This window comes from Malus sylvestris, chromosome 2 (genome assembly GCF_916048215.2).
Source record: "Malus sylvestris chromosome 2, drMalSylv7.2, whole genome shotgun sequence".
In the NCBI taxonomy this organism is placed as follows: Eukaryota; Viridiplantae; Streptophyta; class Magnoliopsida; order Rosales; family Rosaceae; genus Malus; species Malus sylvestris.
In genome coordinates, this window is record NC_062261.1 from 20,750,527 (window position 1) to 20,822,615 (window position 72,089).

Below are 72,089 nucleotides of genomic sequence, written 5' to 3' on the forward strand. Positions count from 1 at the left end.
GTTAAAGACATTCCCAAACTTCTTTGGCAGTATCACAACCAATAATAATAGAGATGATATTCTTGGTGAGGGTGGTAGTGATATAACTCACCACAAGTTGATCTTGTTGAATCCAAGTGGCTAACTCCGGACTAGGAGAAGAAATGGCAGTAGGGTGCAACTGTTTTGGGGGCCGTTGGGTTAGCCATTGGGACAACGAGGATGGTGGAAGGTGGAGCCAGATAGGAGCCATAAATAAATTTGAAAAGACCATGCCCAATGAGGAACGACTTCATTTAACGAAGCCATGGAAGATAGTTGGTTTCGTCTAACTTAAGAAAGCTAGAGGTGTTGGGACCAAAATAGATGACAAGAGTAAAGGAAGAAGAGGAAGAAGGAAAGGTACTCATGAGATTTGTTGTGAAGAGGGGGATCGGCTAAGGTTTATGGGAGAAATAACTTAGACCTAGGATGACACCATGTGAATGAATATTTCCTTGTATTAATTCATTTCAGAGTTACATGATATATATAATACATTTGATGAATTTGTTAATTACAATTGATTCATTTCCTAATACAATTTACTAAACTTAACATAATCTAGAGAATTATGGAGTAATTACAATTGATTCATTGAATCTTGCTAACACAAACAATATGATAAACTATTAAAAAAATGCCAACCAAGAATTATACCTGGGATGCAAAGACTTTTCGGTGCTCATGGCCATTGTGGAGTTAAGCATTGCAAAACAAAGTATCTTATATCTAACCAGTGTTTTGATTACTTTTGTGGGGGGAAGGGGTTTTTAAGAGAATGCCTCCAAAGGACAATAGTTTGCCAAAAGATCATAAAAGTGCACAAAAGTAATTGTATATTGTTCTACAAGGAGAATAAAGCGTTGCATAGATGCCATGTATGTAATGAGTCGAGGTTCAAATGACATCTTAGAATAGAATGACATAGGTTTCACATAAAGTTATGCGTTATCAGCCATTAAAGTCGATGTTGTAGTGATTGTATATGTCGATGCATACTGCAAGCGACATAAGATGGCATAAGGAAGGAAGGGTAGATGACGATGCGATGAGGCATCCTCCAAAAGGAGAGGCATGGAAAGAGTCGGATGTACCCTAATTTTGCAGTTGAGCCTTAAAATGTTAGATTAGGACTTTCCACTGACGGATTCAATCCGTTCTGGTTTCTTAACCAATACCACAACACTTAGCCAACTTCATGTTCCCTTATAATTTGCCACCTTGAAAATGCATGAAGAAAGAATATATAATGATGACTCTATTGATAATTGAGGGACCAGATAGGTCCATTGGTGTTTATTTGTGACCATTGGTTAATGAGCTAAAGCATTTATGGATAAATGGTGTCGACACGTATGATAAGTCTACTGGGAAAATGTTCACCTTGTGAGCAGTAGTAATGTGGACTAAAAAAAATTTCCCATATATGCAATGGTTTCCATGTGGAGAACTAAGGGTTATATGGCATGCCCAGTTTACAGGGAGAACATAACATCTTTTTGGCACATTGGAAAAGTTTGTTATCTTGGTCATCAGAGATGGTTTCCACGGGACCACGAATGGCTTCAGAAGGATAAAGAGTTCGATGGCAAAATAGAGACTCGCCTAAGACCCAGAGTATGGTCTGGTGATCAAGTTTAGAATAGGTTAACCGTTTGGATTTTGCTCCGTTTGAGAAAACTGTAACTAAGACCTGACCATAAACACATCCGAACTGGACCCACCAGTCTATTTTTTGAGCTTTTGTACTGGTCGAAATTAAAACTTAGACACAACCTTGATGTTAAGCATGTTGAGAAAAATGCGTTCCACACATTGATGGGAACAATTCTAGATATCCAGGGAAAGACGAAGGACATGACCAAAGCTCATCTCGATTTGGAGCATAAGGCCTAATTTATGGATGAATAAGGACAGTGAAAAAGTCAGAAAGTTCCTTATGTTTTTTTTTTTTCACTTAACCCGGAAGAGAAAAAGAGTTTTTAAATTTTGTTTCTGTCAAGTTTCCAGATGGGTATGTTTCAAATATTGTGCGTTGCGTGAATATTGACAATGGTAAATTTTCTGGACTAAAGAGTCATGATTACCATGTGATCCTACAACGCCTACTTCTGGTTGGTATTCGATACTTGTTGCCCGATGATGTGGCCAAGCCAATCATGTTGTTGTCCATATTTTTTTTCACAATTGACTGCAAGGTCGTTGCGAAAGTCGGACGTTAATCAGTTGCGACGCAACATTGTCCAAGTCTTATGCATGTTCGAACAAATATTTCCTCCAGCTTTCTTCACAAGTATGAGATTGTTCACTTGCCAGAGAAGGCATTGCTTGTTGGACCACTTAACTATCAATGGATGTATCCAATAGAAAGGTATATACTTGTCCATAAATTTTTTATTCGTCATCAATGGACGATTTTAACGATTTTAACTCATTTATATGATAAAGTTTTTTTTTTTTCCAGGATTTTCAGTGAGCTAAAAAAGTATTTACGTAACATGGCGTAGCTCGAATGATCAATTATAAAGGCTTGGGTTGCATATGAGTCCCTTACATTTTGGGGAATGTATCTAAAATATGTTGAGACGGTTTTCAATCGTCCCTAGTGCAATAAAGACTGGATGTGAAAAAGGAGAAACTTTATGTTTTTTCCCAAATCGCATGACTCTTTGGCGATCATGTACGAGGCGAGTTGTTTTCCAACAAGGACATGCAGGTTGTGCATTGGTTTGTACTAAACAATTATGATGAGACAATGACATACCTAGATAAGCATGAAGAGGTGATGAAGCGGGAATGTCCATCAAATTTATTTACCAAGAAGCACTATGAAATGTTACCTTGGTGGTTTCTCGTATATGGAAGTTTTAATGTGTTTGTATTTAAGTTATTCTACTAATTTCATCAATATCTTCCAATTTTCTCAAACTAACGAGTTATGTTTTTGTATAGTGTTAGGTGAATTAATTGAAAGCATCCAATTCGCCCATTTACACTGAATAGTTATTTAACTTGGCGTTCAGACCTATTCGCGCTGAATTGTTCTCGGTTTGCCATGTTAACGACGTCAAGTTCTTAGGGGCTGAACATGATGACAAGTTGTGTATGAAAAACAGCGATGTCTATGTCCTGGGTGGGGAGAAAGTACAGACATTAAGTTCTATGGGAAACTAAAAAGTGTCATTCAATAACTTTACAAAGACCATTGCCAGGTGATCCTGTTTATATGTCAATGGTTTGATACAAACCCACATAGGTAGGGAAGTGTTAAGAGATACCATGGCTTACTATCTGTGTGCATTAACATAACTTGGTACGATGACGACCCTTACATTTTGGCAAGTATGGCAAAACAGATTTTGTATGTAGATGACCCTAAGGCCGGGAGAGGTCGAAAAATTGTTTAGAAGATTTAGCATAGGAATGTGTATGTTATATCGGACGGAGATCCTAGTGACGACGACGAAGACAATGTCACTCACCAATGTCTAGAATCTTCGATGAAAATTGGTGCAGATACACTCTAGGATACTAATCTTGTCCAAGAACTGTTTCAAATACCAAGAGTTGCTAAAATCAAAATACCGATGGAGTCAATTACAATTGACCTTGGTTATCTTCCGTGATACGATGCACCATGGGCGCGAACGACGACGGTGACAACCTATCAACAAGGAGGAATGAGACACTGAAACTGATGACATCGATGATAATGAAAGTTATTATAGATCGGATGAAATTTATTTGTTAATTGCTTTGTAAATTACATTAATTTATATTTATTGTAATTTCATTATCTTGTACTTAAAATAAATTTTATTTATTAAGTTTGTAATAAAATAAGGCTTTTTATATTAGCATCCCACAAAATGTTGAATGCACCCCACATTAAAATTTAATATTAAATAATTTATTTACCTTACTATACAACGGCAATTTTGACCTTATAAAGTTAAAAAAAAATCTAAATGCACCCCAAATCACTTTTAACGTATTATTTTTCTTCTTCAACTATCAAAATCCCTCTGACCCTCCATTGTTGAACAAAACCGTAACCAATGAAACTACAAACATGTTGATTGAGAAAAATAATTTTTGAGGAATGAAACACGAAATCGATGTTTCGGAAGCTTCACATGAGGTAAGACTTCATATTCTTTATTGTTTTAGTGATTTTGACGACATCGATAATTATTTAATCTTACTTTTGCTGCATTATTCAAGCTTCTATGTTCGTATTCATCTTTTAGGGATCACAGGGATTACATGATGAATTAACACCTAAAATTACCACCAAATATTAAAAACAAACGACATGGGTTTAATGGTGGAATTGAAACAACCCACATGTGCTTTAAATCCCAGGCGGCATCTTTTGTCAAAATTCCAATCGGCATTTTTTGTCCAAATTAAAAGCTTTATAAGATTTGAGAAATGTGGGTGTATAGAAAATGTGGGGTGCATGTAGAAAATGTAAGGTGTATATCGAGAAGGTGAGGTATGAGGTTATTATGGGGAAGTAGGGTGTATTAAGATAATTTTTCATTGAAAAAGCAAATATGAGGTGTATTAAGTATGTGGGGTTTATTCAGCAATTTGTGGGGTTTTAATATAATAAGCCTTTTTTTGTTTTATTTATTATTAAGTTTGTTATAAAATAATTTGAACATAAAAAATTCCTTATTTTTTTTAAATATTTGCACGACAACTAACCTAAATTTGTCGCTCAAGTATTTTAATTTCTCGCAGTGTTTTTATTTAGAAATTAGATTCCAATCCTTATTTTTTTCTACTCCATTAATTAAAACCTTATTCCTTTTCAAATTTTAATCAAGGTCCTTCGAATTTAATAAATGCCATTATTTATTCAAAAACAAAATATTTACATGTCAAGATAATTAAGTTTTATTTTTAAATATATTCATTTAGTGTTAGAAACGGTACAGTTGGTATATTATATTTATGGATAAACATTTTATCATATATTTCTATTTCTATTTTGTACCCATTTTAATTTGCAACCCTTTTTTTAAATTGTACCATTTTTCTTTTAAAATTTAATTTGTACCCATATATTAATTTATTTTTGTCCCTTATTTTTTAAACTTTTATTTGTACTCATAATTTTTTTAAACTTTTGTTTGTACTCATAATTTATTTTTTTACAAATGTACCACTTTGTTTTATGTAAAATGTATCCCTATTTTTTTGTAAGTACCATTTTTTATGTTAAATGTACCCATTTTTTAATGTAAAATCAATTTATTTTTTTCATCTAAGATGTACCATTGTTTTTTATTTTTTTTAAATATAAAATGTACCCATTGTTTTCTATATAAAATGGACCCACGTTTTTATGTAAATGTACCAATTATATATATATATATAATGTAGCCAAATTGTATTATATAAATGTACTCATTTTATAAAAATAAAATAAAATCCCCTTTTCTTATAATCTAGAATGCACCCACAAGCAATTATTGTTATTTTTTTTATCAAAACCCATAAGCAATTTTGAATAATTAAATTGGTAGTCTAAATGAAAGCAAAAACAAAAGAAAAAAAACACAGTTGAGTGTTTATTGGTACTATTGCATCTCTTTTATTATTATGTCATTTATGTAGCAGAAGAGAGACTTCAATCAAAAATCTAAAATGCATAAGGTTTGAATCTATAACAGTTAGGGATTAGGGACCGCAACTAAACTATCCCTTTTTTTTTAATTTTACACACTTACGCGACATTATTTTGCTTATCATCGCACAAATGTGTGAATTTTTGGTGACCTAAAAAAAACTGGTAGGGTAATTTGATTTTTCACGAAAATTAAAAAAATTGAGCAACACGGCTTATTTTTGCACAACAAAGGCTTCATCATTGTTCGAAGAATTCCCGCCTAGGCGCCATGTGGCTAGTCACTACCCCGATTAATCCCTAGGCATTTGAAAACTAAGAAAGGAGCCTAGACCTACTTAAAAGCTTGCCTACATCTGCTCAGGCACCCACCAAGATCCGCTAGGCACCCGCCTAGATCACTACTTTCATTTGGACAAAAAATAAATAACTTTCGTTTTGCATTTTATTTTTTTCACTAAATATCAAGAGACTTGTTGAGTACTTGGATGAACACTCATTATATGCTTGTTCCCCATGTTTTCAATATGTTCTATTACTTTATAATTTATATGTCATTATATACTTTATACATCTTTTAGAACCTTAGGCTTCGTTGCGCAAAAGTCTTCTACTAATTCAAACAAACAACCTATTCCCCTCAGTTTTCTTTCTTTTTCCTCATAGCTCTGTCTCCTCCAACAACCGGTCTCACCTTTCTCACTCAATCTTAGTCACTCTCACTCATTATCTCACCCTCTCTCACACTCACCCTCAAATATCTCACCCTCTCTCACGCCCAATTTCTCCCAATCATTCAATCTCTCACCCTTTCCCAAATTCGAGAATCTTTCACCCTCTCCCAGCCTATTCCCGTCACAGCCAAGGTCCCCCAACAACCTTCATCTCCAAAGGTACTTTTCCCTTTTTAGCAATTATAGCATTCAGGGTTAGGATTAGGTTCTAGTTAGGGGTTAGGATTCGGGGTTAGAGTTATTAAACTAAACATGGTAAATACCAAAAATATATATGACAATATTTGGGAATTTCTTATATTTCATTAATCTCCAAAGTGGAGTATATATAGGAGTTACAATTGGTATTACATATGTACTTCACCAATGTGGGACAATAAACTACTATTTACACTTTAACTAATATATAACTTGCAACATTCCCCCTCAAGTTGGTGTAAAGATGTCACGCATGCCCAACTTGTCAAGCGAGTTGGAAAACACACTATTAGACACAGCCTTAGTAATAGCATCAGCAAGTTGATATTCAGATCTCACAAACGAAAACATAATAACTCCAGCATCCAATTTTTCCTTAATGAAATGTCGATCAATCTCCACATGTTTTGTTCGATCATGTTGCACTGGATTATGAGCAATCTCAATAGTAGCCTTGTTATCACAATGAAGTTTCATAGCACCTTTTAGGTTAAACCCAAGATCTCTCAACAATTTTTTCAACCACAACAACTCACATACACCATGCGACATACCACGAAACTCAACTTCTGCACTTGACCTAGCCACCACTTTTTGTTTCTTGCTTCTCCAAGTAACTAAATTACCACCCACAAACGTAAAGTATCCAGATGTAGATCGTCGATCAGTGATAGAACATGCCCAATCTGCATCTGTATACCCTTCGACATTCAAGTGACCATTCTTGGAGAAAACCAGGCCTCTTCTAGAAGCCATCTTCAAGTACCTCAAAATACGGGTTACTGCTTCCATATGAGCTTCACTAGGTGAGTGCATAAACTGACTTACGACACTAACTGCATAAGCAATGTCAGGGCGAGTGTGAGACAAATAAATTAATCTCCCCACAAGCCTCTGACAATGATTCTGCTCAATCAGAGTATCAACAAATTTGCAATTTAACATACCTGTTTCAGCTAACAAATCAAGAACATATTTCCATTGAGATAGAAAAATACCATGCTTGGATCGTGCAACCTCAATTCCAAGAAAATACTTCAATTCACCCAATTCTTTCATTTCAAACTTAGTAGCTAGGTACTTTTGAAGGCGTTGTATCTCTTTCTGATCATCACCAGTCACTATCATGTCATCAACATAAATAATCAATGTAGTTAGCTTACCATTTTGTCACTTTAGAAACAAAGTATGATCTGAATAACTCTGGATATACCCAAACTTCTTCATTGAACTTGTAAACCTCCCAAACCACGCTTTAGGAGATTGTTTCAAACTATACAAGACCTTTCGTAACCTGCATACAACACCTTTTCCAAGAGATGTTCTAATACCAGGTGGGAGAACCATATACACTTCCTCCTTAAGGTCACCATGACGGAAAGCATTCTTAACATAAAACTGCAACAAAGGCCAATCCTGGTTTGCTGCTAAGGACAGAAGAACACACACAGTATTAAGTTTGGCAATAGGAGCAAAGGTTTCCTGATAGTCCACCCCATAGGTTTGAGTATAATCCTTAGCAACTAATCTGGCTTTATACTGGTCAATAAAACCATATGCTTTGTGCTTAATAGTAAACACCCATCTACATCTAACAGCTTTCTTCTCGTTTGGTAAAGGAACCAAATCCCAAGTAGAATTCTTTTCCAAAGCTTCCATCTCAACTTGCATGGCATTAACCCACTTAGGTCAGACAAAGCATCTTGCAATTTTGTTGGAATTGATACACTAGATAGCTGACATATGTAAGATGCATATGGTTTGGATAAACGATGAGTAGACACATAATTGTTGATAGGATATTTGGCTTTGGCATGCATATCAGGCTCATATTGTACTTTAGGTTTTCCACGATTAGCTCGTGAAGGCAACTGATACGTAGAATAATCGTCAAAATTTACCTTATGTATGCCACCATCTTGTACCAAACTATGAGAAGAATCATCACTAGATGAACCATTATCAGGCAACTTATTAGACATATCAGCAGCAGGCAACCGATCATCAGAAGGTAATTCATTAGACATACTAACAGGCAACTCGTTGGGCACATCTGATCTGTCGTCAGTAGAAATAGTTCCGGGAATAATAGGTAACCGATCAATATCTATAGTCGACTGATCAGTATCACGCAACATAATAGGTTCCGTTCCCAACTCTGCCTGTAACACATCATCCATACCATATCTTCGAATCTACACTTCACTCCTCTTCTCCACCTGAAGTGGAGAGTCGGAAGAGGGCTTCACAAAATACGAAACTTCCTCATGCAAGGTGACATCCATGGTAATATAAGTTTTTTGAGTCGGAGGCTGATAACACTTATAGCCTTTTTTATTGTTAGCATACCCAATAAAGACACACCGGATAGCACATACATCAAGTGTACTCCGCTGATGAGAGTAGACATGCACATATGCAATACACCCAAACACTTTCGGAGGCAGCTTTGATACAGAAACAAGAGAAACATGTTTTTGTAGCACATCGAGCGGTGTTTGAAAATCAAGAACCCTACTTGGAACACGATTGATCAAATACACAGCAGCCAACCAGCATGACCCCATAAATGATTAGGAACACATTTATCCAACATCAAAGAGTGAGCAACCTCCATTATTTGACGATTCTTCCGTTCGGACACACCATTTTGTTGGGATGTAAACGGAGTAGTCGTCTGGCGAATAATACCATGATCATGAAAAAAACATGCCAAAGTGTGATTCACATATTCTTCTCCGTTATCAGACCTGAAAACCGTAACGTTGGTCTGAAACTGAGTAGACACCATTGTACAAAATTCTAGAAGAAGTAACGGAACATCACTCTTATTCTTCATCAAGAACACCCAAGTAAACCGAGTACAATCATCAATAAAAGTAACAAACCAACGGAATCCATTAGAAGTAACTTTCGCCGGACCCCATATATCAGAATGTATCAAATCAAATGGAAAAGTAGCTTTAGAATCACTTACGAGAAAGGAAGCACGATGACTCTTAGCCATGACACATGTTTCACACTTTAACCCTGAATCACTACAAGTGTGAAACAAAGAAAGAAATAGATGTTTCATATAACTGAATGATGGATGTCCCAATCGTCGATGCCACAACCAAATTTGATGTTTGTCATCCACTTTAACACTTAAAACTTGATGATTATTTGAACCAGAAACAACAGTGTCCTCCATAGTAAAGATGTACAAACCCCCTATTCTTTTACCATGTCCAATTATCTTCTGAGTTTGAATATCTTGAAAATAACAATATGTAGGGTAGAAGTGAGCAGAACAATATAAGGTATCAAGAAGTTTTCCTATTGACCAGTGATAAGGTTGGAGCTAGAAAGATAGTGCCTTCACCCTTCACAGGGGAATGTGCTCCATTTGCACTAGTAATATACGGATCACGAACATAGTCACATAACTCATCAAACACTCTAGGGTCACTAGTCACATGATCAGTGGCCCCATTATCAATTATCCATTTATTTGTTCCACCAAGATGCATAACAACACTATGATTATATTGAGCCATTGAACAAAATCATGAACAATAAAGGCACAAAAGATACACAGCGGAATGAAAACAATTTACCCGAACACTGTAGCATAGACTATTCACGGCATTGCAGCAGAGACTATTCATGGCGTTGTAGCAATCACTGTTTACGGCACTGTAGATGACCACTGTTCACAAAGCAGACCACTGTTCATGCACTGTATTGTAACAGACCACAGGTCACCAAGAGCGAACTGCTCTGATACCATATTAAACTAAACATGGTAAATACCAAAAATATATATATGACAATATTTGGGAAATTCTTATATTTCATTAATCTCCAAAGTGGAGTATATATAGGAGTTACAATTGGTATTACATATGTACTTCACCAATGTAGGATAATAAACTACTATGTACACTTTAACTAATATATAACACACAACAAGAGTTCCAACAGTGGCGTGAGTCAGGGAGGACCGTGAGAGTGGTTTGAAGGTGGTAGCCTTGCCGGAGCGGCTAGGTTAATGGCACTAACTTCTATGCACCTGAAGCATAGAGAAAGAGAGAGAGTTGAAGGAACCTGAGGTTTTCCCCCCCTCAATTCTGTGTTTTTGGGATAAAGGCAGAGTTGTGGTGGTTGGGTGGTAGTGTTCTGAACCTCGACTTTACAGAGAGGAGGAGAGAGTTCAAGAGAGTCTACAGTGTTGGGAGGAGAGGGACACGGGGCAAGGGAGTGCAAGTGGGTTGTGAGTGGGAGATGGACACGTGGAGAGGGACACGTTTGTTAATTTTGGACTTAAAGATTTTAGTTCAAATTATTTTTTGAGTTGAATTTAGCAATGTTAGAATTTTAGTTGTAATTATAATTGTATTTGAAATTATTAATTTTGTTGTAGGCATAATTTACTGAACAATTATGGAGGCTAGAGAGAGGGGTGCGGCATATAGAGAGAGAAGAGAAAGATGTGTAATTGTGAGGTGTGTGTGTTGTATCACCCTATTGTGCCTTTATTTATAGTAGTAAGGAAGGTTAAATCCTTACCTTAATAGGATTACAACTCTAATAGGATAATATATAGTCTAAGAGATATGTTAGAATCCCATAAGGATATCCTAGATATGTTAGGATTTACACAATCACATTCCTAATCTAATAGGACTGCAACACTCCCCCTTAAGTGTGTAAATACTCAAACATGGCGCATCAGATCTTCATCGATGAAGTAAGTTCAGTTTGGTGAAGTTGTTGGTACAATGAACGAATTCGAATCTCAAATTGATGGAAGAATGCATAAAAGGTAAAACTCACAAAACCTCCCTATGGTAAAACCCAAGGTGTGAGAAAAACCTATAGACTAAGGAGAAAAGTAAGAAGTTGCATTAAGTCAAAACTGTATGTTTTCTTAACGCAAGTAGAAGAGCTCACATGGGAATGACTAGCCTAAGATGGGTGCCTCGTCAAAACCTAGTTAGGTAGCAAAAACCCTATGGGAAAAATGCTCCTAATTGTAGGGAAAAAGAGTACATTAAGATCAAGTGAGTATACTTCTGGATACTCTCCCTGAGTTTGACAAAACTTTCAAATGAGAACTACAAGCATTGCATATGAATTGTTAGGTATACCACTTCCTCAGACAAGCTTTTGGAAGGTTGACTTCAATAGTGATGTCGTGTAGAGGTCGGCAAGGTTGTCTGGGATCGGCTTACATGACTTCAATCTCCTGATGCTTTGCTGATGTGATGTAGATGCAATATGTCTTCATGTTAACTGCATTGATGTATCATGACTTGGTCAAGTGGATACATGCGGCACAGTCTTCATGGATCATCATCATGACTCAACGATTGATGAAAATAGCAAGTACTTTGAATATGCTCAATAAAAGCTCTCAACCATGTATCACATGTGGCATAAGGAAGTAAGGTGAGTCTTGGAACAATTCAAAGATTTCGCAACTAAGGTCATATCGTGGACCTCTACGATATTACGATATCCCTAACGGTAAAGACATAACTATTCAAGGATTTTCCTTGTGCGGGTTTGATAAGTAACCAATGTCAATATAACAAACAAGGCAAACATCATTACGAGGATCAGGGGGTCGAATCCGCTTGAGATGCGTTGGGATTTGCCCAAATCCGTAGTACCTTCAGGGTAGTGGAAAACATCTTTAATACCAATTCAGTGGCTGTGTGTAGGCACGGTGCTGCATCTTTACCAATAAATCAACATCGAAAGAGATGTCCCTTCTAATTGCAATGAGCTAAGTACAACAAGCGCAAAGTTGAACTCAGATATAGAACTTCAAATTCCATAACCTCTTCAAGGATCTTGTTAGCATATAATGTATGGAAGATCATAGTATACTCAAAGGTAACACCTTCGGGGTGTAGTTCGACTTGTAGACCAAAGTACTGTCAGAACAACACTTGAATTTTAGGTCAAGGTATAAACGAATTTTCCCAATATCCTTCATCTCAAATTCCGTCTTCATGTGTGAGGTAGTTTTCTCAAACTCTTCCAAAGTCTTAGTGAGAGTCATGTTAATTACATACACTGTAACTCTAGCAATTCGGAATAAGACTTCATAGTTTAATATGCAAGGGCTTAATTCATATCCTTAATTGATCAAATATTCACTTAGACGGGTATACCACATCCATCGAATTGCTTTAATCCATAAGTGAATGCCTCAAACAAGTTGAGAAGGTGTTCCGTGGTTTGGAACTATTTGAACTAGTCCATGTAATTCTTCGGGAACTTACTTATAAATCTCCATATCTATATCCCCATGGAGAAACACTAACCACATTTCATAATGCTGCAGTCAATCACAGGGCATTTGAGAGATCATATCGCACTATTTCATTCATCTCATTACGCTTCCTTTCTTACTTGTAACATAACAGGGTTACCTTGGGCAGTGTAGGCACAATAGGTCAAAACACACTCTGGTAAGGAATTTATCCTGAATTGCAATTTCGATTGTCCAATCAGTTCTACGTTGTCACTAATCAACGGAACACGGTTCGATATGGTTGCTTTTCACTTATGTTGGTAGCTACCATATAAGAAAATATCATCAATGGTAATCTCATTTCAATTCCAATAACTCATCCAAACTAGTATACTGGACCAAGAACTTCAAGTCTTGGGAGTAATCCAGATTAATCTCATGAGATGGAAATGATTTGAGACAATGATCGAGTATAGATTCATTTTGTGTTGTGACCTTCCTCTTCTAGGGAAGTAAATCCTATGAACCGAGTGATCTATCATGCTCAAGGCTAGGACAGATTGATTAGTTATCTGTCGGTGTACCGAACTGTCCAACAGAGGCTGCCAAACTGTCTAACAGTGGTAGCACACCCTTCGGGGATGTTGACTCGACGTTCGTTAAGTACATTTATCTTTCCAGGCACGTTTGCAATTGGTATATGATCTTGTCCCTTTACCTAGATCATAGGAATGAGTCTGGAACAACATTCTGATAACTAAAATACGTCGTACTTGCTTATCACACTTATGCGGTACAAGGATCGAGATAAGACATAGTGGGCAACGTCCGTGCAAATTCGCGTCATTCTACAGGAACGTTGACATTCTTATCTCCCCTTAACTGTGGGAAAATTGTCTCATTGAAGTGACAATCCGCAAATAAGCGGTAAGGACATGCATAATGATATCATTGTTCATCCTAAGTGTTCCAAACGTGTTGGAAGTATGCCCACAAAGCCACTCATTTGATGTAATAGCTTTTGGAATACTTAATGTATTAAACTATTATATGTTTAATGAAGGGCAAAGCTTATTGTTAATCACTATTTATTGTATCATGTGTTTAAGCAATAAGGGAATCCAAGGAATGTATTTGATCTAAGAGAGAAGTGATTTAAGTAAGTTAGATTAACGAGACTTTTCTCTTATGTTCATTCCTAAAACGTTCCTAGCCATAGGATTGCCAAGTGGGCATTGACAATCCGCTAAGGTTAGTATGTGTTATGTCAACTCAAGCGTGATTATGACTAGTCTCAAGTCATTTAGTATTGGACACTAAGACAAACACATAGGTGCTTGAAAGAGTAATCGAGTACACTGAACAACGATCAAAAGAGAGTTCGAACATACATGCATGTAAGAACTCGTAAGTTGCAATATGCAAAGTAGTCCTTTGACCTGAGGCATCATAGATGTCTAATGGTTAGGTTCTTGATCTTTGATCATGTCAAAGGCATTCCATCGAGAGTGTCCACAACATTATTGGGGTCAAGCTATCTAGTCATATAGGCATATGAATGCACAACAAGGGATCTCTAACCTTCCATAGTGGAAGGAGAATACTCTAAGATATGATTCGGGAGTCTTTGGCCAAAGCATACATATATGACTTAGGAAGTATGTTCCAAATCATATTCAATTGAATCATATAGATAAGGATTACATTGGATAGTAGACATGAAACAAACTATCACTCAAACAATGTGATTAAGAGTATTGTATTAGAGAAGGACCGTATTGCATTGAAATTGTAACTGGATAGGTTCTCCAACCAATTCTATTTAGCTTGGGTAGCCATGACATGTTGCTAGGTGCCACTCATGGTTTGTGGAAGTCCTGAAGATTAGCAAACACTAATCTTCAACAAAGGGAGAATTGAAATGTTGTTTCAATTCACAATCGATCATTAAGAGTAACAGTTGCCCACTGCCTCGCTAATTGGAACCTAATGGATCGTACACCGAGTAAGGATGAAAGTGAAGAAATATAAATGAGATGGATAAGCAATTAAATGGTTTAATTGAGAATGGTCAAGATTAATTAATTAGTTAATTAATTTTACGAAAGGTTCGTATTGGGCTTTTAAGTTGGTTTTGGGTTTTGGGGCCCAAAAGTGTTTTGGCCCACAAAGACCATTATGTTTAAGTTGTATGACAACTAAAACAAAATGGGCAATTAGCCTAATAACAAAGACAAGGCCGGCCATAAGGGTGAGTGGATGCAAACTTGAATTAATTACAAGTTTGCCACTCAAATGTGATGTAGTATAAAGTTAACTTTATAGCTATTTTCTCATTAGGGTTTTTTTTGAGGCAAAGAGGTGAAACATTTTCTCTCTTTTCTCTACAAGGAGGCCGGCCACATAGGGAAGATTTAGCTAGCAATCTTTTCATCTCTAAGTCATCCATTTCATCTTCACACCTCATCCTTGGTGTGGAGACTTAGAGACACCAAACCTTTGGTGTTTTGGAGATCATTTCCTCACATCCTCAAGGAGCAAAGGAGCATCAAAAAGGGAGAAAATCACAAGGAAGATCCAAGGAGCTAGGAGGTGACTTGAAGGCCCTCCACTTGGGTGAATCCCTTGTGTCAACAAGGATGAGCTTCAAGGGTAATGAATCTTTAAATCTTACCTTCTCTTTAATATTGTTAAAGAGTCTCATGGTTCACCATTCACTAGGCTTTGAAAGTCATGGGTTTTAGAATTGTTTTTGAATGCATGCCTGCTTTAATGTGTTAATAGTTTGCATATGTGTTCAAATATTCTCATATGTTCTTAGCTAGGACAAAATTTTTCCTTCAGGGGATGTTGACTCGACGTTCGTTAAGTACGTTTATCTTTCCAGGCACGTTTGCAGTTGGTATATGATCTCATACCTTTACCTAGATCATAGGAATGAGTCTAGAACAACATTTTGATAGCTAAAATACGTCGTACTTGCTTATCACACTTATGCGGTACGAGGATCGAGATAAGACATAGTGGGCAACGTCCGTGCAAATTCGCGTCATTTTATAGGAACGTTGACATTCTTATCTCCCCTTAACTGTGGGAAAATTGTCTCATTGAAGTGACAATCCGCAAATAAGCAGTAAGGACATGCATAATGATATCATTGTTCAACCTAAGTGTTCCAAACTGTTATGCCGAAGCAAGTAAACTGCTTGAATCACCCGGCTTCAAGTTGGCCACATATGGCATGTTCCCAGTTAGATAGCTCATTGGCCCCAAAGTAAAGCTTCATGCTCATTTTTAGAGGTGGTGCAAAATATTCAACTTTTTTCTTTAGTGGTTTCATTTATGATCATTGTTCTCTCGAATATCCTTAAGACTTAACGATGTTCTTCCGGAACGGGGAGAATATAAAGTCTCTGAAATGGTAATGTAGTATCATTCATACAATGAGGAGCATGCCAATGCTCTTAATTAGGTTGGATAAACTTAAAGTCGTTGCTAGAGATGTCATTTAGGTGTAAAGTTAGTGTGCGTAGTATCGCATTCATCTAGACAACTAATTGTCCCACATTCGTACCTAATCACGTGTTTAATTGAATTCGGTCACATATATACAAGAAACATGATTCAATTAACTCATTTTAGAGGACAAGATTGATAAGATTATCCATAACTAAAACAAACATCAAATGTGAATCCAGGAACATAAAAAAAATGTTCACAAAGTAAACTAAAGTCACTAAGGGGATTCGGCCAACAAAGCCATCCATGTCAAAATTTTGCTTTTCCAACGGTGTTTGGTGGAGCAAAATTACTCTCACATATTGACTACTAGAATGGTACTCCTCAACGACATTGGTAGGGGCACGAACAGGTGCATAACCAATGATCTTTTCCATCAAGACAGAAGTAGATTCTTCAAGGTTAAGGTTTGGAAATATTATCCCGTATTCTTGAAGTTTTAGGAATTAGGTGCCAAGAATCACAATTTGGTCATGATGCCACACCTTGGCATGCCCTAATTCTACCATAGGTTATAAAAACAAACTTGAAATTGGATTATGAGAGAGACAGACCCAAACTTAGATTCGGTAGGCTCTAGCCGAAGCTAGAGGGGTTTGTTCGGTGGGCCTTTGCCAAAGCAGAGCAATACCGTTCAGTGCATCTCTGCAAAAGCAAAGCATGCCCTTCGGTGTATCTTTACTGAAGAAGGGCATCATATTTAGTAGGCTTTGACCGAAATGGGTTAAGTTATTCATTAGACTTCAGCAGAACTGGGTCTATATCTTTCGGTACATCCCAGTCGAATTATTGGGGTACCTTTGTCTCACAAGTGTGGTAGTAATTAGATTTAAAAATTTCGCTCTCTACACTGCTGTTTCAAAAGCAAGTTAGAAACATGGAAGGACGAGAAAAAGTATTCTCTTGTTGAAATTCTATCAGATTTATAGACTTCATAATCGTACTCATTCATGGACGTAATCATGGTGTGCTTCAGGCAATGTCTTTCATGATTAGACTGTCCGTAGGAGCGAGCCAAAGAGCCATGGAATCCTTATTGGGGAGGTACTTCCATTTGTAATGCTTCAGGCATAGGTCTTTGAATAAAGATCATGGTAGATGCTTATTCAGCTCTTATATGCCATTGTTGGCTTCAATGGTTTCTCAGCTTCTTGATTTCTCAGCTTCTTGATAGTCAAGTGGAGATTCATGTCTTATACCCACATAACGTGGTTTCTGTTAAAAACGTCCAAATAAGGGAAATCGAACTTGTGACGGTTCGACAGTCCACTGAATTAAAGGGAACAAGATTGTGATTGGTGCTTTTGGAGTGAACCATACATAAGCATCAAAGTTAAAACATTCGGGTTCTAAGACATGGTATACATGAAAAATTTGGGTTTTTACGGGTGTATTGTTTTATGAAAACTTCAGGTTTCAAAGGCACTAAATTCGAAACTACATGTTCAATTTAGTTTATGAACAATTTGTTCATAAAATAAAGGTTCCTGTAAGAAGACAGAATGCAATATGCTGATTGAAATGTAGTGGATTTGAGTTGCTTCTGGAACTCAAGTATGAGCGCTTCAGGACTACGAAAGGATGTCAATGGTTCAAAAATGAAAAATAAATTATTGAATCGTTAATGTCCAGAAGTGAGCTTCATGCCAATAATTGTGGATTAATTATCAGATTAATGGACTACTGGTCACTTTTAATTAATTCAATAGATCGGGACCATACAGGGTCGATCGTGGAAGCAAAAATAATGACAGATGGGTCATATTAGTTTCGGTTGGCAATAGGCCAAGTGATAATTAAATTATAAATTCATTAGCGTTAACCAAAACATCCCATAAATTAAATGGGTATTGTTATGAAGCAGGAAAGCCAAAAATTGGCATTGGGTTGAAAAAAACATAAAAGGACGCAGCCCAGCACACTTGGGCTGGCTGCAACGTCACGGGGTCAAGGCCATGCAATTGTTGGGCCTTAGGAACATGACCGCTATGTAGCCCAACCTGACTACTGGTCAGCGAGCCAGGGAAAGGGCCAGAGCCCAGCAGCGTTAGGCTTGTTGGCATTAGGCAGGTGTACGAGAAGACCAGCGACATGCTGGCTTCTAGAATGAGACACGGGCATGAAGCCTATCACTAAAGACTCAGGCAATCAGACCTGGTCTAATACGAGAGCAGTAAACCTAAGCCTTGTAGTTGGAACGCGGGCCAAACCTATTCAACTGTTGGCTTGTCAGATGATAAAAGCCCAACGTGTGGGCTTTGGGTTTCATACATAGCAAAGCCCAAAAGAAGGTTGCTGTTTATGGTTCAGTTTGGTGCGCTGCTTGGCTTGGCTTCAGGCCAGCTAGGCAGCTTGGCTCACAGCTTTGGCATAAATTCCTAGATTTATTTATTTTATTTTATTGAATTCTAGGGTTTGACAAATTCCACATAGCAAAAATTGCGTAATGCATGAAACGTATATGTGTGTGTGTGTGTGTGTGTGTGTGTGTGTGTATTGATAGATATATGAACGTTTCAATATATATATCGGAAGTTAAATATAAATGTAGGGGGTTCATGCATCATGGGGAATGTTTTCATGCTTCATGGTCATTTCAAATATCTTCCTTTATTTTAAGCTTACTTAATTGGCAGAAAACAATAAAAACCTTTAGGGAATGATTAAAATGTAATATTCCCCTGATTGAAGATCAAACTCTCTTTAGCACAGTTTCAAGTGCGTGCTGATAATGTGTTGTAGGCATAATTTACTGAACAATATGGAGGCTAGAGAGAGGGGGTGTGGTATATAGAGAGAAGAGAAAGATGTGTAATTGTGAGGTGTGTGTTGTATCACCCTATTATGCCTTTATTTATAGTAGTAGAGAAGGTCAAATCCGTACCCTAATAGGATTCCAACTCTAATAGGATAATATTTAGTCTAAAAGATATGGTAGAATCCCATAAAGATATCCTAGATATGTTAGGATTTACACAATCACAGTCCTAATCTAACAGGATTGCAACAAATTTTATGTTTTTAGTTGAAAATAGTAATTTTATGTTTTTAGTTATAATTTATATTTGGAATTATAATTTTTGTTGAAATTAGTAGTTTTAGGATAATTTATTAATTTTAGTTATAATTTTTAGTTGAAATCCAAATTATAGTTGAAATTAGTAATTTTTCGATATTAGGATTAGTTTTTGTAATTTAATGATTAATTTTTTATTTTTTGCATTTGTGTAGATGTCTCGTCTTATTTCTAGTCGTAGGGCTCTAACGATTGCACCTTCGCCGCCTCCCCCACCTGCTACTATTGTTGCAACTGCTCCATAGCCCTGGTGCAGGCGCCGGCAACACTAGGTCTTCAATGGCACTTCCTCCCCCACCTGCTACTATTGAGCACTCGTAGGCAGGTAAAAAAATATAACTCCGTTCATTTCCTTATTTTGTTAATTGAAATAATATTTTCAATTCAATAAAATTTGTGGTATGCTCCAATTTTGGTGCCAAATTATGTTATTCAACTGTTGCAACTATTGGTTGGATATAAAATATTGTTTAATATTATTTGCAAGGTTTGGAAAATGTTATAAGATGGCGAATAACTTTTAGTATATGTTAACTGACATTCTTAATTTTTTTGGCAACTAAAAAGAACACTCAGAGTCATTGCCGATTGTTGAAGATGGCGAAGATCACTCGGGTGGCCACGATTGGATAGGACGAGCGGCATCGGGCTGCACCTACACTAGAGCAGCATAGAGCATTGGTCCACGACGTTGGACATGTCGTTCAAACTCATTACCCTATGCTATGGAAATCTTGGTGAGTGATGACGTCAAAGATTAAGAGAAGGTGCGCAGTTATCTATTGGTAAGTATTTGTTTTTTTTATATAAAATATATATATTTATATTAATAAATGTATGTGATATTTAATATTATTTTAATATAATATTTGTAAAATTGTAGACAAACTACAATTTCGACAACATCAATGTGTCAATGGACATCTACTTGAACAGGTTGTTCGCTGACCGGTATAAGCAATGGAAGAGCGAGAATGTTTTGCGTTGTTTGATGATTCGGAGATCGCTCTCCAGAAGGGTTGCCTGCAGGAGTTGGAGGAAAACCCAGAGGATTGGGCATGGCTTTGCAACCATTTTCAAGAGGACTCTTATCTAGTCCATATGTTAATATATATGATTTAGTTATTTATATATATTTTTTAAATTCGTACTAATGTTAATTAATTTTTTTTATATATATTTTCTTTAAATATTACAACTAATACATTCATTTTATGTATAACAGAAGAAGGCAAAGGCGAACAAGATCAATTGGGACAAGAAAACTCTTCTTCACCATTAAGATCTAGGCCCTTCTCGTATGGGATGGAGGCGCAACGACAGGTAATAAAGTGTTTAATATCCAATTTTAAAATGCGCCAAATATTAATTTAATTTTTGCGCACAAACATTGTTCTTATCCTTTTCTGTTTTAGGGGATTCAAAATTCCCCGAGTTCGACGTCTTTAAGAACGTTTATGTTCAGCTCGGGGATGAGTTCACCGAGCAGCTGCATGTAAGTATAATTGAATTCTTAATTAGTCTCTTATGCTTTCAAGCATTATAAAAATTATTTTAATATTAATTATTTTTAAAATTTCTTCTCTTATTGTCATAGGCGACGATGGTGGAGATGAGCCAGTCTGTTCTTCAAGAGTCTGCATCCAAGCTTCCCCAAACACTCTGATCTAGTACCCAGATTCGCCCGAGGATGCGAGGTTTCATATCCTGACAGAGACCTTGGATCAGACCCTTGGTCGAAGGCCGGGGAAGTACTGACGGAGGACGGGGCATGCTCGTCAGCACGACACTAGGGCTTCTTCATTCATGCAGCCACAAGGCCTAACACATCACTGATGCATAAAGTAGTCGACTTGAGGAGTAAGCTCGCCCTTATCGTTGAGGCCCTTAACTGGTTCGGCATCCGTTTTCCACTAGGTGTTGTTGCCTTATCTACCTTCAAGCCCCTTCACCCGCTGTATACCCAACACCCTGACCTATCAACCTCTGAGCCCGTCCAACAACCCTTCCAGTAGCCCAACCAATAGCCTAGCCAGCATCCCGCCATTTATGACTAAATAGATTTTTAGTATATTTTTTCATAGATTTTCTTTCTCATACTTACTTTTAAAAATTTTGACTTGTGCTCATTTCCCTTCAATATTATAAATAAACTATTTTTTGCTGTATTGATTATAGTTATAATTTAATTAAATAAATTAAACTATTATTTTAAATAAAATATGTAACCAGAACCAAAAAAAAATAATAATAAAAAAATAAAATATGCGCGACAAAAGATTTTGTCCCACTTAAATAAAGTCTTTTGTTGTGCGAACATATTTACAACAATGTTTTTAACAATTTAATATGTTAAAAATTAATTCATTGTATTACATTAATGTTTACTGGACTAAATATTTTCATCTCACAATGTTTTTACAAACGCTGACGTCTCGTCCCAATTTGTACATCGCAATGAAAAGGGTTTGTACCTTTATTCTCCCTATGAAGGATTTCGGTCGAATAAATTTAGTGTGACGAAGCATAATTTTGTTGTGCGACCCTTTTTTGCACGACGGAGTTCAAAGTTTAGTCGCGCAATGGGTTGTGTCACGAGCTTTGCGCGACAATTTGTGCGTGACGAATAATTTGTCGCTTAAACGTATATGCGATGAAATTTCTCTTTGCATGACCAAATTTCCTTTGTCGTGAAAACTGTTAAATGCAGTAGTGAGGGTAAAAGGGTATCAATACCATTTAATTTGAATGTTGTTAGTGTAGTGTAATCATGTTCAAGTATAATATCCTACTTTATAGTGTAATATCACGTCAACAACGTAAGGACCATTTGTTATAGTAATATCAACATTATGATTATTATGTAACTTTGGATGTAAATTTGAACGATTATTGGGTAAACTTACCCTTATTGTAAATTTCAATTATTGCATATGTACCTCACACGTTACTACTTACGGTTTATATTTAGATACGTAAGTCCAACCATGATATGCTGGTTAATATGTATTATGTATGTTAACTACCACATCATTTGATCGTATTAGTATTATCAATTTCATCACTATTTTTTTTTCTCTCCGGTCCATTTCATCATTGATATTCAATGCCAACTTGTCAATATTACACTTGAGAGTAGTTTCAAATTTGAGAGAGAGAGAACAAATTAGCAAAGAACAGATCTAATCACGAGTGCTTCAATGTTTCTCTTGGATGTTTTTGCCATGGTAGAGCCGTAGAGGTAGGGGTCGACACACGAGTACAAAATCTAATAAACCAAAATGTTTCCGTATTTTGCTCGCTGTGAACCACAGATATGAAAAGGATGCAGGCGTTACCAATCACCCAATTGAACAAAAAAAAAAACAAAATTCTAACTTCAGCCCCACGCATTGACCCTAGCGCAATTTCAGCCACTATCCTAACAATGAGACGTGCTCTTGTCAGTCCTCGATTTCTGGTTGATGATGCATAACCCTCACATTACATCAACAGTCAGAAATCACTATGCCAACGAATACGAGTGGCTGAATTTCGTAACATTCCTCTTAACAATTATTTGATCATTTCATATTGGAAGGCATTGGAAGGCTTTGGATACAGTCTCTAGTTATTAATTTTATTAACTGAAACTTTGTTGTTTTCAATTATTGATTGAAATCTTTAACATTAATGTAATAATATATTTTTATATAGATTACTATATTTTTTAAATTAAAAATTAAAATTTGTAGTTGTGGTTGTTTATATTAATGATATTTGAGATAAAACATATAATTTTTGGGATTAAAAATATTAAATGATAAATCATACTCTCCAATATAATCATGGCTTGTCATCAGTTGTCTTTCTTTTTAAGAAAAAAATATATTATATGTACATATAAACATGGGTATATTCAATGACGGATCCATGATTGTAAGACTGGGTAGTCCCAATAAAAAATTCCAAAAAATATTAGACGAAAATAAAATTACAAAATTAAACGATAAACTATAAATTTTTATTCATAATATTTGTACCAACAACATTACAAATTCCGAAGTCTAAATATGTCCATGACGAGATTTCACATTAAAAAATGTGTCATGATTTACTTATTGTCAACTGGAGCAAAAATATCCAGAATACGATTGAAACTATTCAAAATTGGAATTAGACTATTTGATTTTATATGTGGAGACTGGAGAGGTGACTAGTGTTGTGTTGGTGGGTGGCCATCGGTTGGCTGGGGTTTGGGGAATGGGATTAGAAATGAACTAGTAAATTTTACCCGCACGTTGTTGCGGGAGCAAAAATATAACTTTAGATTATATTTTTAACATGTAAATATTGAAAGAGTGTTATAAATACTAAACAGAAAAGCGAAAAAATATTTTTACAAAGCTATCTAAGTTTATATAATTTACAGAAAAAGACATTATCAAATGCCTTATCATCAATATACAAAAGTGGTTAACATAGTATTCCCCCTTGACAATCATCCTAGTCCTTCATTGGCATGACTACTTGAACAAAAAATATTGCAAAAGAGCACATTGTTTGTATACACAAAAAGAATGGGTATTCATGTTAGGATCAACTATTTACACACAAAAAAATGTGAACCAATACTTATTTGTTTTGGATAACACATGCCAACATCCTTTTAACACATGAGCAAAAGTTTTTTGCTTGAAGCAGTCACTGCAGAAAAAATAGTTTTGATCAAGAGAAAAAAAAGGAAGCTACAAATTAAAGAAAATGTTAATACACCTGTAATAAATTTTTGAGATGAATAGATTCATTGCATGGAACAACCAATAATAAACCACAGTTACCTAGTTATTTTTTTTTTTTTGTACGGAGCAAGGTCTGTTTTTGAGTTGGTTGGTGACAATTTTCTTTTCAACAATTTAATCGGAACCTGGTCCTGATCTTGTATATCTGTTTCAGATATCTCTACTCCTTCACTGTATCAAAAATATTCAAGTCATCGAAAAGATAAATTTAGATTAGATTGAGTTGAATTTGAGATGCAATTCAAAATATTGATGTATAGTGCATAACCTTTTTTGAGATGGTATAAAAAGTCGGTTGTGTCAACATGTGTAGTGGAAGACGAAATTGTTGTAGAAGATACTGTAATTTCTCTGCTCAGAGATTGTGGAGTTGCTGGCTGAATGGTCAGGTCCTCAAAAACGTTAGAGATGAGAAAATCATTCGAGTTCAGTGAATTTCTCTTGTTTCCAAATTGAAGGTGAATTTTTTTTTTCACCCTATAAGTCTAAGAAACTCACTTGCCAACTTTTTTTTTTCAACCGATCTCTGATTGAAAACTTACAGGGTATGGCTTTTCACCCAATCTGCCAATAGTTAGGGCATTGATCTCGTCTATTTCACCTTCAAGAACCAAGAACACTTTGTACCTTCATTTAGAAACACAATGCATAGATCAGAAAATATGAATTGTTCAATGAGTTTAAAGTGGGATTCATATTAAACTTTTAAAAGTTATTCTTTAATGCTAAGATAAATCATATGATAAAATTGAAGTATACTATGATTTTGTATTTGTGTGTTTTTATTTCATCTAATTTTTTTTTTAAAACATTTTCTTTCACAAAGGTATAATCATTACATTATTTTTTAACATAAAATGTATATCCAATAGATGTTTAAAAAAACCGTTATCTATGAAAATGCTTATCAATACAATAATCTCTTAAATAATCATCATCTATCAAAGTAATTAAGAACATCAAATTATTTTGTAACTTTATATTTCTAAAAATGTTTGGATTTAATGTAATACAAGCGTGGGAAGATTGTTAAGACACATAATAATTGGTTAGACAATCATCATCCATCGAAGTGACAATAGCAAATTATTTTCTAACCTTGTATTCGTAAAAAAGTTTGGATTTAATGCAATCTAAACCTGGAAGGATTCATAAAACACAAAAATTGAAACATAATGTTAGAGTTATTACCATGGAGTGGGAATCTGAATTGGATGCTTCTGGCAAATTAGTTGACCACTTGTTGGATCTTTATACATTTGTTTTGTGCACGTAAGGCAAGTTGTGTACCACTATTCATACCTCGTGTTGTATCGCTTGATTGACGCTTTGCACAAAAATGTATCATTATGTAGAATGTTAAAAAATTTATATTTGCACATGCACAAATTATTAAATAGATAAGTTTTATCAAATACCTTAAAAACAATTGAAAACGTTTTCATTGAACACAATAAAAAAAAATGCATTCCATATACCTTATATAAATCAGGATCCAAATACCCTAAGTCCTCAATTGTCACCTTTTTCCCAGTTTGCAAAATGCTTTGCTCATTTGCTTGTTTGGAAGAAGGAGGCAATGTTTTCATAAAATGAGGCCCGCTTGAAAACCTGTAATAATTTAGATTGAAAATTGGTAAAACAAAGAGATAAAAATAATTATTTTTTTTTAAAATATAACCATGCGATATCAATGGATTCACATTGATTTGTATGCATTCAATTCTGGAATGTCTAGATCTATAAGGAAAAGCGTTGAACCAGTGTTGTTCAAGATGATGTTGTCTATGCATTAAACAAAACTCAAGACAAAAATTATGTAATAACGGACATTTGAAATAGTTTTCAATCTAGGCAAACAAAAATTGTAAAATGTAGGTTATAGAATTTAAGATCGTTCTATAGATTTTAACCACTACATATTACAATAAATCATATCTAACTCAAAAACGGTAGGATCAAAATTAAGGTTCTTGTATAAAAAACAACCTATACAATATGTTTATTATGGTAATAACATCCTTTTTGCAAACATAATAATTTGTGTTAATGCAACATCATAAGATAACATTTTTTTTGTTGTTGTGCATCAACGTAAAGAGATGAGACGTTAATGCAGTCAATGTTTTAACACACTTCTCATAAAATAAAATCACCTAACATGGTTTTGCAAGCGTAGAGAAACTTAAAAAAAGCCAATTTAATAGCTAAACAGATTAGAAAGAAAAAAAAACAAAAAGATTTTTTTTATTAAAGTAAATACCTGCAAAACAGTTTTAACCCTCAAGCTTGTAAAAACAACAATGATTGGTTGGGACAGCTGTACTAATGAGAGAGCAAAAAAGGCATGTGCAACATCTGACCATAGTGTAATCTTAGCCTCTTCATTTATGTAAAACAACAAAAGCCAAAAAGAAAGAAATTTAAAAGTCACAAAAATCTTAACTTTGTATTTAAAATTCTTGAAACTATTTTTAACAAAAGAATATGACTATTAGACTATTAAGATGGAATTGAGAGATAAAAAAACTTTTAAATTTTATTATGGACACGAAATGACCTAATGTTTTGTATAATCAAATCACATTTGTGATCAATTCTCTAATTTATCTGTATTGGTTCTAAAGGCTGGACTGCAATTAGGTAGCTAATAACATCTTCAAATCCCCAAAAAAAAAAAAAAAATAAGTTTACAGGAAAACGTTGAATAAAATAAGCACTAACACATATTAATATGCTTATCTGTCAAGACATCAAGCTTGTTTAACCGAGGATACAATCTGTTATAATATTGCAAGAAAAATTTGTGTGGTGGAATAAGCGGAAAGACACTTGCCAACTTCTTAAAAACTATCTTGGAAGTGAATATGATGTGGGTGCCATGCGGAACAACTCTATACTGAGCCCTTACATTGTTAGTACGGAAATTCATGATTTCATAGCAAGTACCCACTTTAATCTTTGGAACTATTATTTCATAGTCCATTTCATTAGAAGACGCTTCAATAGCTTGTTACTTGACAATAAGAGAGAAAAAAAAAAAAAAAACAGAAAAAAAAAACGTTGAGAACACTGTGGATAAGCAAATTGTTCTCACTTTTATAGTTGAAATAACATGGAATTATGCATAGATGACAATATTAAATAGCAACATGGATAATAAATAGCAACAGTAAATAAACAATTGTAACTAACAGCTCAAAGGAGATGAATACGTGTAAAAAAACTGTGCAGTACACAGAGTAAACGCCAAAACAAATGTATGATTTGACAACATAAAATTAGAGAATAAAAAGTTTAGAAATAAATTGTAGACAATGTTAGTATAGAATGTATAAAAACTATATCATGTGCTTTAAAGCAAATAATTCATTCTATAAAGTAATTTCATAAAAAAAAAATTATCACAAACCTTTTCATCAACCAATATACAGTGCAGGCTTGTACATTTGTCACCCATGCCTGGATACTTCGGTCTCCATATTCTACAAACATGTACTTTAATTCTGACAACCTTTTTATATGCCACCAATTGATCAAGCGGAGTTGGACATTCGTCTTCCATTTAATCTATACAAACGAAATACAAATTTTATAAATTTATAAATGGTGTAGGGAAAAAGTTTAAAATACCAGTCAATCTATAATATCAATTTTTATTAATATTATAAACAAATAGAGAAATTATAATTGAAATCTAATTTTGAGTGAGAACAGTTATCCAATAATATAGTAAATCAAAACACACACAGTCACTAAATCAGTTGTCGATCTCTTTTGATTAATAGAATTAGACTAAAAATTTATTGTTTGTGGATCCTATCAAATTTCATTAAGCGTTGAGATGATTTTGATGCAACAAATAATAAACATTAAATAGGCCTGTCCAAAACACCATAACCTAGTTAACAAAACGAAACATACAGATACAAACATTGTATTACGAATAAATCCCTATAAGAAACAAAAACTTGAAAATCATGATATCTAAATACTTGCCAAAAACTATCACTCTTTGCAAAAATAGGAAAAGAATTCATTAGTGATGGACTAACAAAACCATCACTTGGTGCAAACAAAAACAAAAAAAAAAAAAGAAGAAAAGAAAACTCTACACATCTAATATGATGAGAGCACATAATAATATACAATATTAAACAACTATACCAACATATGGATACAATTAAGAACTGGAGAGATAAAGGAAACACTTTAGTTTTTCCTATAACCAAATAACAACACTATTTAATTATTAAATGAAATTCATTCATGTCATTAAAACGAAGATAAAGAGTATTTTTAGACTTTATCAACAAATTGGCAAATGATACTAAATCATATAAGCTCTGATTCAAGCTAGCTAACGAACAAATTATAAAAATTTATGACTCATAAGCTAAACTAATGCATGACTCCATCTAAGGGAACAATAAACATCATCTGCTCCTAGTTTTATCCAGACACTTTAATTTACACCACACCAAATGTAACCACCACAATAATATAATCAGAGAGCCAACTAAAAAACCTACATGCCATATAGCAATAGCAAGCTAAATAGCTTGGAAAAAAACCAAAGGTCAACACCACCAACAAATGTAAATATTCACAGTTTAGTGAAATCTAAACCATAATTGATTTACCAAAGAAATGTTATGTTTTTTGCTATGTATTATGGTTGATATTTACAGCCTAGCGAAATGTAAATCATAAGGTTTCTTCGATGAATCAATACGGTGAATCAATATGAAAGTAGGTGTAGATTAGTCATGGTGATTTCAAAATGGATAGCGAAGATCCATTCATTTGAATGAAAGTAGCTGCTGTTAAATTGACAGCCTAGTCAAATCTAAATCATAATTGATTTACCAAAGAAACCTTATGTTTTTTACTCTGAATTATGGTTGATATTCACAGCTTAGTGAAATCTAAATGATAAGATTTCTTTGGTGAATCAATACGGTGAACCAATATGAAAGTAGGTGTAGATTAGTCACAGTGATTTCAAAATGGATAGCAAACATCCAATCATTTGAATAAAAGTAGCTGTTGTTAAATTAACAGCCTAGTGAAATCTAAACTATAATTCATTTACCAAAGAAACCTTATGTTTTTCACTCTGAATTATGGTTGATATTCACAGCCAAGTGAAATCCAAATCATAAGGTTTCTTTGGTCAATCAATATGAAAGCAGCTATAGATTAGTCATGGTGATTTCAAAATCAATAGCGAACAACCATTCATTCGAATGAAAGTAGTTGTTGTTAAATTGCAACAGGAAAAGACATTAATTTAATAGTGTTCTTATTTGGTTATAAAAAGAAACATCACCATCACCACTTTAATTACAACACTTTATATGGTATATATATTAGACTGATAGTGTGATATATTAAAATATACCGTACTACAGTTTCTAAACAAAAGCAAAACCAACCAGCCAAAAAAAACATAAATCCAACTGAACACTAAAACGCATGATATAACACCCAGATAAATCGATAAAATGAAAAACTTAAAAACTTAATACCTGACAAAAGAAAGTAAGAACTCCAACCACAAATCCTCAAGACAAAACATGTTTCCAAAATAAAAAAATAAAAAATTAAAATTGCATGCTCCAATGAAAGAACATCATAGACGGCAAAATAACATGACAATTCCAGGCAAAAAACAAAAACTCGAAAGCAAAACAAAATCAAAGGCAAAAAGCACAACAAAAATGAGGACCAACTTACAAACCCAGATTTGCAAGCAGTAATAAACAGAAACATCACTATCACCACTTTTAATAATACAAAGTCCATATTAACAGAAGCATCACCATCGCCACTTTAATTACAACACTTGATATAGTATACATTAGACTTATATGGTGTGATATATTAACAGATACCATAGTACAATTTTTAAACAAGAGCAAAACCAACCAGCCAAAAAAAAAAAAAATTCTACTGAACATTAAAATGCATGATATAACACCCAGATAAATTGATAAAAGGAAAAAGTAAAAAAAACTTAATACCTAACAAAAGAAAGCAAGAACTCCAATTACAAAACCTCAAGACAGATGTTTCCAAAAAAAAAAAAACAAATTAAAATTGCATGCTCCAACAAAAGAACATCATAGACAGCAAAACAACATGACAGTTCCAGGGAAAAAACACAACAAAAATGAGGACTAAACTTACAAACCTAGATTGAGGACCAAACTTACAAACCCAAATTTGCAAGCAACAATACAGAAAGAGGAGAAAAAGCAGAAGTTGAAGCCAAAAAGAAAAAGAAACAAGAGATAGAGCATGTGAGAAAGAAAAGAAAAATAAAAGAGAAGAGCTGAAAAGCCAAATGCAAGGGATGATCAACACATGGCACAATGTAAACCAAAAGCAACCAAAACATGTTTCTAGAAACAAAGGGTGAAAACAGAAAATCACTATACAACTTGGAAAAAAAACCCCAAAACATGAAGAAAACAAAGGGTGAAACTGGAAGCCCACTGTTAATGAACAGTAATCTTCATCGACTCTTAGAAGAGAGTAAATTGGAAAATTCTAACTCGCTTTGAAATTTGATCCCTTTTTGTTTTTTTAATAAAAAATTGTGAAAACTATATCTAAATGATAGTATACCAAATGCGCACCGTTTTACCAAGGGATGATTTCAAACCATGTCAAACACACCGTTTTACTTAAATGTAAAACAGTCGTCTTCTTCTTTCTCCTTTAGATTTGCAAAATACCAGAAAACTCTACAGCCCTGCTCCTCTTCTCATCCACCTTGTGTCCAGACATGTATGGTCGTCATGGCCGTCTCTGAGATTTCGAGAGCCCAGTGCGAAATTTATAAAAATGCATTTTTTAAGACAAATTAAAAATTGAACTTCGTGGTTATTTTTCTTTAACAAAAAACGCAATAGCTTATTTTTTAGATTGAGTTTGTTGTTCAACTTTTTTTTTCTTTGGCGTAGCCAAATGAGTATTTTCTAGTAAGTACCATCTTTTATATCCACTCCCCTAGGCGATGTGGAATGTTACATATGATGATTACTTGATTAATTTTTATGAGTTTTGCCCTAAATGTACAAAAAAAAGCAATATTAATAAAAATACCTAAAGCTTCCAATTCCAACTTAATATACTTGAACTAGTAAATATCTTACTTTAATCAAAGTCTGCACCACTCTAATTACTTTAATTGTCTTCGTGATTTGGAAAATTTTCTTCAATGAGATGAAATTATGAATTAGGATTTGATGGATTATGTAGGAAAAGGATACTCTTCGGATCCTCTTTTTGGAGATCTGGGGGATCAATCAATCATGTCCGTTCATCGTACATTGTGAGGTCAGAAATCATTTAAAATTTAAAATTTAAAATTGAATATAAATAGTACCTAACGAAAATCGACCGCACGATGTACGATGAACGGACATGATTTATTGATCCCCTGAATCCCCACAAAGAGGATTCAGAAGGGATCATTTTCCGCTTATGTAGGCTTGTAGCTTCTGGCTTGTGGGCCCACTAGCATTTATATATATATATATTTGCCTCTGATTAGTATTTATAGGAAAAGGATCCTCGTCGGATCCTTTTCCTAGGGATCCTAAGGATCCCATGATCGTGATCATTCATCGCACATCATGCAGTCAATTTTTGTTGGGTACTATTTATATTTAATCTTAAATTTTAAATTTTGAAATGATTTATAACCGCACGACGTACAATGAACGTCGCGATCACGGGATCCCTAGGATCCCCAGGAAAATGATCATTTTCCGTGCGTGTGTATATATATATTATTTCATATGTTACCCGATTAGATAGAAAACTATTTTAGGGCCCTGTGCCAGGAAACCGATGACTCTGCCTCAACGTCGGCTATGCCTCGGAGGTTCTCATAGCACCTTATCTGGGCTTCTGGTTGGTCCCAGAATCACCCAGGTTCTTAATAGATTTTCCCCTGGGTACATTCATCAAAATTAACCAAAAATATATTGTACCAAAACATGATACATTTTTCAAAACCACACAAAAAAATAAAATAAAATAAGGTTTAATTAGGTTTAATAACATTTTTAAATTTCTTTGATTAAACTTGACGTGGATACATTCTCAAAACAACGAAATAGAATGTACCCATATAAGTTTAAAAAACGAATTTGACAAAAACTGAATGAATTTTATATTAAACAATAGGTACATTTTATATTAAAAATGACATTTTTCATATAACAAATTGGTATATCTAAAAAAATTGGTATATTATGTATAATTTAACAATGGGTATATTTAAGATTAAAAAAATTATAAGAACTATATAAATGGGTACATTTAAGATTAAAAATTAAAAATGTTTTCATAAAAAAATTAATGGGCACAAACTTATACTAATTTATTTTTCTATTTTGGAAATGTTTTGAGCTGAAAATCAATTAGGAGTTTAATAAGGGTGTGAATATTATAACTCTAAATCAATTACTAATTTTCATGTTAAAAATTAATTAATAAGGTCTCAATCAATGAACATTAGTAGCTATGAACAGGAACTAATTTTTCCTTTCATATTTCTACAAATATTTACCTAGCGGCCCGTGAACTGCTAACTCCAAATTGTAATTGGAAGAGTGACAGCGGCAATCGACTTTAGGGGTTCCAAGGAAGTTTCTTTTTTCATTCTCTTCAACTTCGTATTTTTGTCCCTTGTTTTCTCTCATAAGGTTCCATGCCCTCCTGCAAGTCCTTCCTCGCCTCCCTCTATTCTAAAGGAGCAAGCCAAATGCCAGAGAGATGCCCTTAAGTTTGGTGTTTGTGGGACTTGGTTGGTGACCGAGGTAATTGGGTCTCGCAGATCTTGAGCTGCATTGTGTCTCTGCACTGCTATATTAAGACTAATGTCTTGGGAATCGTCAAGCTCGATGTTCTTGTTGCTCTCAGTTTGCTTGTTAATGCATGTGGAGGGAATGTGCCACAAGGCTTTGTCTGTGCTTAATAAGAACTCATCGATCTCTACCTAGATCTGAATGAATCACTGTATTACATGTACTCAATACTCATTCATACTTTTTGTTTATTTGTTATCGGAATAAACCAGATTCAGTTAGCTGTGTAATTTTACATGCATGGTAGACCTCGCCAAAACTTTATTTAAATTTTAAAATGACTCATGTACGGAAGGGAGGCTCACGCTTTTCACCGAGTAGTAATTCTACTAAGGTATATAAATGGAGGAGAATGATTTTCACATGTCATTTCTTTTCCCATGCACACTTTGTTTAAATCTGATCTTTGGATTAAAAATTAAAAATGAAGGGATATAAATAAACAGAGGTGTTCTAGGAGAATAAAAGTGAGCAAAAGTCAATTCGCTATTTAATGTACCGTATATTTGATTTTAGATCACATATTTAAAGCACCATATTAACTTTTTTCTTTATTAGTTGTTGAAATGAGGAGAAATATATATCTGAATAATCAATAATACAAAACCACCAGCATGGTGCTTTTTCGCAGTGACAAAAAGAAATAAATGTTTATGTACTCTGATGCAAGTTTGACCCCAACCAATCTCCTTTCCATTTAACATTTAACAATTTAACCAACTAATGTTATCATTTTGTAAATAAAAAAAAGGAGAAATTAGGTTCTCATCATTCCTTTTGCTACTCAATTGATTAAAATCTTATTCCTTTTCAATTTTTGATCAAGGTCCTTGAGTATTAATAACATCATTAATTATTTCGATAATAAAATATTTTTATTTCTAAATGTATTCATTTAATGTTAAAAATGTTACAATTAGTATATTTATATTTATGACCAAATTTTTTATCATATATTTTTAGTTTTAGTTTGTACCCATCTTTAATTTGTACCAATTTTCTTTTTACTTTTAATTTGTACCCATATGTTAATTTTTTTCTTGTGCCCATATTTTTTAAAGTTTTATTTGTATTTGTACCCATATATTTTTTTTTAAATTTATTTGTACCCATTTTTTATTTTTCCAAATGTACCCATGCTAATTATATGTACCCATTCATGTAATTTTTTGAAATTTTTAATCTTAAAATGTACTCATTCTTAAATATACCAATTTGTTATATGTAAAATGTACCATTTTTTTTTATATAAAATCTATTCAATTTTTTCTAATCCATTTTAAAACTTATATGGGTACATTCTTTTTTCTTTGATTTTAAAATGTATCCATGTCAAGCTTAATCGAAGAAATTTACTAATGTTATTAAACCTAATATCCTTTTTTTTTTTTGTGATTTTGAAGAATGTACCCATGTTTTGATACAATTATTTTTTGGTTAATTTTGATGAATGTACCCATTTATATACACACACACACACACACACAAAATAGTATATTTATATTTTAATATTTTTAATCCCACAAATTATGGTCTTTTTATTTAAAATCTCATTTATATACACAACTGAAATTTTTAATTTTTAATTTAAAAAATATAGTAACGTACATAGAAATAAATTATCACATTAATTTCAGGGACTTTGATCAAAAATTGAAAACCAACAAAGTTTCAATCAAGAATATTCATAGTTAGGGACCGCATCCAAAATCTCCCATAAAAATAAAACATAAATACAAAACCAGCAATGCTCAAAGACTGAAAAGATAATAAGTTTTTAATTTAAAGGGAAATACATGAAACATATAAGAATGTTCCGTGGTCCAATATCCTAATGGATAGGGTGTTGAGTATCTACCCATGCATCTCGGGTTCAAAACTCCCCCAACTCCCTAAATTATTGTAATAGTTTCAAACCCTTCCCTCCCTTAATTTTATTTCCTAGAGGGAACATTTCACATCAATTACATTTTAAAGGAAACGTGCACAATTTATATTAATGCAACCAAACCCAAAGCTGTGGAATTAGGGCAGTAGCATCCATGCAGATGAGAAGATCATGCATGTCTCTTAGGTGCAATGGAAGCCTTTCGGGACAGACTTGCCACAGTAATTCAAAAGCAAGCCTAACGAGACTGGCACATCAAGATTGATGCCCAAAACGTTGGCCTTAATGGCAGTGCAAAGGCACACAGCAGCTTCAAGATCGGCAAGTCCACCAACGAGGCTACAGCATGGGGTCTTTGGTGGGGTCCCCACAACAATGTTCACCAAGTCATTTAACAAGTTGCCACATACCCCTAGCTTAAGGACGTCCTTAGGGCAAGAGGCTTCAGCTGGAGGGCTTGCGGGAGGGTAAGAGGCTTGAGATGGAGGACTTGCGGAGGGAAAATTTGTGGGAGGGCAATAGGCTCCATCTGGTGGGCTTGCAGGAGTAGAGCTAGCGGGAGGAGAGCTTGCGGGAGAAGAACTTGAAGGAGGAGAGCTTGCCGGAGGAAAACTTGTGGGAGGAGAGCTTGTGGGAGGGGAACTTGCGGGAGGAGAGCTTGCGGGAGGAGAAATTGCTGGAGGAGAATTTGCGGGAGGGGAACTTGCGGGGGGAGAGATTGTGGGAGGAGAGCTTGCTGGAGAACTTGCAGGAGGAGAGCTTGCGGGAGGAGAGCTTGCGGGAGGAAAACTTGTGGGAGGAGCGCTTGTGGGAGGGGAACTTGCGGGAGGAGAGCTTGCGGGAGGAGAAATTGCTGGAGGAGAAATTGTAGGAGGAGAATTTGCGGGAGGGGAACTTGCAGGAGGAGAACTTGCAGGAGGAGAGCTTGCGGGAGGATAGCTTGCGGGAGGAGAGCTTGCGGGAGGAGAGCTTGCAGGAGGAGGAGAACTTGCAGGAGGAGAGCTTGTGGGAGGAGAGCTTGCAGGAGGAGAATTTGCTGGAGGGAAACTTGCGGGAGGAGAGCTTGCGGGAGGAGAGCTTGCGGGAGTAGAGCTTGCGGGAGGAGAGCCTTTGGGAGAAGAACTTGCGGGAGGAAAACTTGCAGGTGGAGAACTTGCAGGTGGAGAACTTGTGGGTGGAAAGCTTCCGGGAGGAGAAGGGCAACGAGTTGCACTGACTGTAGTGAAAAACAAGAGGTTAAGGGAGAGCAGAAGAGCAATGGTTGCAACTGCCTTAGAAGAAGCCATTTTTTGAACTAGATACTGATACTCCTTAGGAAGTGACTGATTGATCATATGCTTCCCAGAGGGGTTTTTAGGTGGTGGATATACTGAAGAGAATGAAGCTGGGGTATTTATAACATTTGTACCATTATTGGAATCAAAATGTGTCAAAGAAAACCATGTGATCACACAGTATAGTGTTTTGGATCCACCTGTCACTTGCTGCCTTCGGTGCGACGTGGACAGTAAGGCCATTTCAACTTTTGTACATACTTGTATTTTGTGCTTAATTTCTAATATACAGCACCAAAACAAAAAGGACGCCTTGTTATTATTTGGCACAAAATAATTCTTAGCCTCCTAGTTTTTAGTGTCCTAGTTTGGCCAAAATGTTTCGAAGAATCAAGGGAAAGATATGTAGCAGCCGACATCGATCTCAAGTGTGAAAAAATGGCTTCTAAAAATTAGTGCGGGCATTATAAAAATTAGGGTTCTTTAGATATAGTTCCTTAAAACTCCTATTTTTTAAATAAAAATCCACCTAAATTTAAACATTCAAATAAAATCCAAATTTCAAATAGACTGCCATGTAGACAAATATATGACCAACTATTACAATACATTACCAACTTATACCACAAAATCCTAATTTGGTCAATAAATGTTATTACTCATCCAAATTATGATGAGCAATTAAACCCATATGGATATTTTATCTTTCTTGTATCATAAATATTAGCAACATATATAAATTAATTTACCAAATTTAAAAAAAAAGAAAAAAAAAATACATATCTTGTACGGAAATAATATTGTTTGAATAATGTAATTACCTACATACAAATTAATTTACCTACTTATAAAATGTTATACTAATTTACCTTCATTTTGAATCATGTAATTACCTACATACAAATATTATAGTAATTCACCTACATTTAAATTAATTTACCTACTTATTAAATTAATTTACCTATTCAAAAAAGAAAAAAAATAGTGATATTAGATAATGCTCGAATGTTATGGGTTTGTGCTTGTAGGCAATTAAATAAACTTTTAATCTAATGCATATAAATCATTTAGGTAAATTAGACCATTTTGGAAGTAAATTAGACTCTTTAAATTTTGGTTTGATGGAATAGGTAAATTAGACTATTTTGTAGGTAAAAATTGTGCGGAACATATAGCTTTTGTTTTGTGTATTAGGGATTAGAGTATTAGCCGAAGCTATTTTAGGTTTATTGTTGTATTGGTAGGAAAATTAACTTATATACTTAATGCACTAAATTATGAAATTAGTATTATAATTTTGCAATCAGCACGTTATAACAATTTGATAGTTAATACATTGAATATACAATGAATAGCATGAATTATTTTGTAAAATATATAAAATTAATTAAATGGATATAACAAGTAATTGATCCAAAAACCCTATCCAAGTATTAATAGGGGTAGTTTAGGCATTCGGAAAATACATAATTTGAAAAGTCAATGTGCTTTATTCAAGAAAACAAAAGGAGATGGGTTTTAGTAGAGGAAAATATAGTTTCAAGGGGTAATATCAAAAAATTAGTAAACCAACAAATATGGACTGATAAGAAATCTGAATTGAAAAACAATGCATCTAACTTAAATCTTCCACAATTCAATTCTGCTTGCCCACTAGGTTCATATGTGAGGATGTAAAGAGTTGTCCAACTTCTTGTCCAAAAAAAGAAAGGGATTATATACAGCTTGTTTGATATTCATCTCGTTTTTAGTTTTCCCTTTTGCATTTGAGATATGGGAATAGTATATAGGAGAAAAGAACAAGGGTGTGAAGAAATAAAGAATAATAAATGAAAATAAAATCGTAAAAACGAAAACAACATAAAATACTTTTGTTTTTAGTTTTGAAACTGTGTCTTTTTCCATTTATTTCTTCTACATCCTCTGTATCTCTTATTTCTCTCATATATTTTCCCTGCCATCATTCCTCCATTATATCTCTCATTTCTCTCATATATTTTCCCTACCATCATTCCTCCATTATATCTCTCATTTCTCCCATCCCCTAGCATCAATCCTCCACTATTACCTCTCATTTCTCTTATGATTTTTATCTCAAATATAAAAATGAAAACTAAAAAAAACAAAACAAAAAACAAAGTAGTTATCAAAGGAAGAAGCTCTGGATCCACAAATCTCAAATGTTCTAGGCATTACACTTATCAGAAAAAACCAAAAGTACCGACCTCAATTTTGGAATGGCTGCTTACCACACGCGCTTATCTAGTATTTAGCCAGATAATAATGTGGAGCAGAAGCATTCAGCTATATATCGGCCTCAGGATTGGAAAAGATAAAACCTAATGAAATATGAAAAGCGTTGCTTTGAAGGAGCCATGGATTTAACATACCCATTGAAAATGGTGTTAATTTATTAGGGCTTAAATAAGATGGTTTTTAGATTATAATATGAATGGTTTTATAATCCTGAATTAGATCCTTCTTATAAAACACGTAGACACATCATCTACAATGATCTCCATATATATATATATATATATATAGGTTTTGCTTTTATTTACAAGCTTGCCATTTTTTTCTTACCTGTTGTCAGTAGTAATGCTAGATAATTGTATCCCGTACATGGCAATTTTAATGCTAAGTCAATTCTCAAAGAGAAAAGAAATATCTATAATCAATTAAAGCCATATTTATTGTACAAGCATAATGTTAGGGAGACTAAATTTGCAAACTAAATGATATGTTACAAATAGGAATAAACATGTTTATGAACGTTTAAATAATAAACCAATCATCAACTTCCATGTTCTTTAATTTCCAAAATTTTGTCTATAAATTTAGTCTCCCTAGCATTACCCATATTGTACAAATATCATTCCAGTTTCACGTGACACTGGGGATTTACATTTGTATGGTAAATTTTTGTATTGTACAATATTTAGGTACGATAGTTTAGGTCCATTAATTTAGTTGCAAATATTTTGCTTTACTAACTTGGTCATTAGTTTCATTTGTATGACAAAGTTTTGTATTGCATGTATTTATATTTGTTTGGGTACTTTAATTTAGTCCTATTTGTATATAAAATATAAAATAAAAATAAACAAGAGGCGATATTTTGGGTCCATTAATTTAGGTGCAAATATTTTGCTTAGGTACATCATACGGTGATGATTGAAAGATATCCAGTGACATGTGACATGGTAATAATAAGATAAAACAAGCTGATTAATATGAAAATGTATGGAAGGCATGTCCGGTTAGTCCTTAAATAGGGTAAATTACACAGACATTCCTTAAGGTTTATTCAGTTTTCTCACAACTCTGTCACATTTGATAAGTAACACTAACACTCATTGAGGTTTTAATTCACTTTCACAAATTAGTAAAAAAAATCAGTCTATAAAAAGACAAATACCCTTATAATTAATTACTTAACAAAATAAATAAATAAAAACTTTTATGAATAAATAAAAAAAAAACTAAAAATTACCCAAGACATTAAAATAAAAAACAATAAATGAAAAATCCTATTGGAACCCAAACATCCAACTTTATGTTTGTTTTTCCACTACCACCACCCACAAACCCATTCCCCTCATTTCCAGCAACCCCCTCCTGATCTTCTTCTTGGTTGAACAATCCCAAAGGTTTGGACAAATGAGATGGCGATGTCGACAAGAAATTTTTCTAGAAAGTACGAATGTAAGATAGATCGAGTGAAAGAGATGTTGATGTCGACAAGAAAATTTCAAAATGAAAGAGCTAGCGATGTCGTTATTGGATAAGAAACATGAACAGAGTGGGTAGCGGAGAACTGGCGGTGCTCTCCAGTTTCATGAAGAAAATAGCTCTTTTTTATCTTCTTCTAGTGTAATTAATCCATATATTTATGCTTGCTTTAGTTCCAACCTCTGTTGATTTTAATGAAAGCCATGAGATGATGAGAGTGCTTGGATCTCCTGCACTAGAACCGTTAATAGTTCATAGTTGTAGCTCATATCATTCATTATTAATTCTCAACAAATAAAATCTCTGCGGCAGCATATAATTACTCCCAAATGAAATTGATTTTATATGTTCATGTTCATGGCCTCTCTCCACCGCAGTTCAAGACTAAAATGTCAAGGAGTGTTGGGCGGGATTGAAGTGGTTGAAAGCGAGAGAGAGGAGAGGAGTCGTCTTTTGGTGGCTGATGAGTAGATTTTATATTATATATTTTACCCTAATCTTAGTATATTTTGGTTAATATATTGGAAGAATTTTGATACTTTGAATTGTATTTTCAATATAGGACTTTTGATTTCCTCTGGAGCAAAATAGGATCAAATGGACGAATTTTGGAGTAATTCCAGTTGGAGGACGTTCGTGAGTCACTTAGCTTGAGTGTATCAAAATTTGGGATTTTTCCACCAAGCGGTTATTTTCTGGCGATGAAATAAAGAAACAGTGCGCAGTGCTGGAATTTGACGTTTTTGGGCTTAAATGACGTTTTTAGAGCCCAAGATGACCTCGGATGGGTTTGTGGCCTTCTGGAAAAGTGTTCAGAATATTCCAAACATCAAATCCAGCTATATTGGGCCAGTTTTGGAGCAGCTTATGGGCCAAAACGTGGCTGTTCAGATTTTAGACGAATTTTACTATTTTTATTTAGGGTTTTTATTAATTTTAGTTTGCTAGGGTTTGTGTGGTGGCTTAGCAAATATATTGCTTGGCCGTCTACAATTTGAGGGTACACTTTATTTTATGCAATATTGGAGACAGAGAGAAGTGCTAGGGTTTTGAAGATTTTCTACTTGAAGGTGTTTTCAATCCTTTTCTTAAGAATATTTTCTATGATTTCAATTATGAATATGCGGAACTAATTTCTATTGCTAGGGCGAAGCCTTGAGCCTTAGCATGAATATGTGATTTTTATTTAATTGCTTATGATTGATTGCATGCGTACCTTGAATTGTTAATCACCGGGATAAAAACTATCTAATTGTCGTAATGCCTGATCACCATTAGGATCTTTAGAAAAGTAATTTGATGCAATTTTGGTCGGAAGGTTCCCTGAAATTGACGCTGGCTTCTTGTGATTAATAATTGTAATTTCTCTTAAGATGAATATCACGTCTTAAGGATTGCATGGTTTTTCAAAGGATTTTCATAAAGCATAATGAGTCTTTCATGTTTAGATTTGATCCGAACGTCCGGACGGGTTGCATGTTAGATATACGTTCTATGTCGGAGGTTCCAAGTAGAATATGAATTAGGAAAATCTAACCTTCAAAGTGGCATGTGTAGATCATAAGTAATTGGTAAAAATTCATAGGATTGCTAGGTGATGGTGGAACCCTAGTGCTTTCTTAATTTGATTTTCTCAAAACTGTTTTTTTCTCTCTAGCTCTAATATTGCAGATTGTTTATTTTAATTCATTAATTTCGTTTTTATTTTAATTAGGTTATAAAATCAATCACTTAAATTTCTACTTTACAATAATTAAATGGAATCTGATTAGTTCGAATTATTTAATAATCCCTGTGGAGATGACCTTGCGAAATCCGTTTATACTACAATAACCTTGTGATTCTTGCAAGTAAAATAGGAGATTTAAGCCCGTTCACATGAGTAGTAAAAATCCCTATCAAGAAAATGGCGCCGTTGCCGGGGATTATTTAAAATAATCCCTACGAATCAGATTTTCAATTAGTTATTGCTGTTTATACATATATAAAAAAATAAAAAAATATTTAATTTTCGTTTTCATTTATTTTTACAGATTACAACAGTACAGATTTCAAAAATCTGTGCATGGTCAGCACCCGTTCAACAGTGCAGAAATTGATTCCATTCGATCCAGAATTTGAGCAGCATTTAAGGAGGAAACGCAGGGAGCAAAATTTGCAGCGGGTTCGTCCTCAGCAGGAGACTTTTCTGCAATCAGACTTTGACCTGCACAACAAAGAAAAAATGGCGTTTGTAATTCCAGAGGCAGGACTTCCCCTGGGTGATTCACTGACTGTCCATTCCACAAATATACCCAGTTGCATTACATATCCGGCAGTGGAAGAAGGGACTGCATTTGAAATAAAACAGCACATGTTGAATATTCTACATATGTTTCATGGGTTATCATCTGATGATCCTAACATGCACATTGCAGAATTTCTAATGGGGTGCAAGAACATTTTGGTGAGGGGATTTTCAGCCGAATCTATTAAGCTGCGGTTGTTTCCATACACTCTAAAAGATCAGGCAAGGAGATGGCTCCTCACACTTCCATCTGGAAGCATTACAACTTGGGCCCAACTCAGTGAAAAATTTTTAAACAAGTATTATCCGGCTTCTAAGACCCTTGACATGAGAACTCAGATTTTATCTTTCGCCCAAAAACCAAATGAAGAGTTTCATGAGGCGTGGGAGCGGTTCAAAGAGTTGATTAGAAAATGTCCACATTCGGGTATTAACACTACTGATCAAATGCACATATTTTTCAGAGGGTTGAATATGACTACAAAAACTCTTGTCAACGCTTCATGCAGAGGTACGTACAAAGACAAAAATGCACAAGAGGCTTGTTTGTTATTTGAAAAAATGGCAGAAGATACTCAGCAGTGGGCAGTTGAGCAGCCACAATCTAGGTCTGTTTTTGAGATGTCAAATGGTTCACCATACGTGTCGGCACAAATTGAAAAAATGGAGAAAAAGCTTGAAAGATTTGATGCAAAATTTGACATGTTATTACAAAGAATTTCAGGTTCACAGGTTGCTGTACAGCAGCTTTTACAAGCTGCCTGCAGCATTTGCAGCTTGACAAATCATGATTTTTTGAGCTGTCCACATAAAGATGCTTATCCGGAGTTTACAGCGGAGCAGGTTAATTCATTTAACAATTTCCAGCGTCCCCGATATGACCTGTATTCTAATTTCTACAACCCAGGTTGGAGAGATCATCCTAATTTAAGGTGGGACAAGGAACAACACACTAGGCCTTAATTTCAACAGCAGGGACAGCAACCTGCAGCACCTAAGGCTGCTTGGGATGTTGCAATTGAAAAATTGGCAAATACTACCACTCAAGAAATTCAAAATCTACATGCAGCAGTGAAAAACATCGAAAAACAGATGGGGCAGATTGCTTTACAGGTTTCAGAAAGAGCTCCGGGTACATTTCCTAGTCAAACAGTACCTAATCCAAGAGGAAGAGAAGAATGCAATGCTATACGGACTCTACAGTCTGGCAAAAGTTACAACAACAAACATGAAAATTCTGATGGGAATTCACAGGCAGCAGAACTACACCAAACTAAATCTGCAATTTTTGCAGATTCTGAAATTTCTGCAGATTCTGGGCAGTCCCAAGACAGATTCGAAAATACTGCAGAAGCTTCCACAAAAACTGCAGAACGTGTTTACGAGCCCCCTATGCCGTATCCAGAAAGGTTGAGACCTAAAGCTAAAGATCAACAGTTAACAGATTTTATGAAAACTTTGGCTAAAGTTCAAATTAATCTGCCGTTAATTGATGCCATCAAGAACATTCCGTCTTATGCCAAGTTTTTGAAGGATGTTTGCACAAAGAAAAAGAAGTTTGTTGATTTTGAGAAAGTGATTCTTACAGAACAATGCAGTGCGGTCTTATTACATAAATTGCCTCCAAAGAAAAAAGATCCAGAGAGTTTTACTATCTCTTGCACCATTGGAAATTGTGATTTTAGTAGTGCTTTAATTGATTTAGGTGCTAGTGTAAACTTAATGCCATATTCTGTTTTCAAACGTTTAGGTGAAGGGGAGCTGAAGCCAACCTCCAGTATTATTCAACTGGCTGACCGTTCAATTACCTACCCTAGAAGAGTCATTGAAGATGTTATTGTGAAGGTTGACGATTTATATTTACCGGCTGATTTTATGGTGTTGGACATGGATGAGGATTTGACAACACCCATTATTTTGGGCCGCCCATTTCTGGCAACAGCCCGGACTCTTATTGACGTTGAAGCCGGAACATTAACATTCCGGGTTGAAGATCAAACTGTTGTTTTCAAGTTGTTTGAAGCAAGCATACATTCAGGTGACAAGCAAGAATGCATGCGTGTTGATGCATTGGATGGTTTACCAAGTGCCAAGTTTATGAACAGATCATCAGTGGCAGCATTATTTTTTGGAAGATGTCGGCTGGAAATGGAAGCGAAATAAGATCCATAGGGTTTTTCAATTTTTGTTAATTTTTTTTAATTTTTAAGTAATTAACGGGGGTGTATTCAATTTAGAATTTGAGAAAAAAAATTGAGAATTTGAGACTTTAATGGATTTATAAATTCATGAATTTTTATGGAGTTTAATTGATTTGTAGAGATTCCATATAATCAATTTCCTCGAAATCTCATGGGAAAAGTTGAGATTTGTGAATGCTTAAAATACACTACGAAATCTCTCCAATTTCCTCTAATTCCTCAACTTTCTCAATTTATTTAAAATCAATTTATAATTGAATAGACCTGGAATGTTATAAACTTTTTTTAAATCTAATTGAATACATCATTTCTAAGGATTTTAATAAACTAACTTAAATTTTTAATTGAATACACCTTGAATTTTAGAGAATCACTTAAAATTCTAATTGAATACTCCTTGATTCATTAAAAGAATTAAAATCCCTCAAAATTCAAATTGAATACACCCCCCCTAAATACATGAGTAAGTATGGAGTGATGTGAAAGCAAATTAAAACCTCAGGGAGTATTAGTGTTACTCATCAAATGTGAGGGGGTTTTGTGAAAACATGATAAATCTCAAAGGATGTAAATGTAATCAACCCTCCTCAAATATGGTAGTTCAATTTCAAACGAGGTAAGAAAACGAAAAATGTACAAAACAAATAGAAAAATTTCCTTTGACACAATTATATTATAGTAAAAAAGAAATAGCTAAGCTAAAAGGAAAAAAATAATAAATATGATGTGGAATATAATGTTGATATAAATATAAGGTCAAAGGACCATAATCAATCTATAATCTTACACCAGACTATCAGGGGTTAGCATACCAACTGAATATGGGATCGGACTAGGCGCGCGACACTCATGACCACAAATTAGATGAAATGTGGGTAACTATTGGAGCAACAGTTCTAAGTTTTTAGTCCAAATGAAGCTTTGGTCCTTTAACTAAAACTCTGTAAGTATTGATCTTTGAACTTATTATAACGTGGAGTAATGGTTCCTTTGTCCCTCTAAATTCTTTATTTATAAAAATTTAGACAAAGTTAGTCAAGACCATTACTCCATATTATAACAAGTCAAGGACCAGTACTCACAAATTTTTAGTTCAAGGACCGAAGTTTGATTGAGCTAAAGTTCAAAGACTACCTCTAAATTTGGCAATAGGGAAAAATGGCCATTTAAAAATAGAGGCAATTTCTTTCAGTGAAAGAAATTTCATTACACTAGTAGGAAAAACTATTTAAACGACAAAGCAAAATCCGTCGTGCAAAGACATTTTGCGCAACGAAAAAAAAACTTCGTCGCACAATGTTGGTCAACTTTGTGTGATGAAGAAGTTCGTTGCGCAACAAGATTTTCGTCGTGTGAAGCTAGTATGAAAACCGTTGGTGATTTTTTTTTTTGGCGAGAAAATAAATGCGCGATGAAGATTTTCCCACGAAACCTTTGCACGACAAAGCCTTCGTTGCGCAAAACTCATTCAATTTTTGGGCTAAAAACATTCAATGCATGGGAATCAAAGGACTTACGCGAGAAATGCTTCGTCGCGCAAGTTATAGTCAGATTTGAGTCGGACCATTCACTGCGTGTGAATTATAGAGGAATCTAGATTGTATTTAGTGCGAGTCTTTGTGCGACAAAGCCTTTGTCGCGCAAAGGCCCTAACGTTCTTATAAATATGCGCTTCTGCTCTCCTTATTTTTCACAATTATGTTCTCTTTATTCACAATTCTGTTCATGCTGCGATGGAGGAAACAATGATAAGAGCATGCACGTCAATGCTTGTGATTTGAGGCAACATTTGGAGTTCGCCCAAGCGATTGGTGTAGCCATGCGAAATAATTGTCCTACTGCTGAGTGACATTCTTGAAAATATGTGACTGAGAATGTGAAGAAGGCGGTGATGGATCAATTATTAGTAAGTATACCGTTGATGGATCATTAATTAATTATGTTGGAATTAATTATTTGCATATATGTGTAATAGTGTAAGTATACACTTGATGACGATACGAACAAAGAGTTGATGAAGTTGATGGAGGTGGCATTGAAGGGAGGTTATAAACGGTGGCGTTATGACGTCGAGCGGAATGGAGGACCATCGAACTAGTAGTATTAAATTTATGTTTTTAGGACAATAATTATATTTAAGGTTTTTTTTATAAGTTATGTATTTGGACTTAATTAAACTTTAATTCCTATTTGATTTTTTAAATAATTGAATGAAATATAATATTAATTTATTTAAGGTTTTAATTATTTTTAGAATGAATATTATAACCGAAAATTTGTTTGGAATCATTAAGTTTACGTAAACATAGATATCTATGTTAACTTCATAATTACAATCTATCACATTCGTCGCTAGAACGTTTGTGCGACAAAGGCTGTCGCTATGTAAAACCTTGCGCGACAAAGTCTTCGTTGCATAAATGGTGTTCAGTTTTTGGTCAGCTTATTTAGTACAGATGTTTGCGCGACAAAGTCTTCGCCACTCAAAGTCCCTAACCTTCCTATAAATGTGCGCTTCTGCTCTCCTTATTCTTCACAATTTGTTTCGGAATCGCTTACCAAGTCTGCAGATTATAATCAGTTCATTCTTTGATTTTTGGTACGATGGCCAACAATGGTGCACGTGTTGGATATAAGTCAACAATCTGTGATTTAAATATAGATATGCTAATAAACAATAAATGCAAATATAAAATTAACAGAGTATCAAGAAACAAAAATATAAAACAAATAACTTGAAGATCGAGGCTTGCGTACCACAATGTCCTTGAAACAGAAATTTCGTCCCTACTCAGTGCTTGTAGTTCTACGAACGTCTGCTTCACCAGGATTCAACGATATAAGTCAGAAATTCCAGCACCGGAAATTTGACTTCTGGAGAATATTAATGTGGTTCTCTCAGAAAGGATGTTTATGATTGCAGGAGAAGATTTATGATTTTTCTGTATCCTAAATGCCATGCAGATGGATGTATATATAATGTGATTATACCTGTTCGCAACAGGTATGAGGAAGGGATGCATCTGGTGGGAGACATCTGCTGAAAAGGGTGTTTTTGTTTCTGCGTTTTCACACTTCAGACTTCATCTGAAAAGATGAGTCTGTTGGAAAAAATAATTAATTAATTTAATTATTAGAGCCCCAAGGCCCAAGGCCCATCTTTTGACAATTAAATATATATTAATTATAAATATTAATTACCAATTAATTAGTACACCCCAAAGCCCAACCCCAAGGGTGAGCCCAATTTTAGTCTCCATGCCTATTACTCCAATCACTTTCTATAAAGGACAAAGCCTTATAAAGTGATAAAATCTTTTGAGAATGGCCAATGTGGGACAAAGAAATTTCTACTCAAACTACTCAAATTTCCAACAGCACGTTCGTCAAAGACAACGGATGGCGAAGGTTCCAGACAAGGTTTGCATTGTAAAGTTTGCATTTTGTATAAATTTTTTTATTTAGCTTCAGTATTGTGAAAATATATTTTGTGGATAGACAAGAAGAAATTTGTTGCGGTACATGTTCGACACATTTATGGTCATAGTCGTTACCAAATCACTACTGACGAAGTAATAGAGGTTATGAAGTCAAAACAACGCACCAACTTATGGTTCGACGTTGGAGCATTGGTGCGTACTAAATGTTCTGATCATTAGGAGTCTTGGAGAGCCATCCCTGAGGAGCTAATGATGCACATGATTGATGAGTTAGCTGTTTGCGTTTATTTTATTAGTTAAATAATAATTCTTGTTAAATATAATATACTAGTGGGCTTTTAATTTATTAATTTTTGTATGACAGCCCAATTGGGACATTGACAAAAAGTGACCCAAATCTGATGAAGGCTATCGACAACATTTTCAAGTCGCGTTTCCGGGAGTAGAAGTTTGATAATCAATGCGCGGCAGAACTACAACAAGAACTAGAACTATTGGCGGATGAGTAGAATAGGGTTTTTTATTTTAATTTGATTACTTATTTAACAATTAGATCTGAATTTTAAGTTTTTTTAGTATGAAGAGTTTAATTAAATACATACTTAATGTTTATTATGAATAAAATTATTGCATTTTAATAAATATGTATATTAATTAATTATGCACAAATGGTATAATGAAATAAGTTCTTGATTTATTAAGTATCTATGTGGTTTTGAAAAAATTTGAAGAGTGAATGGAATTTTTTTTTTTTGCCGCCATCCAACTACGCTTTGCCGAGTTTTTATAACACATTGCGCGACGATGCTTTCATCGTGCAAAGTCTTTCACTTTACTGAACTTAACTAGATTGCAGGAAGGCAAAAGCGGCAGAACAATTGCAGCAGCTGCCTTCCCCTGCTAGAGTTTCCAATAGTTAGGTATAATTTTTCTTAACTACCTTATTTAATTTCCATTCATTTAAATTGTGTTGTATGTAGTTTATAGGTGTTGTGAGTTTATGTATTTTTATGCAAACTTTTTTGTATGGATGTACAAAAAATGGTTTGCAATGTTCATATGAGCTTAGTTTCTCATTTGAGAATTAGTTGGATTTCACGAATGGATGCGAAAGCATGACTGTAGTCCAATTAATTCTTGAATTGTCCCAAAATTTTGGATAGTTTGAGAATGCACAGTTACATGTTGTATTTTGTAGTTCACGCATTAGAGTTTGAACATGGGAAATGTGGTAGCATCTCTTTGCGTTCTTCTGATGCATCGTTGTTTTGTTGTATCTAGGTCATGCACATGAAGAATTGCAGGGAGATGCTGCCAAAATTTTCCAACGATCAAACTCTAATGTGTTGGAACCGTAAATTACAGTACGTAACTGTGCATTCTTGAATGAGATAGTGAAGGAAAAAATTTGTCCTAGCTAAGAACATGTAAGAACATTTGAATACATATGCAAACTATTAACACTTTAAAGTAGGCATGCATTAAAAACCAATTCATAAAACCCATGACTTTCAAAGCCTAGTATATGGTGAACCAATAAACTCTTTAACAACATTAAAGAGAAGGAAAGATTTAGAGTTTCTTTACCCTTGAAGCTCATCCTTGTTTACACAAGGGATTCACCCAAGTGGAGGGCCTTCAAGTCACCTCCTTGCTCCTTGGATCTTCCTTGTGATTTTCCTCCTTTTAGTGCTCCTTTGCTTCTTTGAGGATTTGAGGATTAGTTCTCCAAAGACATCAAAAGCTTGATGTCTCTAAGTCTCCACACCATGGATGAAGTGTGAAGATGAAATGGGTGACTTAGAGAAGAAAAGATTGCTAGCTAATTCCCCTCTAAGTGGCCGGCCTCTTTAGAGAAAATGAGAGAAAGTGTTTCACCTCATTTCACCAAGAAAAACCCTAATGAGAAATAAAGCTATAAAGTTGATTTTATACTTCATTTCAAGTGAGTGGCAAACTTGTAATTAATCCAAGTTTGCTACCCTCACCCTTATGGCCGGCCTTACCTTTGTTATTGGGCTAATTGCCCATTTTGTTTTAGTTGTCATACAACTTGAACATAATGGGCCTTGTGGACTAAAACGCTTTTAAGCCCCGAAGCCCAAAACCAACTTAAAAGCCCAATACGAACCTTTCGTAAAATTAATTAACTAATTAATTAATCTTGACCATTCTCAATTAAACCATTTAATTGCTTATCCATCTCATTTATATTTCTTCACTTTCACCCTTACTCGGTGTACGATCCATTAGGTTCCAATTAGCGAGGCAGTGGGCGATTGTTACTCTTAACGATCGATTGTGAATTGAAACAACATTTCAATTCTCCCTTTGATTAGTGTTGGCTAATCTTCAAGGCTTCCACAAACCATGAGTGACACCTAGCAGCATATCATGGTTATCCAAGCTAAGTAGAAGTGGTTAGAGAACCTATCCAGTTACAACTACAATGCAATACGGTTCTTCTCTAATACAATACTCTTAATCACATTGTTTGAGTGATAGTTTGTTTCATGTCTACTATCCAATGTGATACTTCTCTATATGATTCGATTGAATATGATTTGGAACAAACTTCCTAAGTCATATTCATACGCTTTGGCCAAAGACTTCCGAATCATATCTTAGAGTATTCTCCTTCCACCATGGAAGGTTAGAGATCCCTTGTTGTACATTCATATGCCTACATGACTAGATAGCTTGATCCCAACAATGCCATGGACACTCCAATGGAATGCCATTTAACATGATCAAAGATCAAGGACCTAACCATTAGACATCTATGATGCCTCAGGTCAAATGACTACTTTGCATATTGCAACTATCGAGTTCTTACATGACATGTATGTTTGAACTCTCTTTTGATCGTTGTTCAATGTACTCGATTACTCTTTCGAGCACCTATGTGTTTGTCTTAGTGTCCAATACTAAATGACTTGAGACTTGTCATACTCGCGCTTTTGTCGACATAACACATACTAACCTTAGCGGATTGTCAATGCCCAATTGGCAATCCTATGGCTAGGAACGTTTTAGGAATGAACATAAGAGAAAGGTCTCGTTAATCTAACTTACTTAAATCACTTATCTCTTAGATCAAATACATTCCTTGGATTCCCTTATTGCTTAAACACAAGATACAATAAATAGTGATTAACAATAAGCTTTGCCCTTCATTAAACATATAAAAGTTTAATACAATAAGTATTCCAAAAGCTATTACATCAAATGAGTGGCTTTGTGGGCATACTTCCAACAGATAGGACCCATATCGAACGCATAAGGTGGCATGTCATAATTGAAGTTGTTGTAACCCTTGTAATTTTTTTTTGTTTGCAGGTGAAATGGACAAACAGTGGATACATAATCCTAACAAATGTGCTGATGATTATTTGGATGGAATAAATGAGTTCATTGATTTTGCAATTGCAAACAACCGCGGTTTAACTCAAATTCGGTGTCCTTGTAGAAAGTGTAACAATTAAATGATTGAATATTTTGAAACTGTTTGATACCATTTAGTTAGAAATGGGATGATGGAAACCTATACTACGTGGAATTGTCATGGAGAACAAATACAATATGCTTCATCCTCCAACATTACCTGGGTAGTGGATACAATTGAATTTGTTGTGGAGCCAAATGACCAAATTATGGACATTATCAATGATGCTTTTCCAACTGCTAGTTCAAATATGAATGAGGAAGTAGAAGATGACGTCCCTCCCACCATGGACAGTGAAGCATTCGAAAAATATGAAAAACTATTAAAAAGTACCAAGCAAGAATTATACCCCTGTTGCGAAGGATTTTCGGTGCTCACGGCCATTGTTGAGTTGAGGCATGGCAAAATAAAGTTTCGTATGTTGAACTAGTGTTTTGTTTACTTTTTGAAGGTTTTTAAGAGGATGCTTCCAAAGGACAATTGCCTTCCTAAATATCATAAAAGTGCAAAGAAGGTGCTAATGGTCTTAGATTGAGATATGAAAAAATTCACGCGTGTACAAATAATTGCGTTTTGTTCTACAAAGAGAATAAAGCGTTAGATAAATGCCTTGTATGTAATAAGTCGCAGTTTAAAATGACCTCTCAGAATAGAAAAACGAAGATTCCACCAAAAGTTATACGTTATCTCCCATTAAAGCCCAGGTTGTAGCGATTGTATATGTCAACGCACACTGTAAGGGACATAAGGTGGCATAAGGATAGACGAGTAAATGACGATGTTATCAGACATCTTGCAGATGGAGAGGCCTGGAAAGAGTTTGATCAGTTGTACCCTGATTTTGCACTTGAGCCCTGGAACGTTAGATTGGGATTTATGACAAACAGGTTTAGTCCGTTCGGGGTTCTATACCAAAACCACATAACTTGGCCAATCTTCACAATTCCATATAATTTGCCGTCTCGGAAGTGCATGAAAAAAGAATATATGATGATGACGTTGTTGATAACCGAAGATCCGGGCATGTCTATTGATGTGTATTTACAACCGTTGGTCGATGAACTAAATGATTTATGGGAAAACAGTGTTCCCATGTACGATAAATGTACCAGGAAGATGTTCACTTTGAGAGTAGCTGTGATTTGGACTATAAAAGATTTTCCTGCGTACGCTATGATGTTTGGGTGGAGCACTAAGGGCTATTACGCATGCCCAGTTTGCAAAGAGAACACAATGTCTAGTTGGTACACGAAAAAGTTTGTTACCTAGGGCATCATAGATGGTTACTGTGGGATCACGATTGGCATCAGAACGAGACATCCTTCTTTAACGGCGTAGAGCTTTGGCCAAGACCCAGACAATGGTCCAGCGATGAAATTTTGGCTCAGGTGAATCTATTTGATTTTGCTCCTTAGGCAAATCCATAAATAAGACAAGACTAGACACATATCTAAACTGGACACACAAGACGAGGTTGTTCAAGCTTCCGTACTGGTCCAAATTAAAATTGAGACACAACATCGATGTAATGCATGTTGAGAAAAATGCATTTGATACATTGGTCAGAACTATGCTAGACATCGAGGAAAAAACAAAGGACACAATAAAAGCTCGGATTGATCTGCAAAAAATGGGATTAGGCCAGGTTTATGGATGACGAGGGACGAAGACATAGCTAGAACAAAGCTCGAATCGTTTTCGATGAAATCGGATAAGAGGAAAGAGTTTTTGCAGTTTTTATCTTCTGTAAATTTTCTAGATGGTATGCTTCAAACATCATCCATTGCGCAAATGTGGATGGAGGCAAATTTTTTGGCCTTAAGAGTCATGATTGTCATGTTATACTTCAACACCTTCTCCTAGTAGGAATTCGACACATTTGGCCCGAAGACGTGGTAAAGCCGATTATGTTGTTGGCGAGATATTTTTCTCAATTAACTGCAAGATCTTTGTGCAAGTCTGATGTTAAACAGTTGTGCAACGATATTATTGAAATGATATGCAAGTTTGAATAAATATTTCCTCTAACTTTCTTCACAAGCATGATCCACGTGATGATTCACTTACCGGATGAGGAACTTCTATCGGACCCGTCAACTATCGATGGATGTATCCGATAGAAATGTATATAATTGCCATAAATACTGTAGTTTGTGATGTATGTACGACGTGACTAATTTTATATGATATTTTTTTATTGATGCAGACTATTGGGTGAATTAAAAAAGAGTGTACGGAACAGGGCAAAGCCCGAATGATTAATCGTGGAGGCATGGGTCTCATTTGAGTCGCTTACATTTTGTGCAATGTACCTACAAGACGTTGAGACTACGTTCAATCGACAGCAACGCAATAATGACGGTGGTGTAAAAAGTGAAAAACTTTCTGTTTTTGCTCAAATTGCACGACCCTTTGGCGATCCAATCAGAAGGGGGTCATTTGACAAAATGGACATGGAGGTAGCACATTGGTTTGTACTTAACAATTGTGACGAGACACTTACCTACCCAGATGAGCATGAAGAGTTGATAAAGCAAGAACATCCTTCACATTTATATGCCAAAAAGCATCGTGAATTGTTTCCTCAATGGTTTTGTGAAAATGTAAGTTGTTCGTGTTTTGGGTTATTTGCATAATTGTAAATGTTAAACTAGCATGACAACTTTTTCTCATTTGTTTAGGTGAAGAAATTGAAGGAAATGAATTTGCCTGCTTACACTGAAGAATTGTACAACTTGGCTATTGGGCCCCTAAGCGCAGAATTGTACTTCGGTTGTCATGTAAATGGCATTAAGTTTTTGGCAGCTGATCGCGATGACAAGCTTCGTACGCAAAATAGTGGGGTACATGTACCGAGTGCGGGCGACATTGCAGACATTGATTTCTATGGAAAACTGACAAGTGTTGTGCAATTGCTTTACAAAGATCGGTTTCAAGTTATCTTGTTTAAGTGTCGATGGTTTAATACAAACCCACATAGGGTTAGAGGTGTTAAGCGAGATGATGGTTTGATATCGGTCAACACTAACATATGCAGATACACTGCGGGATATGACTATTGTACAAGAACCGTAGGTCCTTAAATCAAAATACCGATCGACTCCATTATGATTGACCTCAGGGATCCGAGCGCGAGAACGACGATGTTGACGTGCCTACAGACGAGGAGGAATGGGAGTCTGAATATGACGATTGTGATGATATTTATTCTAGTTCAAATGAGAATTAATGAAAAATTGTGATGTAAATGTAATGATATTTATTGAATGGTATTTATTTTGTATCCAGACAAAAGTTTCCTTTAAAATTTGTAACATTATTAATATAAAAAAATGTTTATTTATTTAAACCAAAAATATATTAAATTTATATATATGCGCGACGACATTTTAGAAATGTTTGTTGCACAAATATTTAAAAATTCATTTTTTTCTAAATTGTTGGCGTGATGAAAATTTAAACACCCTCGTCGTTCAAACATATAAAAATTTCATTTTTTTGCCTAAATTGGCCACATTTTTATTTTGACACCTTCACTTTATCTCTCTCTATCTCATACGCACTCAATCTTTCTCTCGATTATGTCCGAACTCAAGGCTTAAGCTCCTCTCTCTCTCTCTCGGTTCTCTCAAGCTCCTCACTCTATCTCTCTCTATCTCAAACTCACTATCTTAGTGTCTCCCTCTCTCCCTCTCTTGCACTCTCTATGTTTCTTTGTCTCTCTGTCACTTTTCCTCTCGCATCTGTCGCACTCCGTTGCCACACCCTTTCCCCGCCGCCGCAACATTATCCAGTCTCCTTTAATTCGTCTCCCTTAATTCAATTATTTATAAGTGAAATTTTCTCAATTTTTCTGTTGAATTGTTTAATTACAACATTTAGGGATTTAGGGTTCGAATTGGGAATCCTAGGTTAGGGATTTAGGGTTCGAATTGGAAATCCTAGGTTATTGATTAATTTATTAATTAGTTATTATAAATATGTATTCGTATTTTGTTTCTAGATAATGAAAAATGTGTTTTACTGGGACAAATTTTTTTATTAGGATAGTTAGAAATTTGAAAGGATTGAAATTTCTGATCAACATTTAATTAATTTGTTGCTTTCACATTGTTTTCAACCAAACACAGCTTTAGCAGTATATACATTGTGTATCTGTGCGTGTGTTTTTCTTAAAGGTTTGAGAAAAACCTTTAAGAATTTGCAGTTATTTGAAGTTATTTGAACTTTAGTTGAATTTGCAGAATGTGGATTAATTGTTTCGCATTTGTTTTTGTAGCCATCCAGGAACTTTTCTATCGCCAAAGGAAGAAGGAAGTGAAGGTTCAGGTAATTCACGGTTTCATTTAAAAGAAAAATATTTTCTTGGCTTATTATTGTACACGGGCATCAAATAATGAACTAAATATGAGTTAATTGTAGCTGTCATTACTCTCTATTCTCATGCTTTACTGAAACTGGATTGGTGCTTTTGAATTTTGTTTTGGACTCAATCATTACTTGCTTGTAGGCTTGATAATTGTTGACATGACCTGATAACCCGACACGACACGACTCGACATGAAATTAACAAGCGTTCGGGTCGACACGATAACGAATCAGGTCGTTATCGGGTAACCCGATGAACACCTTGTTAAGAAAACGAGTTAGTTCGGGTATACAGGTGGGTAACACAATAAGCAGAATATTAATTTAATAATTTTATAACCCTAAAAAAATACTATAATAATTATATATAATAATTTAACAATTTTATACCCCTAAAAACTATAATAATTATATATATATATTAAATTAAATTTAAAAAATTGGTAACCATTGGATCAGTTGAGATTTAATCTCAGCCATCCATTATGCATTAGATTGGAGGCTATTCTTCTCTTCTCTCTCATTCACTCTGATCTCTCCAGTCTAGACTTACTCCTGCGCCGTCTCCTTAATACGCATTTCTCTCGCATCCTCCTTCGTTCACTTCCTTTAACTCGACTCCGGCAGCCACAAGAAAACCACATGTTGAATTTTGTATTTTTGGGTATTGTGTGTGTGTGTGTGTTTTTTTTTTTTTTTAAACTAGTGATTTGGGGTTTTCGTTAAAATTAAAACTAATGGCTGGGGATTTTTTGGGTTTGAGGTTTCTGGGGTTTTCTGATTTTGGAGATTCTGGAGTTTATGGGTTAGGGCAGGTTTGCTAACATTCAAAAAACCCATCGATCGAGCAAGCGTGCTTCGCAAGCTTAAAAGTCACAAAATGAAGAGGCATAAATAGAATCAAGCATTGAAATTTGGGAGTATAGATGTAGTTATGTAAATCAACTTTATTATGTCATGAAATTTAGTCGTATTGTAAGCCGTAAGGTGAGATTCATTACTTAATGTCATATATATATATATATATATATATTGGGGATATGTTATTAGGGGGTTGGGGAGGTTATATATTTATATATTGGAGATATATTATCAAGGAACTAGGGAGGTTAGAATTCAGTTGGCTTATGAGGCAGGCAACGATAGAGTAGTGTTGCCCCACCTATTTTTGTTTTACTGTAGTAGTAGATGCAATGTCTTAATTACTTGTATGGAATTATTTGTCCCAAGTATTGGCAATTGGCAAACAAGTCCTTTTTTGTTTATTGTGAACGCTGTGAGTTCATTTGTATCTATGTTTCATTTGGGGTCTATTTACTTGAAGTTAATATTTGGGGTTTATATTTGTTTTCCAGATTTGGAGATTTGGAGATTTGGAACAAGCAAAGCAATTAAGCAAGGCTGCAACCTGGAAATGCAGGGTATTTTGAATTGAACTGTGAACTTGAAAGTAAATTTGAATTGGATTGTGATTTGTGGATATGTGAATTGGATATTTGAATTTGAAATGGATATGGATAGGTGAAATTGAATTGGATATGTGAAATTGAAATTGAAATGGATATGTGAATTTGAAATGGATATGGTATGAAATTGGTATGAGCAAGATTTTACAGTTTTGTTTTTCTTTCTTGAAGCAATGGATGCTGTAAAGTAAGATTTTACGAACCCTAGTGATGGAGGGTCAGTGGAAATTACAATGGGAATACAACCTGATGATGGAAGTGAAAATACAGAAGATACAAATACAAGTCCGACAAAGAAAAAGGCTAGAGTGATCAAATTAGGTAAGCGAACACTCAAGTCTCCTGTTTGGAAAACTTTCAGCAAATTGACTACTATTTTTTAAGATGGTAAAAGTTGGGCTCAATGTAAAGATTGTAAGAAACTGGTCATAGATGATAGTCATCATGGGATGGGCTCAATGTAAAGATTGTAAGAAACTGGTCATATTTGAAAACATGCCCCAGACTGACTGGTGGATTATTGTCGGTGTCTGAATTATGTTCCCAAAACTTTGATCTTGTTGCATCAAAATCTGCATTTAGTATTGGGGTGGAGTACTAGATTAGTATCGTAGTTCATTGTTACCAAAAACAATTCAAGCTTTGTTGTGCACACGAGATTGGCTACTTGGAAAAGGATGTAATATATTTTTATATGGTATAGTACTATTGTTTTATTTCTTTTCATAATTATTTGGTAAACTTCTCAGAATTTGAATGATTTTTAATGTTTGATTTTTCTATACTTAGTTTATGTGGAAGAGAGTTTTGACGTGGAAAACTTTACTAAAAACATTATCAACATAACTCTTGAAGGCAATAGATTAAGCCAAAGTTCCAATACAATTTTCTAATGGTGATCGATGAAAATTGAGGATTTTGTAAAAGGAATAACATGCAAGCTTTGAGTTCCATTGGCAAAGTCTAAACTTTTGAGAAAGGCTTCACAACCTTGAAAACAAAAACTCTTTCATTTTGCATATCCTTGCACATTTAATATTTTGTAATAGACTAGTAGTGTATGAATGTTTTTTTTTTATTAGGCTCTTATTTTCGAGTGTAGATATAGTACTTAAATGACAAATGTGTTTTAAAGTTTTGAAGTAATACTTATGTGGCAATGTGTGGTATGTGCAAATTTAAGAAAAAAAATTATTTTTCTTAACGTGTCATAACGGGTCAAGTCACTTTATCCGTTGGGTAAAGTTACCCGACTTGTTAAGGACACGTTAAGATAATGGGTGTGACACGACACGACCTGTTAAGATAACAGGTGTTACACAAAAACGACACAAACACGACAGACACGACCCATTTGCTAGGCCTACTTGCATGTTTTACTGTGTTGATAGAATTCATAGTTTTGACAAAATAATTAAGTAGCTTAATTATTTCCTTTTCCTAAGAAGGTTAACAAACACATGGAGTTCAGAGCGAAGTCAATCAAACAAACCTAAGATTGACATGTTTCTTTGTGAGCCTTTGATTGATTGCATCTTGCATATGGAATCATAAGTTCTTAGGTGCATATAGCTAGCACTTAGTTGTCATTCCTTTATCATTGTTTTTCGATGAAACAATATAACAATATGGTTTATGAATTGATAAGACGCTATTCTGAAAACAAGCACACTACTTGATCATTCCTTTTTGTTTATGAATTGTGAAGATGTGAGGAATTGTCTCAAATTTAAAACTTACCTTACCTTGTAAGGGCTTTCAAAGAACTGGGTTACTCACTTCATTGCTATTTGAGTTTAGAGTATAATCCCAACTTCCTTCATAATAACATATGAACAATTGTGTTCAATTTCTTCATGGTTTGGGGTTGTTTATTCTGTAATGTGTTTACTATCTAGTATGAGTATAGGGAAAGAGGTTGAAACTTTTAGCTAGGGTGACCTTAACTTCTAGCCTTACTTGAGAAAATTTATGATAGTAGAATATCTTCTATATTTCATTCCTTTTTTTTTTCTAAATTTCATTAAGCCAACTTGTAGGCATTTGAAAATTTCAACTGATCAGTTAAAGTACTTAAATATAACAAATTCAAGTTATATATGTCTTTTACTTTATATTCATTCAAAGGAGCATGAATAAAATGTTCCACCCCTTATGTAAGCATCATATTTTTAGTGTGGGCCTTAGCTCCCTTCTTCTTTTGAGTGTGACTAATTGATTAAGATTTATATTGGGGTATACCGAGTGAGAGATAAACTATCAGAATGAGCGAGTTTATTGGGTGTTTTAGGAACTCCTTTAGAGACTATTGAGAGGAATTGAGATGAGTGAGTTACAAATGAGTATGTGACACAAAGAGGAGTTAGGAAAACATTATTCTTTTTATTGACATTTTGTTGTAACCCACAAAAGCTTTTAAATGTCATCGCTTTTTGCAATTGTCCGAATTCAGAAGACAAATTATAGGTTGGAATTCACCTATTTTAAAGACTGTATCAATAATAGTATATGTTTTCACAATTCATAAACAAATAGGAATGATCAAGGAGTAAAACTGCGGAGCTAATGAGAATTGGTAGTTTTTTCATGTTGAACTTGCTCTTTTTCACTAAGTGATTTGAAATATCAAAACAAAAATTGTGTGTGATTTGGTGAACAATCTCTTATGTTGCAGTAATTATGATGTTAAGACCATCTGCATTTAGCCATGCTGCTTCTAACTTAATTGTTGGGTTGAAGAACATGTAGTTCTACCTTTTACTATGGCCCTAAATCTAGGAAAACCTCACTAATTTTCACCATGCAGATTCTAACTATTGGCTTATTGAACCCCTCAGGAAGGGAAAATGAAAAAGAAAACGTAAAATGTAGACAAAACCCCATTTGATTGTTAAGGCCTTCTAGGGTTTTTCATGACAAACATGAGTTTTCCCTCAATTATTCCTAGTGGATTCTAGGGTTTGCTAATGGATTCTACCTTGACGTTATCATTCGATTTCCCTTCAATATATTTGTTGCATGATATATGTCATTGTAGATGGGTTAATTTGTTTGTTTGTTTTTATGACAAAACTTGTTCCTTGCAATACACTTTTTTATTCCTATCTCATGTTTTCATTCACCTTATATATGTGAACTGAAATGCATATAATAAGATCATTTCTAAACAGATTCATTATTGTTTTTTTTTTTTTGTAGATGTCGAACTTAATATCAAACCAGCGGGCAGATAGTAGGGGCAACATACACTTTCTCCAGGAGGTGTGCTTTTGCCACCTCCACACCTGATATGGGCACGACGGGTGTCCCTCCGATCATGCCTTTGAGGCCAACGTGTCTACGGCTCCTGCATCATTGACTTCTTTGGTGACGTATCCTGTACTAAGCACCCGGCGGACTCATTGACGGCCCCGAAGTTCTGAGGAGACTCAGCAGTCTGGTGAGGCTTCCTTTGTCCATAGAGAGGAGTCCCAAACAGGTAAGCTTGCTCTGTACATTGATTAGCTTGCTTCTGGTTTCATGATAGTTAAAGCAACATTGACATTAGTATGTAGGCATGCTTGAACCTTCAAAACTATCACATTCCCAATAAGTAGAACGAACTTATTAAGAACTTTGCTTTTAGTGCTTTGCCTCTATTGTTGTAAGTTCGTGTAATCCCACAAATAAATGCTCTCTATATTAGTAGAACCACTACTGTAAACGATTAAGTTGGCACACCTGGGCTTGGAAGTCAAAACTTGTTGCAGACTCGCAGTGTGAAGACATATCAACAAGTTATAAATTTTGTTTTCACATCCCCAATTGGTATAAACTGTTTGAATTGTTGTGTGGATATGTTGTTTTTGTTGTTATATTGTCTTCAGGCTTTAGGAAATGTTATAGTTTTAAGGGAGTTCTGCCGAATTTTCAGTAGAAAATAGAATTTGTCTAATGTTTATTTTTTTTAATTGGTACGTTAAAAAAAAAAAAAAAACCAGGGGCCCTTGTAAACTACTTAAGACACCACATATCACGTGCACCACGACTGAGAAGATCACCATTACGTGGGATCCTCGACATCGTGCAGCTATAACAGATAAGTAGCACAATGTGTTGGCCACTGACGTTGACCATTGCCCCCTTATGTGGGAGTCATGGAAAGCTGTCCTATCTGAAGTCAAGGAAGTCTTTCTTCATGAATTATCGTTAAGTATTTTCAACTTCAAATACTAAATTTTTATTAAAGTATATAAAGATCTTAAATTTCAACTACTATTTATTTGTTCAGTTTTGGAGCATCAATATGAGTTCTCCAACCTTGACGCCAATCAAATGTAATAGATCAACGACCTTTGCTCTGGTAGGTTCACTCAATGGAAGAGCGACCTCCACAAGCATTATAAGCTATATGATAGTCCAAAGGTCGCCCAAGCAGTTGGGTGCCCAATAGAGTTGTTGGACCGCTGATATGAATGAGAATTGCTTTGCGGCCATTTTCAAGACATGAAATACCTAGTACGTATAAAATTCATTTTTTTCATTCATTTGTTATAAATATCTAAACTAATACATTTTTTAATTCAACAGAAAAAAGTGAAGGCAAACTCGATCAATCAGTCGAAGAAGAAACTTCTTCACCGATCCTACTCACGACGCTTCTCTTATAGGTTGGAGGAGCGATATAAGGTAACCATATATTTATTTTAAGTTTTTAATCTTTTTACTCTTTATTACACAATTGGTAATCTATGTTAACACTTTTTAAATATTTTCAGGGGGGTCAAAGTTTCTGGAAATTAACATGTTCAAGGAGGTTTACGTTTGGCCCGGGGATGAGCTGACGGAGCAGCTTCATGTAAGTTATTTCAATTTTTTAATATTCAATTAGTATTAATATTAATTACATGTATATTCAAATTAATTTGTTTATTTCATTTTTCTAGTCCACCATGGTGGAGAAGGGCTAGACCGTTCTGAAGGAGGTGGCTTCCCAACTTCATGTAGAGACCCTGATCGAGAAGGTGTTTCCCAATGAGGATGGTGGTTTTCAGATCATGGCAGACACACTCATTTGGACCCTCGATCGTTGGCCTAGGAATGTTCACCAGGGGCTTGGGAAAACCCGCATTCGGGATCCGTCTGCCTCATCCTCCAGGTAAAGAACAGAAGAGGTCGAAACGTTGACATCTGAAGTGGCATACCTGTAGGAGTAAATTGTCGCCCAGAAGTCTCAGATTGTAGCCTAAAACAATCTAATGAAGGAAATTCGTCGCATACTTTAAATCTCTGGCATTCACTTCCAAGACGTTGAACCATCTGTTGAAACGACCTCTCAGCCCCCCTGCAGCAGTTACGACTTCCCAGCCCCCTGTTGGAAATGTGCCCTAAAGCCAATCATATGATGATACTTTACGGACATTTCACATGTTAAACTAATCTAAGTTTAATATCAAGGGCAAAGATTATTGTTTGAGCCGTCTCATATAAATGTTATATGCCTAAACGATAAAGTCCAAGGAATATGTGATTGGGAGAATATGATCTAAAGAAGTTAGATTCATGAGACCATTCTTTCGTATACACATCCTAAATGTTCCTGATCATAGGATTGCCAATTGGGCATTGACAATCCGTTAAGATCAGTACGTACTGTGTCTTCTCTCAGGGAGAGTGACTAGTCTCGAGTCATTGGTGTGTGTGACATCAAGTCAAGTACGTAGGTGCTCAATAGAGAATGAGTTCACTGAACACGATCAACGAAGAGTTCTCATATTCATGTCACATGAGAACTCATGGTTGGGATAATGCAAATTAGTCCTTTGACCTGAGGCATCACATTTGTCTTGTGGTTAAGTCCTTGATCTTTGATTATGTCAAAGTCACCCCATCGGGGTGTCCACGTCATCATTGGGGTTAAGCCACTTAGTCATGGAGACAAGTGAATGCGCAACAAGGGATCTCTAACCTTCAAACCGTTTGGGGGAGAATACTCTATGATATGATTTAGAACCTCTGGCCAGAGTATGAATGAGATTTAGGAAAGCGTTCCAAATCACATTCAAGGTAATCATATAAGCACACGAATCACATTGGATAGTAGACATGAATAAATAAACTATCAAACCAAACAATGTGGTCAAGAGTACTGTATTAGAGAAAGACCGTATTACATTTGTAATCCTAAACTGAATAGGTTCTCCACCTCTTCTGATTAGCTTGGGTAACCATGATATGCTGCTAGGTGTCACTCATGGTTTGTGGAAGCCCTAAACGTGTGTAAACACTAAAGGGAGAATTGAAAGTAAGTTTCAATTCACAATCGATGTAAAATGGTTTTAATCGCCCACTGCCTCGTTAAAAGGAACCTAATGGATTGTACACCGTGTAAGGTGGAGATTGAAGAAACAATGGAGATGAGTAAGAATAATTAAATGGTTTAATTATTTATGGCAAGGATTAATTAATATGTTAATTAATGAAACGAATAAGTTCGTTAAAGACCTCGGGATAGTTTTGGACCTTAAGGCCCAATGGGCTTTGAACGTCAAGCCCATTGACTTAAGTTGTATGACAACTTAATGAATAATGATTCACAAAGGCCTAAAAGGCCCAATGAAACCCCAAGGCCGGCCATGATGCTTTTGGAGTGGGTTTTGGACTTATTTACAAGTTTGCCACTCCAATGAATTAAAGTATAAATATGACTTTATAGCCAAAATTCATTTAGGGTTTGTTTTGGAGAAAATTGGAGAGAACATGTCTCTCCATTTCTCTCTAAAGAGGCCGGCCCCTTGGAGGGTGTATCTAGCCATACTAACTACTCCAAGGTCACTCATTTCTTCTCCAATCTAACCTTGGTGAAGATACTTAGAGGTTCTCAATTTTGGGAACTTGGAGAAACCTTTTCATCCATCCAAATCCATAGATTTTAGATGCAAGGAATGAAGGCCCTCTCTTTGGGTGATTAGCCTTTGCTTATGCAAAGAGGAATCTACAAAGGTACAATTTCAACTCACTTTGTTTTGAGTTGAGTTTTGGTTCACCAATCTACTAGGCTTTGAATTTCTTGGTTAATGTTTTGTTTTTGAGTGCATGCAAGCATGATTCCGCCTTTAATTGTTAATTGCATGCTATATGATGTTGCTCAAATGAACATGTTTTCACAAAAATAATCCTTCAAGTGGTATCAGAGCCTAGGTCTAGTAGTTGGTGAATACTTTTGGGTTTTGTGGTTCATAGTTTTGATTTAAAAGTTGTAATATGTTACAAGCTTTATTCTTGTTTCTTTGAATGTAAATTTTGTTAGAAAATTTGCCATCTCAAATGTTATAGATGTAGTTCATATGAGCATGAATATTGGAGCTAAAATTTGGTGCCATGATTTTGGGAAAATTCGGCCAAATACATAGGGTGATTTTTTGGGTTCTTGTTTGACTTGTTAAAAGTGTTTTAAAGTGACTTTTGGAACCCCTATGTACCCTAGTTTGGTTATATGTTATTTCCCTAAAGTTTGAATGGTTTTGGAATGTTTTTGGGTGAAAAATGTTCATGGAAATGTTTTGAGTTTTTCATGAATGTTCTTCATTGTTCTTGACATTTTAGCCAAGAACAAAAAGTTGTGTTTTGATTCAAAGTTTTGATTTATTTCATAATGTTTATGTTTTATGTTTTTCAAATGTTTAAATGTTTTAGATATTTGTTTAAATGGTGTAAGAGCTATTGGTGGGTGTGTAAGGATTAATTTCCTTTCACACACACCACTTGCACCACTTGATTGCTTTATGTCAAAACTCACAAATCAACACACACATCACTCCATTTCTTCTTCCAAAACCGGCCACCCCCTAGTGGGGGTACTTTTGGGGCCTTTTATGCAATTACATAAAGTTTTGATACTTTTGTGTATTTGCACTTTGGCCCAAAAGTTTACGTTTTTACGTTTAGGTCCAAAAACGCTAAAGGACAAATTGTTTTGCTCCTTTAATGAAGTTTTTACATTGTTTAAATTTTGGGTTCTAGTGTAATTACATGAAGTAGTGGACTTTTGTGTTCTTACAAAGTGACCCCAAAAGTTTATGTTTTTGCAATATTGCCCAAAGGTTGTGGTAATTGCATTTTGGCCCAAATTAGGTAGAGAACAAAATTGTTTTGTCTCTTTAAATGAGAATTGGATTTTCATTTCATTTAGCTCCATTTAAATCAATTTTATGGATACAAAAACCAAATGAAAATGTTGCATTCAATTTAATTAGTTAAAGTGTTAATTAATTAAATGATGATTATGAACCTAAGCCTAATATAATTGAGCTATGTGAAGGGCCGTTTCAAATTTGTTTGAACCATGGGAATGTGTAGATTAGATTTTGGTTGTAATTTGATTTGATCAAATGTTGTAAAAGGGCATAAGCCCTTCTTTACTTTAAGGTAATTTGTTTTATGCAAATGTTGTAATGAGCATAAGCTCACCTTGACTTTGAAGTACTTCTTTCTTGCTTTATTTGATATGCATGAAAATGAAGTAGTTGGGTCCAACGCCCCTAAGACAACACGCCTTAATGTGATTAAACGCGTAACTAAAATCAATCACCATCCCTAGACCGAGATTCAACACAAGGCTCGTGTTGAATCTAAACAAAGGTTTATAGTCATCCTAAGGCCCTAAGGCAACTATATAGTCCATCAAATGAATGCAAAGGTTATGTTAGTAGTATCATATACTATTGCTTTAAAAACGTTTTATAAGCATAGTGGGAGTATTATATACAACTAAAAACAATCATATGGACCAATAGTTGTAATAGGACCAAAATTGTTTTAATAAAGATTAAAATGAATATTTATATCTGATGAGACCTAAAACCCTCAACCAAACCATTATTAAGTTGATAAGCGTGAGAGTGCTTTGAACACTCTTTCGTGGCCTTCCACCGTGGTAGGCTCCAATCGTTTATGACTTGTACACCGCCTTCACCCAATCATGGGGGAGTGCAAAGTGCATGCTTATACTCAGGAGGAGTCTATATACATACTTGATGAGGTGAGTGTAGGCAACGAGGATGGCCGACATCGTATCATCATGAGGCTATTCTTGAACCCCTTCACGAACTAAGCATGGTGGGAATGACTTAACTAAGTGCAATGGAGCCAACATCATATCATTGTGAGGTGACATTCTCTAGAGGCCAAATAAGATGGGTACTTGCAAGTGATGCAAATGAGTAAGCATACTCTCTCATTATTATTAATGCTAGCCAACATCATATCATTGTGAGGTGGGCTTGGTAGTAGTGAGTCTCCCATACCCTACTAAGAGTTTCATCCAAAACTCTCGAATTCCAATGAGGGATATGGAATTTGCCAAAAATAGTGGGTGGTGCTATTTGATTTAAAGATCCGAATCAAATGGCTTAAAATCAATCAATTTATATTCGTTATGTATTTGTTTACCATTATATTTGCAAACGCTATCCAACACTTGACAAATAAAAGCCGAAAGCTTTAGTTTCCGGACTTGGTACTACAAAACCATAGATTGTCTTTAATGGCTTGTAAATGTACCTAAGTAGTCTCATCCTCACAATCTTCCTATTGATAAAGTATCATTAGAAGAATATGTTAGATAAAGTCTATCATAAAGAGGACAACACTTTTAATGTCATAATTCTTCAATTACAAAATGTTGTATAAAGAAATAAGAGTTGTTTTGAACAACCCTTAATCAATGCAAACATTAGTGCTTGTTTCTTTGTTACATGAACAAGGAACTTTAGAAGAAAGCACAAAGGCATGGACACTTTATGTGCCATGATTCTTCACTTACAAATTGTTGTATGAAGAAATGAGAGTTGCCTTGAACAACTCTTGAAAGTTTGTAATTATGTTTAGAACATAATGGTTGGTTGACAAAAATAGTCCATTAACATGAACTTATGATGATTTTGAATCATTGAGTGTTGAAGTGATAAACCACTTAACGAGACGGAAACTAGGCAAGGACTTCACCTATGTGTCCCTATCCTAATGGTTCACTAAGTTTATTGTAAACTATGTAGTGAACAATAAACACATACTCTCCAAAATGTTTGATGTGTATAACACAATTGAAATAAGTTTCAAGAGAGATAGTGGGAGTTTAGGGACCATGACTATTGTAGTCAAAGGTTAAAGTCAAATGAAGAAGATAAAATAACTCCAAGAGAACAAACTTTCTTTATGAAAGGATGGACATTGGAAGGGGTATTTGCAAGAAATGTCTTGCAAGTGTCAAGAACACACCTTTCGAAGGTGTTGTAAATTGTTCTTGAAAAGTTCAAACCAGTTGGTTCTTCTACTTGAATGCTTGATTCCATATTAGTAACTATGTTTTACAATCGTTGTAAAAGTGTGACTAATAAGAAGTAGAAGATATATGAGAGAAAGAAAAGGTGCTTCACATTCGGAACGTGAATAAAATATAGATCTCTGCGAAAGCAGATAGTACTTACTTCCTCATATGAACTACCAAAGAAATTGGAAAAACCAAAGATTGTCTTTACATTCCAATTTTAAGGAACTTAATTCCGTCACTATAGTAGAGATGGATAAATGCTTTGTTTGACAAAACATTGTTCTTTATTAATCAATGATTGGATTATAGTAATCTAATTGATTGTCTCTATAGTAGAGATGATATGGTAGTGTTAACTGTTTAGAATACAATGATGCTTAAAACCCAAAAGGTTGCAAGGTAGTGACTAATCCCAACTAAGTTGTGATACCTCTAAAAACATAAGTTACGAGTTGGTGAAAGATGGATGCTTTGGATCGTTAGATCCGGATCCAATACCTTCTTGTTAAAATTGTATAGAGGCGAAATGTTCGAATCTTTATTCTTTTGGAAAGAAGAAAGAATCACAAAGTTGTTGAGGTTAATTCACTTAGATGTTAGTGGCACTTGTCCACAACATAATCATACTCATGTTATATGACATTCACCGAAGATCACTCTCGGTTGGACTATAGTTTATTTTGAATAAACACAAGTCCGAATGCTTTGCAAAAGTTTTCAAAGAATTCAAGAAATGTAAGTTGATGAGTAAGACGTCTAAAGTATTTACCTCCTTAGATTTGATCCAAGGAAAAGAAACACTTTAGATGAGTCTCCTTGAAAGATATCAAGGAAAGAAGCATCATAAGATAATAGATTTCTCCATTAAGGAGAAGAACGAACTTGAATAAGATTTAGTTCGTTAGATGTTATCTATTACCCATATATAGGATATATACTTCTAAAAACAACATGATTGTCAATTAGAAGATCTTCCAACTTTTTCATGACTCCATAAGATGTAGTTGGAAAGAAAGACAAATCTCAAGCATGTTAAGATTTGGGGTTGTGAGCTAATAAGCAATATTTGTTTGATAACAATCTTGTGGGATATCCTTAAATTAACTTTTGGATATCGCTTCTATAAACCAACTAACAAATGTTGTTTTGTTGGGTAGTTCATTGTAATCCTACAATGTGATTTGCCTAAAAGCAAATGAACAAGAGATAGAACTCAAAGAATGGGTTCTTTGAGAGACAAGAAAGTAATCAACAAATATAAACAACCTAGTTCCAATACCAAAAGCTCCAAGGTAGTCGAGAAGGATTTATAAACCGTCTCAGTTGAATGGTTTGAACTTTATGACTATGTCATAGAGTTGCACCTCTTAATTCGAAAGAAATAAGAATGAAAATCCTTATGACTACATTGAGTGTATATATATGATATATATACTCAAGGAAATGGTAAAGTACCATTTGACCCGAAATAATGAAACCTTCATAAGCTAATTGGTAGCTTAAGGTAACTACAATCAAAGAGAATGGTTGACTTTGAAGAAACCATTTTTGACGTAGTCTTGGTTTCAATTAATTCGAAGATAGCTAGCTACAACTAAATGGTGATTCAATGTTTGGACATAATATGGGTTTCCGAAACCATTATTAAGATAGTCTTGATAATATATGTCTAAAACTATAAATCACAAGACATGTAAGTTGTAGAGATCCATCCATCATGAATCTAAGCAAGCTAGTGGGAGCTATGAGCATCTTATGAGAAAAGGATCAAATCGTTTGATTTCTCGTAAAGATGTAAATGAATCTTTTGTTTACTAGGTTTACAAAAGATTAGTGGGAGTTAATCATGTTCCTAAGATTTAAATATATATGATATATTAATTTTGGAAATGAAAAGAATACTTCTTCATTAAAGTTACAACTTTAAAACATTATATGAAGATAGAATGTATAAGGGAGTTAATCATGTTCCTAAAATTTAAATATATATGATATATTAATTTTGGAAATGAAAAGAATACTTCTTCTTTAAAGTTATGACTTTAAAACATTATATGAAGATAGAATGTATATGGGAGATATAGTCTATATACATGGGATGGAAATCTATAATGATATATTTCTTGATATAATTGGATTATATCAATCCCTAATAATAGACAATAGATGCTAGGAAGTTTCTCATATGATGATAAACTTCAATTAGAAGGACAACTCTAGTGAGACTAAGAAGTTGCTCTTCTCAAAGAGAACATACTCTTTGACTCCCAAAGAAATAATGCGTAAATAGAATCCTTTATGCATATGCATAAAGGGGATTTATGTATTTCATATTGTATGAAAAACATTGATATGAGTTGTACCTAGAACGGTACAAGACGATATCAGTGCAAGCCCAGGATCAGAACCATGGCAACTGTCAAGTGAGTCCTTAAGTATTTAAGAAATACTAAAGGATAGATTCCTCAAAGAATGAGGAAGAATTAGAGTAACGTAAAGGAAGCGTTAATGTATTAGATTATGAATCTAATCCATCATTGGATGTTTCTTCATTATGAATGAAGAGATAATCAGATATCTCTTTATTATGACTAAAGAGATATTTGGATGGAAACATTAAAAGTAATGACTTTAGTGTGTTCCATTATGAATGCAAAATATATTGCCATATAGAAGCTTACAACAATGTTGTTTGGATGGGAAAGTTCATTTATGAACTCTCTATTCGGTTCCAACCAGAAAGTGTATCTAGTGTACTGACACTATGACACTAATGGGGCGATAGCTCAAGCCAGGGAATCAAGGTCTCATCAAGGTCTGAACTCAAATGAGAGACTGAACCACATGATTGAGAATCATGTATAATGGTGACGTCGTTATTCTCAAGGTTGCTTCTATGGATAACATATAGATATCCATTGTCTAGGCCTACTATTCAGCCATTTATGAAATGACTACATAAGAGGTATCATCACTGATGATCAAGCTGATTGGCTCTAGTGCAAGTGGGAGATTGTTGGAAATGTGCCCTAAAGCCAATCATATGATGATACTTTACGGACATTTCACATGTTAAACTAATCTAAGTTTAATATCAAGGGCAAAGATTATTGTTTGAGCCGTCTCATATAAATGTTATATGCTTAAACGATAAAGTCCAAGGAATATGTGATTGGGAGAATATGATCTAAAGAAGTTAGATTCATGAGACCATTCTTTCGTATACACATCCTAAATGTTCCTGATCATAGGATTGCCAATTGGGCATTGACAATCCGTTAAGATCAGTACGTACTGTGTCTTCTCTCAGGGAGACTGACTAGTCTCGAGTCATTGGTGTGTGTGACATCAAGTCAAGAACGTAGATGCTCAATAGAGAATGAGTTCACTGAACACGATCAACGAAGAGTTCTCATATTCATGTCACATGAGAACTCATGGTTGGGATAATGCAAAGTAGTCATTTGACCTGACGCATCACAGTTGTCTTGTGGTTAAGTCCTTGATCTTTGATTATGTCAAAGTCACCCCATCGGGGTGTCCACGTCATCATTGGGGTTAAGCCACTTAGTCATGGAGACAAGTGAATGCGCAACAAGGGATCTCTAACCTTCAAACCTTTTGGGGGAGAATACTCTATGATATGATTTAGAACCTCTGGCCAGAGTATGAATGAGATTTAGGAAAGCGTTCCAAATCACATTCAAGGTAATCATATAAGCACACGAATCACATTGGATAGTAGACATGAATAAATAAACTATCAAACCAAACAATGTGGTCAAGAGTACTGTATTAGAGAAAGACCGTATTGCATTTGTAATCCTAAACTGAATAGGTTCTCCACCTCTTCTGATTAGCTTGGGTAACCATGATATGCTGCTAGGTGTCACTCATGGTTTGTGGAAGCCCTAAACGTGTGTAAACACTAAAGGGAGAATTGAAAGTAAGTTTCAATTCACAATCGATGTAAAATGGTTTTAATCGCCCACTGCCTCGCTAAAAGGAACCTAATGGATCGTACACCGTGTAAGGTGGAGATTGAAGAAACAATGGAGATGAGTAAGAATAGTTAAATGGTTTAATTATTTATGGCAAGGATTAATTAATATGTTAATTAATCAAACGAATAAGTTCGTTAAAGACCTCGAGATAGTTTTGGACCTTAAGGCCCAATGGGCTTTGAACGTCAAGCCCATTGACTTAAGTTGTATGACAACTTAATGAATAATGATTCACAAAGGCCTAAAAGGCCCAATGAAACCCCAAGGCCGGCCATGATGCTTTTGGAGTGGGTTTTGGACTTATTTACAAGTTTGCCACTACAATGAATTAAGGTATAAATATGACTTTATAGCCAAAATTCATTTAGGGTTTGTTTTGGAGAAAATTGGAGAGAACATGTCTCTCCATTTCTCTCTAAAGAGGCCGGCCCCTTGGAGGGTGTATCTAGCCATACTAACTACTCCAAGGTCACTCATTTCTTCTCCAATCTAACCTTGGTGAAGATACTTAGAGGTTCTCAATTTTGGGAACTTGGAGAAACCTTTTCATCCATCCAAATCCATAGATTTTAGATG

At 34.9% G+C, this 72,089-nt stretch overlaps 4 protein-coding genes and 1 non-coding gene across 5 annotated transcripts; 2 read left to right on the forward strand and 3 right to left on the reverse strand.

The window, feature by feature from the left end:
* Positions 1-7,466: 7,466 nt before the first annotated feature.
* LOC126602150 (uncharacterized) lies at positions 7,467-8,771 on the reverse strand. The gene is made up of 3 exons (XM_050268985.1): positions 8,493-8,771; positions 7,886-8,130; positions 7,467-7,497 (listed from the first exon to the last, which is right to left on the reverse strand). The coding sequence occupies exons 1-3, from the start codon at positions 8,769-8,771 to the stop codon at positions 7,467-7,469; spliced, it is 555 nt and encodes a 184-aa protein (XP_050124942.1).
* Positions 8,772-34,858: 26,087 nt separating this feature from the next.
* LOC126604730 (repetitive proline-rich cell wall protein-like) lies at positions 34,859-36,519 on the reverse strand. The gene has a single exon (XM_050272032.1). It carries the CDS (start codon positions 36,502-36,504, stop codon positions 35,170-35,172), a length of 1,335 nt encoding a protein of 444 aa, XP_050127989.1. The 5' UTR covers positions 36,505-36,519; the 3' UTR covers positions 34,859-35,169.
* Positions 36,520-42,058: 5,539 nt separating this feature from the next.
* LOC126602160 (uncharacterized) lies at positions 42,059-43,243 on the forward strand. The gene has a single exon (XM_050268993.1). The coding sequence runs from the start codon at positions 42,059-42,061 to the stop codon at positions 43,241-43,243; it is 1,185 nt and encodes a 394-aa protein (XP_050124950.1).
* Positions 42,605-42,709, reverse strand: LOC126614117 (small nucleolar RNA R71). The gene has a single exon (XR_007620283.1). It is a non-coding gene; the product is annotated as a small nucleolar RNA R71 (small nucleolar RNA).
* A 129-nt stretch (positions 43,244-43,372) lies between the features above and the next one.
* On the forward strand, positions 43,373-44,443 carry LOC126602168 (uncharacterized). Its single transcript, XM_050269004.1, has 2 exons — positions 43,373-43,877; positions 44,031-44,443. Exons 1-2 carry the CDS (start codon positions 43,373-43,375, stop codon positions 44,441-44,443), a joined length of 918 nt encoding a protein of 305 aa, XP_050124961.1.
* The last annotated feature ends 27,646 nt before the right edge of the window (positions 44,444-72,089 follow it).

Excerpts from the sequence above, each read along its gene's own strand:
- LOC126602150 (XM_050268985.1), bottom strand. The coding sequence starts at position 8,771 with ATGGATGATGTGTTACAGGCAGAGTTGGGAACGGAACCTATTATGTTG. Across the intron at positions 8,131-8,492 it reads AAGATGGTGGCATACATAAG|TATAAAGCCAGATTAGTTGC; the intron begins GTAAATTTTGAC and ends TTTATTGACCAG. Across the intron at positions 7,498-7,885 it reads GGAAAAGGTGTTGTATGCAG|AATCATTGTCAGAGGCTTGT; the intron begins GTTACGAAAGGT and ends CTGATTGAGCAG.
- LOC126604730 (XM_050272032.1), bottom strand. The coding sequence starts at position 36,504 with ATGGCCTTACTGTCCACGTCGCACCGAAGGCAGCAAGTGACAGGTGGA.
- LOC126602160 (XM_050268993.1), top strand. The coding sequence starts at position 42,059 with ATGGTCAGCACCCGTTCAACAGTGCAGAAATTGATTCCATTCGATCCA.
- LOC126602168 (XM_050269004.1), top strand. The coding sequence starts at position 43,373 with ATGGGGCAGATTGCTTTACAGGTTTCAGAAAGAGCTCCGGGTACATTT. Across the intron at positions 43,878-44,030 it reads GATTCTTACAGAACAATGCA|GTGAAGGGGAGCTGAAGCCA; the intron begins GTGCGGTCTTAT and ends TCAAACGTTTAG.